At 35.1% G+C, this 72,089-nt stretch overlaps 2 protein-coding genes and 1 long non-coding RNA gene across 4 annotated transcripts; 2 read left to right on the top strand and 1 right to left on the bottom strand.

Annotated features, from left to right (window-relative positions):
• Positions 1–1,415: 1,415 nt before the first annotated feature.
• LOC128982779 (uncharacterized) lies at positions 1,416–5,345 on the bottom strand. Of its 2 annotated transcripts, none has more exons than XR_008489729.1 (4): positions 5,190–5,345; positions 3,785–4,005; positions 2,109–2,247; positions 1,416–1,551 (listed from the first exon to the last, which is right to left on the bottom strand). It is a non-coding gene; the product is annotated as an uncharacterized LOC128982779 (long non-coding RNA). The 2 variants fall into 2 exon arrangements; XR_008489728.1 differs by having other exon boundaries at positions 5,148–5,345.
• Positions 5,346–5,837: 492 nt separating this feature from the next.
• Positions 5,838–36,111, top strand: LOC128983634 (39S ribosomal protein L37, mitochondrial). Its single transcript, XM_054402999.1, has 6 exons — positions 5,838–6,434; positions 7,451–7,684; positions 14,658–14,777; positions 19,210–19,496; positions 27,454–27,623; positions 35,830–36,111. Exons 1-6 carry the CDS (start codon positions 6,259–6,261, stop codon positions 36,073–36,075), a joined length of 1,233 nt encoding a protein of 410 aa, XP_054258974.1. The 5' UTR covers positions 5,838–6,258; the 3' UTR covers positions 36,076–36,111.
• Positions 36,112–42,363: 6,252 nt separating this feature from the next.
• LOC128983640 (BCL2/adenovirus E1B 19 kDa protein-interacting protein 3) lies at positions 42,364–71,464 on the top strand. The gene is made up of 6 exons (XM_054403013.1): positions 42,364–42,565; positions 54,166–54,355; positions 60,507–60,591; positions 65,670–65,749; positions 67,654–67,797; positions 69,773–71,464. The coding sequence occupies exons 1-6, from the start codon at positions 42,532–42,534 to the stop codon at positions 69,822–69,824; spliced, it is 585 nt and encodes a 194-aa protein (XP_054258988.1). The 5' UTR covers positions 42,364–42,531; the 3' UTR covers positions 69,825–71,464.
• The last annotated feature ends 625 nt before the right edge of the window (positions 71,465–72,089 follow it).

The following is a 72,089-nucleotide window of genomic DNA, read 5'->3' on the forward strand; positions in this document are numbered from 1 at the left end:
TATAGCCACAATAGGTTGTCCATGTTGGTCTTTGTCAATGATAATGTAGTTTGCGTGGTATCACCCATTGTCGCCAGTACGTTTACAAACTTCAGTCTTTATTTTAATAGCACTAAATAACCATTAACTACCTGATTTTCTGCATAACCTCTCTGTCACAATTTTATAATTAACATATGTTCTTCTTCTCACTTTAAATTTCTGACAACAGCTGGAGTTTCATAACAATATTTGTTTCCCATGTTAATCTTATGGAGAAATACAAAACTTTAAAGGGCCCCAGGTCCTCACTCTCTAATTTCCCTAAAAAGAAAGTTTCTTGCACAACTTTACGTTATGCTCTTTCCAATGACACCAAAAACATGTCAATCGGTTCAGTAATTTCGGAGAAGTAATTGTCACAAAAACCTGCTTGCGTACCTATTTAATAAGTATAGATACAAAATTAGGTACATCAATCTCCTTAAAACCAAATCACAAATCCTTCAATCACTCAAAAGTCACAATTAATCATTAATAAAAACACAAACATAAGCTGTTATAAACTTTAGAATATTGCTATGTCTTTTTAATAGTGTGTAATCAAAATATATAAAAAAAAAACAACATTTCATTTCATATAATTTTATTCATTTCAGTACATCAATACAGGAATAGCGATCTATACTATATAAAGTTGGAAATGATTAATTTACCAAGTATCGAAATATAAGAAGGTTTCTACTGACTTATACAATCCCCGCCCATAGAACAGGCACCCTGCTAGTTAAATATCAAGATATCTCTTTTTACCCAAGACAAGGTCAGTTAGTGAAAGTAATCATTTTAACAAAGATAATAATAGTTATTTGTGCAACTAGTGAGCAAAGTGATAAATTGACTCACTCGAGAGAAATACTTACTCACGAGCCGTAGGCGAGTGAGGAATGGTTTCTCGAGTGAGGCAATTGCACTTTGCACTCGAGCTGCACATTATATTTTTCCTACAGTTACCATAAAACAAATAAATTGGTAAAGAAACGTAACATATTTTTACACAGAAGTGAACTTTTAATATGACATTTAATGATACAACAGTAAAACAGCTGACCAGCTGATTTACAGCCAGTGCTGCCAACGTATTTCGCGCACATACGACCTTGTCTGCATGTTACGCGCTCACTATTTTGTGCCTTCACGTTGCAAATCTGGAGTGAGACAAAGTAATTAGAGTGAGACAATGTTAACATTGTCTCACTGATGAGCGAATTGGCCACTTTGCTTTCTCAAATCAGTGAGAGAACATGTACATTGTTAGGTAACAGTAGGAAAACAGTATTTTTTTACCAGGCAGAAGTACAAACAAATATTAAAAATGTAAGAGAACATCTTCATAAAAACAATAAAAATATCTTAATTTAATAATCTAAATGAGAAAAAATTTAAATACTGATGTTCAAAATAAATGTTAAACTAATCAACAGAATGGATCTAAACTGATTTGTCTCCACTTCTTCAGCCTCCTCTCCCCCAACCTCCATGCCTCCATCGCGATCCACCCTGTCATCAGGCCTGGATATAACAGAACAAAAATTAATATTAAAAACAGTATTCTGAACAGAACAAGAGTCTTTTTATGCATACTTCTATCATTATTTAATGTACTCAGTGGCGTACTGAGGGGGGGGGGAGGTTTGCACCAGACCCCACACCAACATAGGCCTCCAAATCAGGGCCGTATTCCCCTAACGGTGGACACTGCGATTGCCAAGGGCTTCGGCCTGGGAAGGGGACTCACTTGGGGCCTCAAAAGAATGCTTTTTCTCTTGGAAAATTTTCCCAAAATCTGTTAGAATTAGGGGGTACAATAATCCAAGTTTGTCTTGTATTCTCATGATAGCCGAAAGCATCTGCAAAGATTGCGTGATCGAAATTTACGACTACCAGCGGGTAGTCGTAAAATATAGCCTACATTTCCTAAAAAACAAAAGCAAATTTTTGGGCACATCTCCAGTTAAAATGCTGGTTAAATACTAGTAATTCAGGAGGGTTATGCGAAATAGGCTTGGGGGCAATGGACACGGCCCTGGATTTATAAGTTTTAAATTTAAGTAAATGGCAAAACTTACCATTAGTTAGTTCTCTTCAATCTTAGTCTTTACTTCGCCCCATCCTCCATCTCCTCTTCCTCTGACACCTCTCCCCTGTATTCTCCAATGTCGGAGGATATTAATTACAACGCCCCCATTTTACTGGTAGGCTTCAGTTCTGTACAGAAATATTGCAAAAAATAGTGTTATACAAATACTTTGAGTCCAACAAATAATACAAGTCTGTACACTCCTTTCTATATTTGTAATATTCAAATAGGTACAGATAATAGGAAAATGTTTGAGCAAATCTGGGTCAAGTTAGTACAACTATTATAATTTGTAACAATAATATGGTTTAGGCAAAATAAATTGGTTTAACACGTTCGCTACCACAATTATATAAAATTTACGTTTGCATAGACTAGCGACGCAATTGTGCGTCGACTCATTTCTCACAATAGACCACCGACGCATATTTGCGTCAGCTGATCATATTGAAATAGACTAACGACACACACTTGCGTCGGTGTTCAATGTTATTAATCAGCGTATTTCTTAGCAACGGTCTATTTTAAAGCCCTGATTTTATCGTATCAGTCTAGAGGGATATCTGCCGCAAATGTGCGTCGCTTGGTGTGTGGATATGACGATTGGTTACGTCACACAACAGTTGGCAACATTGTTGTTTACATTGTGCATTCCGCGACATCTCAGAACAGATGTAAACGTTATAACCTTTGCAGTTTTGGCGAGTGTTTGGAGTTTCTTTATTTGTTTGAGTAAATGCTTGAAACAACCAAATTTAAAACGACGCTTAAACGTGCGTCGCCTGGTCTATTGAAACGAAAATGTAGGTAATCTTTTTATCTGAATTTTATTAAATAGACTGACCGACGCATATATGCGGCGTTTTAAAATTTGCTCAAAACGATAAATAAAAACAATATTTATTGCTTACTAATTCACTTAAGGTCAATATGAAGTCAATTAGTCCATTTAAACGATATTTCTCTTTTGGTCTGTTGGCAATGTTATTCCTATATCACTTGGTCTGTAAGCAACGTCATGATCATTCCTTTTGGTCTGTAGGAGTGACCGGACTGACGCATATGAGCGTCGCTCGGTAGAGAACGCGTTCAACATTAATTCTTTGTTATTTCCCAATTTGCAAAAATGCAAGCTCTAGCCTAATTAAGACATTTCCAAACAACATGTTTCGAGATGTAATCCAAATGCATTTTAAGTAGGGGCCTAGTTTTGAATGTTTATAAAAAAACTATAAATTTGCATTAAGATTAATTATCCTTATGTTCCACCAAAAACTATTAATAATAGTTTATTTGTGTAGGTAACTAGTGGGCGAAGTGGCACTTTGCTACACATGAGAGAAATGTTTACGCACGAGCCGTAGGCGAGTGTGGAAAGTTTGTCGAGTGCAGCAATGGCAGTTTGCACTTGTGTTACACATTATATTTTCCCTACAGTTACCATAAAACATATAAATAATTAGTTGTTCAAACTCTGTTCAACACAAAATGCAAATGATTCAGTTTGGATCAGTGTCTATGGTTGTCGATAATATGGAACCCACCCAAATATCGACAGTAGGCCCTCCGGATAACACTTACCAAAGTACCGATTTGAACTTTGAATAACTTAGTTAACAAACATAGCCTAGAATCTATCACAAAGGGGAAAGAATGTTGACTCACCTCACTTAAGTTATGGTTAGACCAAGGAACATTATCACGGCAGTATGGTAATTGCCTCCAGGGTCCACAACTCTGGTCTCTCTTTCTCTCTCATCTGCTGTGATGTCGATGGCAATGTCGTCCAGAAAGGTTAGTCCTCTTAACTTATTGGTTCAAGACAATATTTAAAATATAGACCAATTTGGGTTCAGGTCAAATTACAGCCTTTGCTCCAGGATCATCTATAAAATTAACATTGATGTCATCAACAATGAATGATATAATCCAAGTCTAGTCTTACACCAAATACAAACAGCTCTAGAATATTTTGCAGCACTTAAGTTTACGTCCTACACTCATTCCAATGAATATATTTCTTTAATACTTTCTTTCTTATTACTTGGCGACCATACAAAGTAGGTATTTTAAGCCAAGTACGAATGGAAATGAGTGTAGGATCAGGATGAGTGGCGCGATCTTGTAGTCTTGTTAGTGACTAAGGCCGACATTCCTTAGACACAGCTGTTAATTAATAGCCCATACAGCTAATGGCAACTAAGGGACCTACAGTTTATAGTGGAATCCAAACCACATTATTGCCTTGGTCTATAGCCTATACGAATTGGTCTAATTATCAGGATAGTACTGCGGATAGTCGTAGTACTCACTCAAGCGGACGTTAATCCACACCAGGGAGTATCACATCCACAGTGCATGCCTATAAATATCCACAATTCGTGACCTCCTACGGTAGTAGCTGGATTACAGGACGACACCACCCGTCCCAGTCATATTGATTATTTCATTCGATAAACTTAGGCCTATATCAATTTTGGGTAATGTTAGGGTGAAACCTAACCTAACTAACGGAATGAAATATTCAAAATATTAAATAGTCTAACTTATGTATTCATATCGGGTACAGTTTCTTAACTGGTCTATGCTAATATTGATTGAAACTATCGAATTGAAAATATTGATTAGTAATCGATATTTTTAAATACATCTATTGCAAAATAAAACTATCATAACCTAACCTAACCAACCAAACTTGCTGATGGTGAAAAAATCGCATGAAGGTTTACAAATCGAAACGATAGTTGCAATCGATATTAGCATAGCCCAGTTAAGAAACTGTACCCTTAATATCTTTCATTTGAATGAATAAAGGACATAAACTAAAGTGCAGCCGCATATTTTTAAATAACAAATTCTTAAAGTTGACACTGGGTCAATGGGAATAAGAGACAATCCTAATAGCCTAGGGATATGCCTATTCAAACATTTGCTACAATATTGCTTGATGATTCAGAATTAGCCTACGAATAAGCTGTATCTTAAGTTCTTGTTGGTGTCTTACTTTACCTTCTTGTTGGTGACTTACCTAAAGTGTCTGTTATCATGTTGATTAGCCTACATAACCTACCTATACAAATTATTTCACATTGTTTCCCTTAAAAACTATTGTTTGTAACACACGAGTCACCAATTTTCCTGTAAGCAAGGAAAGAAATAAAAAAGATAAATATTTACAATATAAAAGTAATAACTTAATGCTTAGTCAAAATGGCCAGCTTATCATTATTCATTATCATTGTCCGTCGGAATTCGGATTCGGAATTAAATATTGCGATGCGATGCGACTCGTAAGTTGAGGAACTGAACGATGAATTAGAACAACTCCTTTTCAAGAGTAGCTCCGAAGAACGGGAGCTTGTCGATATACTGGGACTATTTCAGTGTCGACATAGTGAAACTATTTCATTGTCGACAATATGGGATGTCGACAATTTGTGGTGTCGATCATTTGCGACGTCGGTTATTTGGGATGTCGGTTAAGTGGGAATATTCCAGTGTCGACAAACTGGGAATAATTCAGTTTCGATCAATTTCTACGGTTGTCGATATTATGGAACCCACCCCTTTCTTCTTCTGTCACTGCTTGAAAGGAAAGGAAAAGCAAGGGAAGAGGGAAGCAGGGAAGGATTGAAGGCTGAAGGATATGCAGACGACGGACTCACGCACGGAGACGACAGAGACTGAGACCGGATTTGGGATTGATCTGTCTGTGACTTAGTACTTTGTAGTGAGCGTAGTGTGTTAGTGTGTAGTGTTTATGGTTGTGGTTAAAATTTGGAATCACATTTATTCAGTGAATAGGTCGTGTTAAATTAACTACCGTTTAGTAAAATTGTGATCTCTGCAGTTACCGTAATAGGCTACTATCAAATGGCAGGAGCCCCGAAATAATTGAAAAACAAAGCTACTCAAACATAATCAACAATTAATAAGGCTTTCTTCAGATGCTAAAATAGGCTAGGCCTATTTTTAGTTGGGATATCCTAATGGTTTTTATTTGTGTATGCTACAAAATGAATTAGCCCTACGAAAACGCAGTGTATAATCATAAGATATTATCTCTGATATTAAGGCCTAGTTAAAAACTTTTGTTAGGTTAGATTAGAATTAATTACTATAGGCCCTAATCCTCCGCCATGAGATTGACACTACCCCTTACGAAACATAATTTATACCGACTCATGAGAAACCAGTGGAAAACAGCAAGGAAAAGGCGTGTCGTTGAGACTCAATCCATATCAGTTTTAAAAGAAAGGAATATTGAGTTCATTGATGCAAATGAATATGTCAAAACTCCTCTACCAAATTTTGAGTGAGTACCCTATCTTAGTCTAGCCTGTAAACTTAGCTAACCATTGATATCATTTTTTAAACTCATTCTAGATCATAGATAGGTAACTTATGTGTGTGCTAAGTAGTCTCCACACAGGTAGGCTAGGCCAAGCAAGTGTTGTGCCACATCAACTACTTTGACAAGTAAACTGCTTGACTTAATCCTTTAAGGTCACAACAAAGTTTTTCTCCAGGCAAATTTATTTTTATTGAAAATATGTGTTAGGGGAGCACCAAACAGCGTTTTGCTTATCCTCCTTCAATGTACTATCCCTATTTACTTATCAGTTGAAGCCTAAAGAGTCACTTTTCACGGAGCTCGTGGGTAGGCCTACAGTTCCGCAGAGTAACTTACCTACGATGTATTATCGGATGAAAATCTATATATAGAAACTTGTTGGATTCGATATATCGATTTATATAGCCTACATAATTTATTTTCTATTGTAAAAATAAATTTCAAAATTGGTTTCTTTAAGAATTTATTAACACTACAGTTCGTCCAGTGGTAAAAAACTCTATAAAAAATATGTAATTTATAGACTTCTCTATTATTACCCTACGCTGTAAATAAAACATGCAATTGGAATTTCTTCTATTTGTTTTTATTTTCTGTTTTTAGGCCTAGTGTGTTGTTATTTCGTCACCAGCATGGCAACTTGTAAGGTCCATGTTAATCTTTCATAAATTTTGTAGGCCTACCGGATATTCATTTTTGTGCTTATTTTTGAGCCTATTTTAATTTATGAAGGGATTCTGCACATCTACAGGAAAATATCTTTCCAACAGTAGGCCTAAGTTATAGTAGGCTAATGCGTAGATTTTCAGTAGGTCTCATGGTAAGGTTTGGACCCGGAACCAATTTACTTTTTTGTGTTGAGGTCCCAAAAGAGTCCAAAAAAATCAATGACAGATGTTTATAAAGATTCATAACTTTAGGCCTAGGCTATTCATTTTTTTACTCTATTAAAATTTAATGTTGTTTTCATGTTTCAGTTTCTCTACCGTTGTTGGACTTGCTCCTAAGCCATTGTTGAAAGATGAAAATCACCCCATGTACAAGGAGCAGCCTTGTTACATCCACCACGATGGGTCTGTTCTTATGGAAGGAATGCAGCAGGCTTTGGTTCTCACCAATACTGTTCAACTTGAGACTGACAAACTACCCGAACAGATAGAAGCATTGATTGACAAGGTCAAACTAAAAGATCAAGATTCTCTTGTGAAAAGGTAATGGATTTCAAAAGTTTCATGTTACAAAATCTGACAAGGGAATTGTGCTCATAACAAAACACTTGATAAACTGCATTCTGCCCTACTCAACCAACACTATCTTATTTTATTTTGTATGTCCCTATCTTACGTTTAAATGGGATACTGTGCAATCCTAATTATTATCCTACATTAACCATTGGTGGCTAGGTCAAATAACAAGGAACAATGATAAAATGTTTGAAAACATGTCAAAAATCATTAATTTACAGGCCCCTATCTGTTATTGACTTGGGTCTAATTTAGATATTATTTTTTTATCCAAGTCTTAAAGTTTGTGTCTTCCACTTAAAAAGTAACCTCTAAGTCGACTATTTTGTGGTTTGAAGCCATCCTTCCATCGATCTACTAACTATTTAACATTTTTTAAGCCATTATTATAGGAAAACATAATACGAGGCATTTTTTTATGCTAGTACCGTTTTTAAATTTCTCCGTTCCAGCGCTGCGATTGGCATTGTGGACATTTGCGCTGTGCATCTATTTGTGTCTATTTGTGTATGTGCATCTATTGGCAAGCCTGCGCCGGAAATTCTGCAACAATCAGCCGTGTTTACATCCGACTTCGAGCATTTAAAATGGTGCCGCCAATTGAGACTGCCGCTAACTGTGAAGTGCACGCTGTAATTATTTTTTAAGTGCTAAAGGTGTGAAAGCCATTGAAATTCATTGACAGATTAGTGAAGTGTATGGTGAGAACATTAAATGAGTGACAAAATGGTAAGGGCATTTAAAGACGGCTGCACCAAATTTAATACTTTATAATACTTTTTATTGAAATGGCGAACATACAAAGTAGGTGTTTTAAGCCAAGTATGAATGTATGAAGTATAAATTTAAGAAAATTCCTGATGAGCAACACACCAGGCGTCCATCTGCCATTACTGGTGAATTGGTGCGTAAAGTCGTTGAAAAAGTTATAGAGAACTGAGGTTTACGATCTCATCATTATGTGTTGAAGTTCTTTTAATTTCGAGAAGTGTCCTTTATGATATTGTGACTGAAAAATTAAAGTACCGAAAATTGTGCTCACGCTGGGTGCCGAAAATTTTGACTGAGGTGCACAAAACCAAGCGTCTAGACAGTGCATTGACTTTTCTTGAGCGCTACAAGGAGGAGATGATTGTTACAGGTGATGAAACATGGGTCTCTTAGGTTACGCCAGAGTCAAAAAAACAATCCATGGAATGGCGGCATACACATTTGCCAAAGAAAAGTTTAAGCAAACGATTTTAGCCCGAAAATTGATGTGTAGGTACTGTCTTTTGGGACAGAAAGGGGGTGTTACTGGTAGATTTTTTGCCTCATGGTTACACAATTATCTCAATACCTGTGAGACCTTGGAAAAATTGCGCCGGGCAATCCAAAACAAGCAGCGTGGAATGTTGTCCAATTGGATCATTTTGCTGCACGGTAATGCCTGTTCACATGTGGCTAATCGAATGCAAGAATCGAATCATTTTGCTGGAAACAATTTGACCACCCTCCATATAGCCAACATCTTGGTGGTCAGTGCCTAGACAAAGATGATGAGGTCAAAACGGCAGTGACACAGTGGTTATTCAGTCAGGCTGCAGAATTCTTTGAGAAAGAGATAGCAAAAGCTTGTGGAACGATATGATAAATGCCTTAATATTGATGGGAAATTATTTTAAAAAGTACCGTAGATTAAGATACTGGCTCTCAAATAAAAATATAATTATTGCAATAAGTGTACTGGTTTTTATTTGATTTTAAAACGGTACCGTACTTACTTTAAAGACATTCCTCGTAATTAACGCTTCCTGGGCTATGGACAGATAGCCCATCAATCTACGCTTACGTTCCAGGCGGGAAACGAATATATCCGTCCCAAGAAATTTCTTTTCTGGGCTAAAGATGGATATATCTTATCTTACTAATATTATAAATGTGAAAGGTTGTGTGTTTGTTTGTTTGCTTGTTTGTTTGTAGTTCAAACACGCGTTAACTACTGGACAGATTGGGCTGAAATTTGGCAATACGATAGCTCACATTCCCGATTAACATATAGACATATTCTTATCTCAAAAATCCTTTCGGGCTCCGCCCCAGTGACTCTGCAGTTCGCCATGTTAACTTTATGAGTATTCATATTTATAGGGAATTAAAGAATTTAGTCAGCTGTTTCAACTAAAAAAGTAGGTTCTATGATACGCAAAAGCATTAAAAAGTTATAAGATTTACCAACAGAGTGCAGCACTATATTTTTTTGCATTTATGAAAACAGCTAATTTGAACTAAGCAGCAACAACAAACTGTGATACACAATGAGAACTAACTGTCAAAAAAAGGATTGTTTACAGTTATGTTTATATTTTTAATTTCATGAATAATCTGTGATATTTTGCAAATTTTTTGTAATTAATTTTTCTCTATTGTTTAGGTGAAGTGGTAAAACATCATGGCTATGGTAGATGTGTAACTATAGAATACTGTAAATTTAAAGAAGCAAATTTTATCAAACTGAGTCCTCCCTCATTGCAAACGCAAAGCTTGAGTATAACTGCAATAAGCATTTTTTATACTTATATGCCAACCCCGTACGAAGGACGGGTACTCTGCTAGTATATTTATATATCCGACCAAAAAACGAATTGATAGGACTATACATTGTTTGAAAACAAAAATTATATTGCATTATTAACTGCCCCTGCGTGGAACGTATCCAGCAAAGCAAGGGGTTAGCCGGTAAAGTACAAAGGTGAATTGTACTGATAAAATATGTTTGCGGCAGTGACCAGGATCCGAACCCACAACATCGCTGCCTTGGGCCCGAAGACCATGACGCTACCCTCTGAGCCACCAACTGACCACTTGTCAAAGTCTTTTTTTCATTTTGGCAAAAATAATTGAGCTCCAGTCCTTTATTTAATTAGCCCTGGAAGGGTTAATTGTCTAAGTAAAGACACCATATAGTTGCTGTATGATAGAGTGATACAAGTTCACTCAGCCATTTTACTCTGTTTCCACTAAGATTTTTTTCTAAGGGAGAGGAGAGAAAATGCATTTACGCACACAGGTGGCCAACCTGTTGTGTGAGACTCCTGGAAGGATCAGACTACTCACTAAAAAAAAAACCCTCTACTCTGTTGAACACAGATTGTTTTTTACATTTCATCAAGTCGGGCCAACATTTGCCCACTGTTTCCGGCTTTCTGTTATTTTATACCCTAGACCGCATCTCGATCAAGGTCAATCTTCTTGGTGCGGAGAATACCCTGGACAGAAATGTGACACACAGGTCCAATTGTCCTCATCCTCCGCCATCTTTTGGATGACCGTTTCCATTGACAGCAGTCCTATGTTGTATTGAACCTACGGGCACGACCTTTCCCAAAGTGGGCAGCAGAAAAAAGTGTGTTCAGCGTCGTCGGGAATGCCTGGGCAGTAGATACAATCGGGTACACAGCTTTGCCCATCCTGAACAGGTATGATGGGAAAAATCTGTGACTTATCAGAAATTGGGTTGAGGTAAAAATCCACCTCGCCGTGCCGCCGGTTTTACCCAAGGTTGGACTTCCAGAGTCAGTTGCCTGGTCCACCGTCCCCGCGTCTCCTGTTCCCAGCTCTCCTGCCAGAGCCGGTAGGTGCAGGAGCGCTCCTCGCTTCTTGCCTGGTCCTCTCCACCCTGCTGATATATTGCCTTCCTCTCTGCCGCCGAAAGTTTGACGGGTATGACTCCAGCAAACACCAGGACGGCGAATTCGGACACTGTTCCGTAAGCGGATGCTACCCTGAGTGCTGCCTGACGCTGCACTCGGGCGAGCCGCATCCTGTATACCTCCTTATTGAGTGATCAATCCACACTTCCGCACCGTACAGGAGTATGGACTGGACCGCAGACATCAACAGCCTTATGTGGCTGGATCGCGGACCTCCGACATTGGCCATTAACCGACTGAGGGAAGAAACCACCTTAGCGGCCTTGTCTGCCGTAGGAATGATCTGGTCTCCCCAGCAGACCTTGCTGTCCACCATGACCCCAAGGTATTTGGCGGAACGAACGGTTTGGACTTCAACATTCCCCACCCTAAACGGCACAATGGTGTCAATCCTCTTTTTAGTCAAAATCACAATCTAAGTTTTTCTAAGAGCGAGTGAGAAACCGTGATCTGTCATCCATGCGTTAATGGTGCGCATGACTCGATTTAGTTTCAGCTGGGCAAGCTCAACGCTACGTGCAGCTATTAAAGCCGCAACGTCATCTGCATACCCAACTAAAACAGTTTCCTTGGGCATCTCAGACCTCAGGAGTCTGTTGTAGGCTAGGAGGATTAAACATTAAGGAGAGGGCACGCGAATAGGAATACACATGTTGCAGTGAAGCCAGTTTTAGCAGAACACTAGAGGGGCACGCGGAGCCGTAGAGTGGCAAAAAGCCTCGGCTATAACATGGGAGAGATAGGGAAAAACGCGACGCGCGCTGTTTCGAATTAAAATTGTCGCTAAACTAAAGCACCTGTGTTATTCACCGATGGCATTCTGAAAGTAAATTAAATTTCCTATCGAACTGTGTCAATAATTCCTATAAAAACTAGCATTTATTATTTATTATTGAAGATCAAAGTTGAAAGAATTGGCCTGGACTCTGAACATATGATTGCTTTAATTACGTTTTTGAAAAAAATGTGATGTATCTGCACAAACTAACAATTTATTCGTGTTCCTTAATAGTTTCTCGAAATAAAAAATATATATTTACCTATATTTAAAAGGGGTATTTAGAAAAATAATTACAATAAAGTTTATTTTTATTTTTTCAGTTTATAAAACAATCATACTAATTATAGGTTAAAATGAAAAATTCAATTCGGTTGGTGAAATACATTTTAAATTTGCATTTTTCATAGTTTTCTCGATTTGTTAATATAATTTTTTACTAGTTTTAAGGCATTTATGTGCTAGGCAGGTGATTTTAAATAGCCAAAGTTAAGAAAAAATGCAAAGCCGCTCTAACTTTTTTTACACCAACAGCTGTTACAATTAAATTACAAACATAAAAAGTAAAACAATTTCTTGGCAATCAAGTTCTTGATTTTTTAATATCATATTGAACTATATTTGATCTGTTTGCCCTTAGAAACTTCAAGTAAAAAGTGTAAATGTTCAACAATCATCGCGTCTTCTGACCGCCAAAGTGCGTTTATCATTCTTTTAAAGGATTAAAACTTATTTTATTTCTCTTTAAGAAAATGTTCAAATACACATACAGTACTACTCATGATTTGAGTTTTAATTTATGAACAGTAAAAGCCATTGGTTGTATGGCGGGATTTGAACCCGGGACCCCAGGAACCGGAGTCCCGCGCTCTGGTTAGAGTATTATAAATAATAAACAATATAAGTATGACAAAAAATAAAAACAAGGACAACGAATTCTAAAAAACAAGTCATCCTTGTGTAAATTACTCACCTTTGAATGTACTATTGGTTCATAAATATGACTTTCCTCTTAATAGGTTCCTAATATTACGGTTTGAATTTAAATTTTTAATTTTCGTAGCATGATGAAGTCAAATTTTTAAATAGATAATAATTGATATTTCTGTTGCCAAATCTTCCAGTAACGCATACAACGCAGTATGAGAGGGGGGCGGGAGAGTAGCGCTGCCTCCCCCCACCCCACCAGTACGCTGGCTTCAACGAAACTACAGCGTGTCCTCTCCTTAATGTTTAATCCTCCTAGGTTGTAGGCGACGTTTCAGAGGTCTGGGCCGAGTATGGATCCTTGAGCAGCACCAGAAGAGGCGGTACCGGAGATAGTCCTCTATGATGCACATGAGGTATGCTGGGACGTGGAAGGTGTTCTCCAGAGCATGCAGCATATCGCACCACCTCGCGGAGTTAAATGCGTTTCGCACATCAAGTGTCACCAGCAGCACAACCCGACGAGAATAGTTGTTATAATCCTCAGCCCTCATTACGGCTCGCTTTACCTCCTCAATAGCATCAACCGTTGACCGTCCCTTCCTGAAGCAGTACTGATCAGGGGACAGGTCTCCTGTAGCAACCGCAGTTGAATTCAGTCTGGAACGGATCAACGTTTCAAAGACTTTCCCAGCCGTGTCCAACATACAGAGAGGTCTGTAAGAGGATGGTCATAGTCATAGTCAAATTTCTTTATTTATCTTGTACATACATACATAAATAGCTTATACATAATTTGCCTCTAGGATTGATTTATTGACATAAAATTAGGTTACTAACCTGTCGTCAATCAGTCCTATATTGTCGTGGATGACTATAGTTTTGGGGTTAAAACCCCATTTTCAAATCTTCTCTTCAGTCATCATATGTCAAACATATTCTCTTGCACAAGCCGTCGTCAAAATTACTTCACGCATCCCTACACATAAACACCATTATTATAAATGTATTATAAAACATTTATAATACAAAAGCATGTACATGCGTGTGAGGCCGGCCAAGGACAAAACCAGACTGCGAGGTTTGATAAGACTGTAGGTTAGCCGATGCCTACTTGATGGTGTTGACCTTGGGGGAGAGGAATCAGCTGTTTATCTTGTCTATTGTTCTGTAGGTTTGTCACTCTGTCAAATAAACCCATCACACCCATCACAAATTGATAAAGTAATACCTATAGGTGTAATTACTATAGGTATACAGTAATAAAGCAATACCCATAATACCTATAATAGCTAAGTTGAGTTGTAGTGTATTTCTAAAATCAATGTTGCTCTCCTATAAAAAGGCATAGGAATAGCCAATTGTTTTTTATTTATTTCAGAGAGGAAGTCAATATATAGGTTTTACGTTATGTATATATTTTAAAAACTTTCTTAAATGTTCCGTTATCACCTTCACCTTCAACCAGAATTTGATAACTCATTAACAATATAAAAGGTAAACATTACCACTCCTGTTCTAACCTAAGATTTATTTCCTTTAGGTGTATTAAAACATCTTGTTTGTATGATGCTGAACAGAAGAAACTGGCAATACGTAAAGACCCAGAGAGGCCAGCATGGATTTTCCCAAGAGATTATGGCATTACAGAAACTAGGAAAAAGTGAGTATAGTTGTACCTTACAATGTAAAGGAATTTTGGTGCTTAGTTGAGGTAGGTAAGGTTCAGGGTTAGGTATACCTAATTTGTATGGTCGCCATTTCATTGAAAAGTATTAAAAAAGTAAAGTATACAAAAAGATTTTTGGTTCAATGCTAACGAGCATTGAGAAAATTTGATAAGTGAACAACATTGCACAAGTTTTGTGCTTGACCGAACTCCGTAACTCGGGGAACAATATGAAGTAATAGGTGTAAACTATGTGTTGGTTGTGTTTTAGGATCCTGGAGTTTGCAAAACTCTCCTTGTCAGCCAGCTTTTGTTTCACAATTTTTTTTATACTAACTTATTATTATTCTTTTGTTCCTATTATGTTTAATAACTGTTGTGTCAACATTCAAATGTAGTTGGTCGGGTCGACATGAATAATTATATTAGTGATGGGCGGATCCAAGAAAATGTCGGAACCGGAACCGGATCCAGATACACACTGTCATAAGGGCGGGTAAAAAAAACGTAATTGACAGAATGCCAATTTAAATCATACTGTTTAAAATTAAATTGGTAATGTTTAAAGATTAATACATCTTATATATAGAGTAATCTCCAGTTGAGCCCATAATCCCTCATTTTTAGGGGACACTAAAACTTTGTCCTAAGTTTACTATAGTTCGATCTTGAGTATGCTATATTGTGGTTTTTACATGCAGCATCCAATTTATTTATGCCTGAATCAGCCAGTTCCAGGTAGGGGTGTGCGAATAGTGATTTTCAACCTCGAGCCGAGCCGAGCCGAGCTTTTTAAAATATTTTCGAGCTCGAGCTTTTTCGAGCCGAGCTTTTCCTAGCGTCACCTTATAATAATAATAATAATAATAATAAATCTTTATTGTCGTTTGGTAATATAAACATTACAATAGACAAGGTCAACATGTTTTGTTACATATGTTAAATAAAATATTAAATATTCTACAGAAAATGTTAAAATAAAGTTAAAAGAATCTTAAAAGGATAAAGTATCAGTAATAATAAAAACTTTAAAATTAACAGGGAAAAGACCATAACAAGAACAAAGAATCATCAAGACTGCTTGGCCTCACATTTAAGCGTTAAAAAATCTTCATTCTGCAAAAACTCATCAACTGAATAAAAAGCACGACTTGTAAGCCAATCTGATAATTTTGACCTATACAAATTAATACTTTCCTGATTTCTAAAATGTATTGGAAGTTTATTAAATAGTTTTATTTGCAAATATTTATAACTTTTGATTAATTTTGATAGCCTGGCCTGAGGAATATATAAATCTTTTGATTGTCTGGTGATATACCCATGGATTGAGTTGCAAGGAACAAATTTATTCAGATTCTCTTTAACGAAAACTAAATTGTAAAAAATGAAAATATTAGAGAGTGTCATGATTTTATTTTCAGCAAAAAATGTTTTGCAACTAACCCTATCTGGAATTTCAAACATAATTCTGAATTCTGAACATTATCAAAATACCCCCGCCGCAGCAAACCTGCCGACTAAGCGAATTTCCATTTGTCTGAATTGATTTTCAGTTAAATATATTTTAATAACATTAGGTTTAACGAGTACCTAGGTTTGCTGTTACAAGGAAACTAATAAAGTGTGTTTTTGAGTAAAATATTGATAGCTTAGTACAAAATAAATAAATTTGCCAAGTTTGATCAAAATATATCCATAAATAAGCAAACTACAACATTTGACAATATTCTCCATAAGAATAACATGGGAATTTTAAATTTACAATTTTTTTTAATTTTCTTCGTTACTAATAACCGAACAAGATACTTTTATATACTAAATTATTTGTTTTTTTAAGCTCTTTAAAAAGGTCTAAAGAGAAATTGGGAAATTTTGTGTTTTGAGGGTCAAAAGTGAGAAAAACCTATTTTTACCCCATAAAACCCCCCGTAAAGCCCCGTTCCCATGGTCCGATCATGCTGGTTTGCGAACTCATTCTAGTTTATCCCGCTTTACACCTTTAAACCAAATTTCATCAAAATCGGACAAAAATTACTCAAGTTATCGCGTTCACGGACGTATATATATATATATATATATATATAAATCTATATATATATATATATAAATATATAAATCTATATATATATATATAAATATAAATATAAATTATATAAATTTGAACGAATGGTGTTTTTGGCCTCTGGGGATATCAAAATGAAAAAGTAAATTGGTCCCGGGTCTAGGTCTTACCGTGCCACCTACGGTAATAGCTACTTCCCTATAGGGAAATTCGCTAAAAATAAATTATTAAACATTTTTCTTCAAAAAGTGCATAATAATAATAATGTTCAGTCAATTTTTAAATAAACACAATATTATTTTAATATGTCTAAAAACATTGAGAATTGTCAAGACATCAATTAGTAGATAATCACGATAAGAACTGAACTGAACTAAATTAAGATGCAAGAAATAAAAGGATATGATTGAAGGCCTGACGAGATATGCAGTGCAGACTGAGCCAATCAGATTGTCTTTCATAACAGAACAGCGCTATCTTGAATGACAACAAAACAACTAGCAAGTCGATTAAATATGTATATTGTAACTACTATGAATATTTTATTCCATTTTGTATAAATAAATAAATATAAAAACACGTGATTATTCTTGTTGTTTTCCATGCACAAAATATTTTTGTTTTATGAATCGTATTAATCAAAAAAGAACATGATTGGTTTGGATCCAAAAAGGTGAAGAGACAAAGTAAAAAGTAAAATTATATATTAAAAATATATAATTGACATATAGAGGAAATATACCAAAACACTAAAATTAATAGAATAACACACAAAGTAAACAAGAAATGAAATAATGAACACGATGATTTAACACTGTCACTAAATTCTGTTATCTAGAAGGGTCGGTGAACTAATCAATAAATAGCCAAAACCAGTTTCCTCCCCCATTTCTCTCTCAGTCTCACCACCACCCCTCCCCCCTGAGCCGGGAGGCCCAGCACTTTGTCCTTGAAACACCCTAGCCTCTGAAACAATAAACCCTTACACCCGCGTTGCTGTTTTGACAACAGGGTTATGAATGCATTCACTATTTTTCATTTTCCAGGATTAACTATCAATTATTATTATTTGCAAGTTACAAATAGGAAACTACATCACATTATGGTATTCAATGACCCATGTATTATCAAAAATTAATAATCCATTACTTATTTTGATAATAAAAAGCATTCATTACAGCTCCACCACTTATTGATATTTAAATAATCATCAAAGTAACTGTTACTTTATACAAAATAAAATAGGTACAAAATTGTGTGGCCAGTCAAACTTTGTAAACAAACATTTTATTCTATAAAATACAGATGGTAAATAGGGGTTGGTTTAAAGGAAATAAAATACAAAACAGATAATTAATTATTTTGATAAACATTAGAAAGGTTATGGGATTGATTGAACTAAAATAACCGCAGGGAAACTTATAAGTAGAAAAGTCGTCAACCACAATCTGTTTAATCAGTACATTGTTAGAGAGAGCGGAGAGAGAAAGAGAGATAGCAGATAGGGGCGTTTGATAAGGAATCTGAAAAAGTAAACAAACAAGGAACAACGACACGACACGACGATTGATACTTGTTTACAGCCTTATTGTGTCGCCCACTATATTTGCACACGTGACCACTTTTTGTTTCTTCCTTATCTTTCATCCGTCCCAAAATAGAATTCCTGAAATTGTTTGTTGGTTTGGTATAATCTCCCCTCCCACACAAGGCGCAGTGCTCAGTGCGCACTGTAGGTTGTCACGGCAACCGTGTGTCGTCATAGCAACGAGCCAATCACGCACTCGCACTGCGTTGTATATTACGATACGAATAGCTGTGTTAGAAAGACAACGCGATAGGTGGTAGTTTGTCTCTTTACTATCTCCTCAAAATTACGATCGATAATCATTGCGTCTTGACTGAGCTGAGGGTCGTGCTTATCAAACCTCGAATGCTTGAACAACGTAGAATTGTGATAACATTGTTTCCAATTACGACCCAAATTAAGTTTTTTTTTTTTTTTAGTTTTGACTTAGTATTAAAAGCTCGGCTCGAACTTCGAGCTTTTTCAAAATGCCTCGAGCCGAGCCGAATAATGAAAAGCTCGACCAAAAAGCTCCAAGGTTCGAGTACTCGCACACCCCTAGTTCCAGGTCCACAGTACTGATAGACGGGTATGTGAAGTTCTACAGGTAAAATACTGTGTCTGTGTACAAAAAGACTGTACTGTGTTCTAACTTAGAAAAATATGTATTAAATGGGGGAGTCTTGACTTTTTTATTCACCCTGTATGGACACAAATATTGAACAAGCAATGATGATGCTCAAAAATATTCCCCTTTAAAATATAGCTAAAGACTTGATGTGAATATTTTGTAGCCGCATGATCTGCAACCGCTTGGTCCACCTGTGTTCTCTCGCCTGCCCAGACATCAGCAGACAACGGATGGTGTTCAATGATGTACCCATGTCTGTTCCACTTTATTGGGAGGAAGATCCCCTCGAGTTTCGCATGCGAAGTGATGTCTTCATCTCCTCAGAGAAGCCCTTACCTGCAATAGTTAGCCCATCAGTTGCAGAAAGCTGTATCCTTCCAGACCTCATGGTTAGCCACCCCGTCATCTCATTGGACGAGAGTAACTTTTATGAGTTTAAGGACATTTTCCGTAAGTAACTATGAGTGTCTGTAGAGGTGTTAGATAGGGGTGTGCGATATTGATTCGATTTGATGCATCGAATCGCGATTCGATTCAGCATGCATCGAAATCACGATGCATCGATTTGGCCTCGATGCATAGAAAAAGACCGATGCATCGATTAAGTCCCGATGCAACGATTGCGTCCCGATGCATATTTAAAACTAATTTAGGACTCGAAAATGAGTTTTAGATAGGGAAGTGTCAATTATCGCTACCACCGATACTCGGACATTGCGGATCCTAGGAATATCAGTATCAAGAATCGATTGCCAAACGTCGATTTCACCCGATTCCGCCGATACCGACACCCGACAGGGATGGATAGATATATTTTATTTTAACATTTATTTATTTGATATCTATTAGTTTTGTAATTACGCTAACAACTTTAGTAACCAACTTAGCACACTATTTATTTCAAACCAGCTAAAGTGTAGCTTCAGCTGTTCTCCCTGCAGGCAGATGATATTGCACAACACAATACAATCTACATTTCAAGATGTCAGACAGTCAGAATTCAGTCTCAGACAACCGGCTTCGTGTCCTCAACACGAAATTATAGTAAAAAATGTCTGTATCAATAAGTCAGACCTTTAAATGTATTATTTTTATTTTTATAACAAAAAAAAATAACCTAAACTTGTCTAAATGTTCAGTTTCATCCCTGCATTACGCATCATTAGAAAAATTTGATTCAATTACAACATCGTCAAAGTCAGAGGGTTAGGCTTGCTCTTGCCTATTGCACCAAAAAGTAGATCAATATTATATCTGTACTATCAACCTAGTTTAAGAGTTTAAGTGAAGTTTTAAGTGCTACTATAACATAAGTTTTGATTGAAAAACACCATACGCATAGTCCATGTCGATTTTGTAATATTATAATGAATGGTAAATGGTGACTATCTAAGATAAATCAAAGTATGTAACAAGAGTTCTCATTGGTCGAGAGGCCACGCTGCACTGTCATGTCAGCCAATCGACGTTCGTGTTTCAATGGAGCAAGTGACGATTGCTTTGATGTCGTTATTTGTGTGCGAGTCTATTATTGTGGGAAGGGTTTAGATAAGATACATTGATAAATATCAAGAACCGTTATGTAGGACGTGTTTATTTATAAAGAGTATAAAATTAGGTTAAAGTTTAAAACTGTGTGATTTTCTTTTGTCTTACAAAGACCTAGATTTGAGGTTCAATTATGTCAGTTAACTTGACATATGGCTTTATATATTTTAATAAAATTTTCCGATTATATATCAATATGAATATTTTGGCTCAAAACATCAATTGTTCCAATTGATCTTGTAGCATAGACTAACCAACACAAGGGAGTAGGCTATGTTTTATCTATGGTTGTAGTTACAAGTCGTACCCGGCTGGTTCACAGTGAATCCACTCTGCCCAGCCTTGTTCTTGGTATCATCAGGAACATAAACACATTTGTTACTAATTAAAACTATGGAATGTTTGTTAAAAGCACCCGAAGAAACATATTTTGCTGCACAGTGCACACGATTCTTTTACACTGTAGGCTGTTATTTTTTTAGAAAATATTGTCGCATAGTTGCACATTAACTTATTGAAAACTAGCAGAGTACCCGTCCTTCGTACGGGGTTGGCATTTAAGTATAAAATGCTTATTGCAGTTATACTCGAGCTTTGCGTTTGCAATGGGGGAAGACACAGTTTGATAAAATTTGCTTCTTTAAATTTACGGTTATTTACCATAGCTATAATGTTCTACCACTTCACATAAACAATAGACAAATATAAATTATTAAAAATCCGCAAAATATCACAAGTGTTCATGAAATTAATAACATAAACATAACTGTAAACAATCCTACTTTGACATTTCTCATTGCGTATCACAGTTTTTTGTTGCTGCTTAGTTCAAATTAGCTGTTTTCATAAATGCAAAAAATTATAGTGCTGCACCCTGTTGGTAAATCTTGTAACTTTTTAATGCTGTTTTATATCTTAGAACCAACTTTTTAGTTGAAACAGCTGACTAAATTCTTTAATTCCCTTTAAATATGAATACTCATAAGGTTAATATGGGGAACTGCAGAGCCACTGGGGTGGAGGCCGAAAGGATTTTTGAGATAAGAATATGTCTATATGTTAATCTGGAATGTGAGGTATCATCATGCCAAATTTCATCCCAATCCGTCCAGTAGTTAATGCGTGATTGAACTTCAAACAAACAAACAAACACACAAACTTTCACATTTATAATATTAGTAAGATAATTGTATGAAACGTGCAGTCTTTTCTCTTTTATGAAGGAAGTCCCAAACAAAACATAATCTTTCTTTTCTTGAAGGCTAAATTAAAAGATATCTTTACATATAAAAGTAAAGAAATAAGAAAAAACTGACAAATGGCTGATAAAATTCTGATAAGCCCAGAGTAAAGTTTATCAGATCTATGCTTTAGTCATTGAATTCAAACATTTATTTTAAAATTAACACTCAGAAACTTTTGTTTAGTAGAATTATGCAAGCGACTGGGGGTGAGGGAGGGCATGTGAACCAGACTTTACAAAGGGCAAGTCTGCCATTCTGACAAACTTTCTCTTTTCATACCCCTTGTCCCGTTAGACAGGGGAGGGGGTGCTTCACTTCACACTAAACACCAGCAGTTTGCCATCGCAGTAGAGTTGAGTTGTTGTGGTAGTGACGTAATTCTGTCGTGTGCTCTTCATAGTTCACTCATCAGCGGCTTACGTGAAATTATAATTGATACTTCATTTTGGTTGATAGTCATTAAAAAAGTGTTGGCCTCCTCAACCTGTTCAAGGGAAAAAGTTAAGAATTAAAATGTTTGTAAAATGTGGTTTGTTTTATTATTCTGTATTGAAAAGATATCGTAATTTATTAATGTGTTTTCAGCTAGACCTAGTGGCTTATTTTCATAGTTTAACAAATGTTGAAGATATAAATAGTGAGAAAATGATATTATATATTATTTTATTTAAGTTCTAATTAATAACTATTATCTTTTTGGTAGGCCTCACTGATCTCTTTGAACTTTTTAGTTTACACACACTTTTATTAATTTCAATCTTTATTTTTAATTTCGGATCTATTTATTCATAACATGCAATAATGTATCAAATAGACAGTAAACACTGATCATCAACTTTTTTGGTTCGTGCTGATTTAAGAATGAACCAGAAGTATTGAAAGCCAATAAATATAAATGTGAAAATTAAGTAACAATACTACATCATAAAATAAACTCTATTTTTAACCGACTTCCCCACTACCAACAAAAGGAGGAGGTTCTCAATTTGTATGTGGCGATGTTTTTTTTTTTTCTATGTATGTTCACCAATTTCTCTGTGATTCTTTTACCGATCAGTGTGGTTCCACCATCAAAATAACCAGGAGAGTTTCGATTTGGTACCTTATATATTATGTTTAAGTATAATATTTGTTTCGGTGTAAAATTCTGAAAACCTTAAATATTCAACATTTATTTTGTTTACATTTGTGCAGATTGTTTACATTTGTGCAGAGAATGCAATAAATAATAATAACATTCCTACAGCTGTTAGTTGAAACCATTTAAATGAAGCTACAGACAATTCTTCTTGAAACATATTGATCAATAAACTATTTCTTGCCATGGAGCCTAAATGAATTACATTGAGAAAAATGCATTTTGTTTTGGTTACTATAAAAAATGTATTTTAACGTTTGACCTGATTTGTGTATACAGTAATTCTGTTGTTAGTATTGAATATTCTGACTTACAAAAACATATATGTTTCAGTGAATAGCTGTATGATATTGACAAATAAAGGTGTATTGTAAAAACCAAAGCATTCGTAAAACAGGTCTAAATATAAATCAAATGCAATTATTCCTTACACGACCTAAGAAGTGTGACAGTGCATAATCGTCAATTGTCTTAAAAGTGTTAAATATTTTAATTACTAAACATGCATTTGCAGATGTGGAATGTTTATTGATATTCTCTACCCAGTTACTATATCATATCAATACTATTATACCTGCTTCGGAAAGTCCTAGAGGAAGATGATTTGCAATTTCGACTAGGCTATATCTTGATCAAACAAAACCACCTACATGGCTTGCACCACTTTTAGCTGAACCAATCTTTCATATACATATTTCATTTGCAGATGTGGAATGTTTATTAATATTCTCTACCCAGTTACTAGAACATATCAATACTATTATGCCTGTTTCGGAAAGTCCTAGAGGAAGATGATTTGCAGTTTCGACTAGGCTATATCTTGAGCAAGCAAAACCCCCTACATGACTTACACCACTTTTAGCTGAACCAATCTTTCATATAATATTTTCCAAAGGTACCTACTATACGAAAGGTACTATGGTGTTAACGACCAATTTTCCACTTTTGAGAGATTTTTTAGTGCTGGTAACTGAGGAATAACTTTCATATTGTTCCAAAAGGCTTGAGACGTTACTGTATTTCTTTTTATAATGTAGAAGTACACCCACCGATTGCAGGAAACGATGATGTCTGACATTTCAATGTATCTAGAAAAGACAATTAGTTTTTCATTAGGCCTAATGTAATGGACAACTCTTTCTTTCTTAAGGAATATCTAAAGATGTTTATCTTCATACCCATTGATTATGTAACCTGAACAGGTGACTCAAGCAGTTTTAAAATAATGATTGTTCTGGGGAACTTTTGATTATTGTTTCAAACAGTTTTGCTTATCAAAAATCCTCAAGTAATTAATATATAAAAAATTATACAGTCACTAAAAATCATGAAATAATTTATTTTTGTAAAAAAATACAACCGACTTCAAACGCTCTAAAAAGAATGAAATAATTTCAATAAAGTACACTTTTGTATTAGGCAAGCTCACGTATTTCAAGTCGGCGCGGCTCAAACTGCAAATATGATTGAAATTAAAAATATTGTTTGTGTATTTTGAAAATCAATAAATTGTAGCTGGATAACATAAATATATAAAAAACATACTGAACTGTTTTGTTTATTTATAAAAGGAAATATTTTCTTTTATTTTATGTTTACTTCAGAATAAATGCATTATGAAAATATCACACACAAATGTTCTATATGAATAGGAAAATAATTTAGTTTGATATTATGATAGGGAAAAGAAGCTAGTTTAGTATTAAAACGTTACTTTTCCAAGTTAGAAACATTTAATGCGTTATAATCTTTTTAAAGATACTCGTTAATACCACTATAATGCCGATCTCTGATTACGGTAATAAAATAACACTTAACGCATAACTATGAAAAAGACATGCAGATTAACACCTTTGGTTATAGATAGTCACCTGCAATATGGACACCCTCTTTCAATTTTGTATCAAAAATCTTCATAGAGCCGCGCCGACTTAAAATACGTGAGCTTGCCTAATACAAAAGTGTACTTTATTGAAATTATTTCATTCTTTTTAGAGCGTTTGAAGTCGGTTGTATTTTTTTACAAAAATAAATTATATGTAATACAGGTCAATAATAATAAACTTTACAATTGCTTTATTCATATATAGGCTTATTCAAATTGTTAGTGAAGGGTGAATTTCCTTAGGCCAACCATAAAATTAGCAGTTTCCATTAATGAGGTTAGGTCAGCAACTATCCTCTTGTTCATAATTTTATTTAGTACATTTTTTACTTTAACTTTTTTAAGGTAAAGGATCCATTACAGAAACACATATTGTATTTAATTTTTAAAGAAAATCATGCCGTGCTGCATCGAATCGAATCGCATCGATTCGAATCGAAATTCTTTGAATCGCATCGATGCATTGAATTGAAAAAAATATGCTGCATCGCACACCCCTAGTGTTAGAAAAGTTAGATACTAACATTGACTTGGTCTATGATACTATTTAGTCCTTTTAAGTGAATCAAACAGATCCCCTGGATGTGGAACATTCTCCTAGTTTATTTGGGTTGTGTTAGCCTTCATTATTAAATTAAATAGTTCGTCTCACTCCACTCACAACTTTATCTAAAATTCCTACAAAATGTTTGTACTTATTTGAATAAGTAACTTATAGAGTGTAGACAAAAAATGCAATAATGATATAATATACATCAATATGATATGTACTTAAATTATAGAGACAAGAGACTGCTCTTTTATCTGTTTGTCTAATCACATATTTACCTGTACGACATCATGATTTTACTTTGACCAAACCAATGAATATAAACCCTTTAAGAAGTGAAATGCTTATGGGGAAAAGTCAGACTGGAATTTTGCCACCAAAATGAGCTTCGCGTGGCAGCCGCGCAACTCAATCCATCTCTCTTTCTAAACAGATTCTTTGTCTCACTCTCTCACACTCAGTCAGCTGACTTGGCCGCTAGACCAATAACATTACTCGCCGCGGGAACTATAAAAAGTTCAAATATATCCAGACTGAATTTTATACAAACGCATTGCGCTTCTTAAAGGGTTTGTATTCATGGACCAAACTGACACTGTTATGTTTAATATATGTCAGTGTCTTATTTTTGTTAAGCCTATATTTGTGTGTTTTTTTTTTTCTTTGTTCTTGGGCAATCTTGTGTGACCTCGTCTATTTAGATTATTTATAACTTAGTATAAAAACATAAATAGGCTATTATGTTTGCCTTCAATAAAACAAAGAAAGTTATGACAAAAGTTAGATGGCTCAACCCTTTTTCGAAGGTATATTTCTATTTTTTATAAAATACAATAAATCTAATATCAATCAAACAATGATCAAATAAATGTCATATACAGCACCATATTTGATAAAAAAAAAACAATAAGTACTTTTCCCTTATAAAAGAGTACAAAATATAAGTTGTGTGTGGAATCACAAGTAAGTAAAAAGTTTAAGGCCTAATACTGTACTTTTAATTCAGTCAAAGAGACAACCTTCATTTTAATATCATGAGAATAAAATGTCATAAAAAATGGGTTTTTCGCTTATCCGTAAGCTCATATAATAATGCCAAGCATTAAAAAAACTATTGTTCAAACAGTTATTTGAAGAAGTTTCTTTAGCTTTACCGCTTCACTCAACTTTTATTTTAAAGTTGTCATTTTGGGTGATGTTTCTAATTTAGTTATGAGCAGTAGTAATTATTGTAATTAATTGTAGTAATTGGGTCAAAACTAAAGCTAAATTTTCTTAACCACTGAAAATTTGTAAAAGTGGTTAGTTTTGTGATTTAGTTGGTGATTTTCAAGATCTAAACTCGGAAATGTTAAAAATTACTGTTACCTGATTAGTAAATGTGGTTTTAAATTATTTATATTTTGAAATTTGAATTTGTTGTTACTTTTTTGTTTCTGATTTGAAATTTTGATTTTGATTTGGTTAATAAATTGGTGTTCAAGTAGAGTTTTAAATTTATCTATGGTTTTTATTTTGAATGTATCAGGATTGCTTTTTGGTTTTCAACATTTACTGGAACTCAGGCCATATGCATCCTTTTCTAACATGTATTGTAATTTTTCATGCTCCTGGTTTGTTATGTTGCTAAAATTTTAATTGATACAAGCAAGTTAGTGCTTAAAGTCGAATGCAGTGGCTGATCCAGAGTGGGGGCGACCCCCCCCCCCTCGGGTATACATATATTAATTTTTTTACTGCATCTAATACAGTAGTGCATACACATTGCATAAAATAATTTGTCACACTAACTTTGGACAAAGAAATTGTATAAAACTACCATTTTGAAAACTTAGTTTACACTAATTTTTTCAGGGGGTTCCCCCAAACCCCCTAGTTAGCCCCCCCCCCCCCCTTGTGTCTGTTCTAGATCCGCCACTGGCCTAATGGCAAATATGGCATAGAAATGATACATTGTTACAAACTAGATCGCAGATATAATAGGCTAGATTTTCAATATCATAATCTCATGTTTCTGTGAAAAATTTATTTTGATGTTCCAGCTATAAAAGAAAATGCCAAGTATGCCAATGTACACACAATCATGGTTCATTACAATCATCAAGAAGTGAAGAACATTTACGAGAGAAACGTAGAAGAGACCCAGATCCATGGCAGGGCTCTACTGAAAGCATTCACAGCAGCTGTAGCTCAAGCACGTTACAACTATGGGGTGAGTAATGGGTCTCCCTTCACATTAGACAAGGTAAAAGAGACCCAGATCCATGGGAGGGCTGAAGGTCTTCACAGCAGCTGTAGCTGTAGCTCAAGCACATTACAGCTATGGGGTGAGTAATGGGTCTCCCTTCACATGAGTCAAGGTAGAAGAGACCCAGATCCATGGGAGGGCTCTACTGAAGGCCTTCACAGCAGCTGTAGCTCAAGCACATTACAGCTATGGGGTGAGTAATAGGTCTCCCTTCACATTAGACAAGGTAGAAGAGACCAAGATCCATGGGAGGGCTCTACTGAAGGCCTTCACAGCAGCTGTAGCTCAAGCACACTACAGCTATGGGGTGAGTAATAGGTCTCCCTTCACATTAGACAAGGTAGAAGAGACCCAGATCCATGGGAGGGCTCTACTGAAGGCCTTCACAGCAGCTGTAGCTCAAGGACATTACAGCTATGGGGTGAGTAATGGGTCTCCCTTCACATTAGACAAGGTAGAAGAGACCCAGATCCATGGAAGGGCTCTACTGAAGGCCTTCACAGCAGCTGTAGCTCAAGGACATTACTGCTATGGGGTGAGTAATGGGTCTCCCTTCACATTAGACAAGGTAGAAGAGACCCAGATCCATGGAAGGGCTCTACTGAAGGCCTTCACAGCAGCTGTAGCTCAAGCACATTACAGCTATGGGGTGAGTAATGGGTCTCCCTTCACATTAGACAAGGTAGAAGAGACCCAGATCCATGGCAGGGCTCAACTGAAGGCCTTCACAGCAGCTGTAGCTCAAGCACATTACAGCTATGGGGTAAGTAATGGGTCTCACTTCACATGAGACAAGGTAGAATAGACCCAGATCCATGGCAGGGCTCTACTGAAGGCCTTCACAGCAGCTGTAGCTCAAGCACATTACAGCTATTGGGTGAGTAATGGGTCTCCCTTCACATTAGAAAAGGTAGGAGAGACCCAGATACATGGGAGGGCTCTACTGAAGGCCTTCACAGCAGCTGTAGCTCAAGCACATTACAGCAATGGGGTGAGTAATGGGTCTCCCTTCACATTAGACAAGGTAGAAGAGACCCAGATCCATGGCAGGGCTCTACTGAAGGCCTTCACAGCAGCTGTAGCTGAAGCACATTGCAGCTATGGGGTAAGTAATGGGTCTCACTTCACATGAGACAAGGTAGAATAGACCCAGATCCATGGCAGGGCTCTACTGAAGGCCTTCACAGCAGCTGTAGCTCAAACACATTACAGCTATGGGGTGAGTAATGGGTCTCCCTTCACATTAGACAAGGTAGAAGAGACCCAGATACATGGGAGGGCTCTACTGAAAGCCTTCACAGCAGTTGTAGCTAAAGCACATTACAGCTATGGGGTGAGTAACGGGTCTCCCTTCACATTAGACAAGGTAGAAGAGACCCAGATCCATGGCAGGGCTCTACTGAAGGCCTTCACAGAAGCTGTAGCTCAAGCACATTACAGCTATGGGGTGAGTAATGGGTCTCCCTTCACATAAGACAAGGTAGCAGAGACCAAGATCCATGGGAGGGCTCTACTGAAGGCCTTCACAGCAGCTGTAGCTCAAGCACATTACAGCTATGGGGTGAGTAATAGATCTCCCTTCCCATTAGACAAGGTAGAAGAGACCCAGATCCATGGGAGGGCTCTACCGAAGGCCTTCACAGCAGCTGTAGCTCAAGCACGTTACAGCTATGGGGTGAGTAATGGGTATCGTTTCAAACGAGATAAGGTGGAAGAGACCCAGATCCATGACAGGGCTCTACTGAAGACCTTCCCAGCAGTTGTATCTCAAGCGCGTTAAAGCTATGGGGTGAGTAATGGGTATCGTTTCAAATGAGATTAGGTGGAAGAGATCCAGATCCATGACAGGGCTCTACTGAAGACCTTCACAGCAGCTGTAGCTCAAGCACGTTAAAGCTATAGGGTGAGTAATGGGTATCGTTTCAAATGAGTCAAGGTAGAAGAGACCCAGATCCATGACAGGGCTCTACTGAAGACCTTCACAGCAGCTGTAGCTCAAGCACGTTAAAGCTATGGGGTGAGTAATGGGTATCGTTTCAAATGAGATAAGGTGGAAGAGACCCAGATACATGACAGGGCTCTACTGAAGACCTTCACAGCAGCTGTAGCTCAAGCACGTTAAAGCTATGGGGTGAGTAATGGGTATCGTTTCAAATGAGTCAAGGTAGAAGAGACCCAGATCCATGACAGGGCTCTACTGAAGACCTTCACAGCAGCTGTAGCTCAAGCACGTTAAAGCTATGGGGTGAGTAATGGGTATCGTTTCAAATGAGTCAAGGTAGAAGAGACCCAGATCCATGACAGGGCTCTACTGAAGACCTTCACAGCAGCTGTAGCTCAAGCACGTTAAAGCTATGGGGTGAGTAATGGGTATCGTTTCAAATGAGATAAGGTGGAAGAGACCCAGATACATGACAGGGCTCTACTGAAGACCTTCACAGCAGCTGTAGCTCAAGCACGTTAAAGCTATGGGGTGAGTAATGGGTATCGTTTCAAATGAGTCAAGGTAGAAGAGACCCAGATACATGACAGGGCTCTACTGAAGACCTTCACAGCAGCTGTAGCTCAAGCACGTTAAAGCTATGGGGTGAGTAATGGGTATCGTTTCACATGAGACAAGGTAGAAGAGACCCAGATACATGACAGGGCTCTACTGAAGACCTTCACAGCAGCTGTAGCTCAAGCACGTTAAAGCTATGGGGTGAGTAATGGGTATCGTTTCACATGAGACAAGGTAGAAGAGACCCAGATACATGACAGGGCTCTACTGAAGACCTTCACAGCAGCTGTAGCTCAAGCACGTTACAGCTATGGGGTGAGTAATGGGTATCGTTTCAAATGAGATAAGGTGGAAGAGACCCAGATACATGACAGGGCTCTACTGAAGACCTTTACAGCAGCTGTAGCTCAAGCACGTTAAAGCTATGGGGTGAGTAATGGGTATCGTTTCAAATGAGATAAGGTGGAAGAGACCCAGATCCATGACAGGGCTCTACTATATAGGAAGGATAGGAATAGTTTCGGAATAGATAGGAATAGTTTCGGTATTTATCTATAGCAGGCATATGATTTATCTAGGTACATTAATTAATAACGCAAATCAAAAACGTTAACAATGTATTACAATATTTGCGTCTTTACTTTAGTCAAGAAAAGGAATTTAAATGTTCTTACATTATGTTGTTAGGAAACATATAATCTATTAAAAAAAATTGAAGCAGTATTGGAATAGTCTATCCTATTCGAGGCAACCAACAAATTGACATTTAAAAAAATCTACAGTAATTGCCATAGACTTTATGCCTAGAATTTTGAGGATTACCTTCCCAATCAAATTTACTTGTTAAACGTCATTACAGAAATACATTGTAGTGCTAATATATTTTTAAATAGAGCTATTGAATTTAAATAAATATTGATCAATACATTATAAAGTGGTAATTTATTCATGGATTGCATTAAAAATTAGTCTATTCATAAATACAATTTGTAAGTTGATGTTGTCGTAGGCTATTAGTGTAGAACCCGGGTTATCCTCTTAATTAATATTAATTTTACGTCTAAAGTCTGGACTTTTTATGGTTCTAAATGAACCCAGGCGTTCTTGTTTGTTACCATTTTTATGAATGGTGGCCATAGCTAAAATTACCTGATCATAATCCAACAACAAAGCTATTGTCTAGTGAGTGACTCAGTACCGGGGAACGGGGAACCGAGCATGGCTTTGGTAGTTTATTTCGATTGTAAAAGCAAAATGAAACCCAACACTAAAATCAGGAAAATCCGTCAAGTCATTGATTAAGAATCGTGAATTAAAATAACCCTGTCACGTTTCAATATAAGAATATTATATCTTCTCCTATTATTTACTAGTGGGGCTTAGGTGTACAATCTAAAAACTGTTTTAAAACGTGTAACATTATTACTAAAAAGTTCAACACACTTTAGAATTAGGCGACTTTTTACTAATAGGCCTACAATGCACTACACTTTGGTTTAAACTATTAGGCCTAGATTTAGACCTACAGCTATTCTATAAATTTATATGAAACGTAGTCTATGTCATATTATTACATGTAAGTTGGACGATTCAACGACGAACCTTCAATTTTAAATCTATGAATTAGTTATGAAAGTTACGATGGTTGTTGACTGTATTAATTAATGGTTTTCGTTTATTACATTACGATAAATTTGATTTCCGTGTTTGAGAACTTGCGTGTAATTTTGGTTCATTTCGTAGAGGTTAAACGGTTAAACTGTTTAGTACCAATTAAACTGAACGTTCAATTTTTTTCATATTATTTTCTTATAATACTTATGGCATTTATATTTAAGATCGAAATCATAAACATTTTATTGGCCGTTGTACAGTAAAAAAAACCTTTTTCATGATTTTTTTAATTGCATTTTAATTACTTTTGGCTAGTTAGCTGTTAAAAGTAGAACGCATAGCAAAAAACAATAATATTTACTGTATCTTCATTGATACTGACATTTTGAAATACGGCAGTGTAAGATTATTTCGTCGTACAAGGTTGGCAACGCTCCGTGCAGTGGGCGCTGCCGGGTTAGCGACTTCCAGAGTTAGCGAATTCCGCCGCGAGACAAAATTGAGTTAGCGGGTTCCGGAGTTAGCCAATTCCTGACTGAGAAGGTTAGCCGGTTTCTGAGTTAGCCAGGTCCGACACACGACCGAGTTAGCGAGTTCCTGAGTTAGCCAATTCCTACGTCTCCATTACAGCTATGGGGTGAGTAATGGGTATCGTTTCAAAGAGATAAGGTAGAAGAGACCCGGATCCATGGGAGGGTTCTACTGAAGGCCTTCACAGCAGCTGTAGCTCAAGCACATTACAGCTATGGGGTGAGTAATGGGTCTCAGTTCACATGAGACAAGGTAGAAGAGACCCAGATCCATGACAGGGCTCTACTGAAAGCCTTCACAGCAGTTGTAGCTCAAGCACATTACAGCTATGGGGTGAGTAATGGGTATCGTTTCAAATGAGATAAGGTGGAAGAGACCCAGATACATGGTAGGTCTCTACTGAAGGCAAAAATCACATTATTATTTAAGGTACATACCTTTACATCCACAGTTGAATATGAGGTATTATTGTCCCGAAAACGGGATTTTTAGACCATGGCCAAGATTGAAATATGATGCAGGATAAACTGGGATTTTTGGCTCTGAGGTCTGTTTTAATTATTTATACTTTGTTTAAAGCAAAACAAACCTCAATTTTTAAATTACTGTAGAAAAACCTAATAGCAATGTTTAAACAACTATTTAAACATGATAGTCAAAATATTACCTTTAATTGAACCAAAAGAGCAAGATTTTCCATTATTCAAAAGTGGAATGAAACGGGATTTTTCTTTACCCGGTAAGCTGGATTATTTTTTTGTTCACACTGACTACATGTTTCACCTACATATAGGGTGAAAACATAGTGGAGCGGCTAGGCTAGACTGTAGCGGAGAAGCGTAGCTGAGAGTTTATTTCCCCTCCGATGATAGCGGAGCTGCACGTATGCACATAGTGGAGCGGCTAGGCTAGACTGTAGCGGAGAGCGTAGCTGAGAGTTTATTTCCCCTCCGATGATAGCGGAGCTGGACGTATGCACTTAGTGGAGTGGCGAGGATAGATTGTAGCTGAGAGTTTATTTCCCCCCCCCCCCCCCCCCCGACGGTAGCGGAGCTGCACGTATGCACATAGTGGAGCGGCGACGTTAGCGAGTCAAGAGGCTGGATTACAGTATACCTTGGATTGAGTATTGGTTGAATTTACTTTCAACCTGATTTATCTATCATGAGGGTAAAAAGTACTGATTTTGAAAAATAAATGAATGAATGGTGAAAATAGTAAAACACAGCAAAGTGACCATTCATTGAAAACTGCCTACATAGTTAAAATAATAAAAATTGCAATGAAATATTTATAGAAATTTCTAATCATTGTATAAAAAAAGTTTTAAAAAAACTGTTTACAGGATAAATTGTATATTGAATATTTCACTTAATTATGGAAAAACTGTACCTTTTTTACAAGAATTATTACACTATACCATTTTATAAAATAAAACTACATTTTAATGTCAGTTTGACCACTGAGGCTGGACCTTACACCAGACCCTCGAGGTAAAGAAATCGGGGTAGAATTTTGGAGCGGAGAGGGTAGCGTGTTGGCACGGGTACCCGCTACGCTCCCCGCTCCACTATGTTTGGTGCACCTACGTATATATATGATCTAAAACCCGCTTAGCTACGCTCTCCGCTACACTCTAGCCTCGCCGCTCCACTATGTTTTTACAAATAGGCATTGTCAAGTGATCCTTAGCAGTGTTGGGGAAGCTACTTTTAAAATGTAGCTAGCTACAACTACTGCTACATTTCCAAAAAAGTAGCTTAGCTACAGCTACAGCTACAGTTCCGAAAAAGTAGCTAGCTACAACTACAGCTACAATGAAATGTAGCTACAGCTACAATTTTAGCTACTTTTCCAAAGACGTTACTTTTTATTCCACGCACATTAGGTAAATGTAAAATCAATTGCAACTACATTTTTATTGAACAAACATTTAAACAAAAAATGTCAGTATTGTATCTAACATTACTTGGAAAACAAATTATTCCTAGATTGTATTTAATTTGTTGGCATTATAAGCCTAAAAGTACAACAACAGAACCAAATAATTGGGTGTCCCATCATATTTAGTACTTATTATTAAATATTGCATTATTTTTAAGCATCTTATAAGTAAATTTCATTAAGTTCAAAGGGCATACAACATAACTAAATTTAAAAGCTCATTTTATGTCTTTAATATAGATTCATTTATAGATGTCTTATATCAACAATTAAGACCAATAAAACTGTAAAACGATTATTTAAAAATACTTTTTTGTGTTACAGAGCCTAGCCTACTGAAATTGGAGTTTATTGCCTTTCTTTACTTTTAATGTTAAAAACGACATTGCTATAAATTTTAACCATAGTGATAAGTTACTTGTTCTATGAATAACACTTTTTAATGTCAAGAAATCGTCCTTTATTGTCATTATGCATAGGGCAATTGTGCTTCAACCTAGTTGGTACAGAAAACAAACTTATCCTGAAATCGGCTTTTGATTTAAACATGTTGAAATTTGTAAAGTAAAAATAACATGTAGGCCTACTTGGCTTTGTAACAAGTTGGCTATAGTAGGCTTGTTCTTGCAAGGACTAAACAGATATATTCCTAATAATATTGAACTTGGAACTTGGTATTCGTTTTAAATCATAGCATAGCCTAGGAATAGTCATATACAAGAGCTGTTAGCAGGAGTAAACTATGCAATTTTTTCAATCTAAGTTTCATGTTATATGGAGATTTTTTCGTTACAATTATCATGTAGTCTAGGCATATCTTAAATCTCATCAGGTAATTTCCTCTTTGTTAATTTAGTAAACCTTTGAAAAATCTTCGAAATCTAACCAAGGAAGGGCTTGTGATTATGAACCACAATCAACAGCTGAAGCTAGACCAGCTTTCTCATTATTTTAAGGTTTAGTGTTGGTTTCCATTAAAACCCTAGTTGAAACACTATCAATATAATAAAGAAACCAAATTGATTACTAATTTCCCTGTCAATCACTTGCAAGCATTCAATAGCTTCGCTTGTCACCAGTAACGTTTAAACGTCGTTTGCAACTAGCGATTTTATTTTATCTGACAGTAATCATAGAGTAGTAAATTAAGGAAATGAGAGCCAAAAATGTGGAGACGCCATATTTTAATGGCTAAAGACAATTTCGCCAATCCAGTGAATACATTAAAATGATTTGGAACTTGATAGGTACTCTCGTTTTTCAGGAGTAGGCCGCGTAAAATGGCTCTTGGGTCGTAACAGACATGAAGACAGACAGAAATTTAGATGAGACTTGTTTCGGTTTCTCTAATGTATAAAACGTAAAAATAACCTAAAAGTTTATGATTCTGAGCAATGTACAGACAAAACTCTAATTTTATTTATATAGAAAACCATATGGTAAAAGAAAATTGGTCAGGGAAATTAAAAAGAAACCAAAAAGGAACTTTGCAAGCTCTTGAAACAGCCAGTCATTTTAACCAATAGGAAATTTTTCTTTTGTCATCGTTTGATCAGGATGTAATTATTTTCTTAATTTCAGGCTGATGTAAAAGATTTACCGAAACCTGTTGTGGTGCAGTGCCTACAAACAGATGGAAGACGTTTCGACTTCAGTGTTTTTCAACTTAACACTGCTGATTTGTTCAGCTCTATACACAATATTTACTGGAGTCTCCCTGCAATGAATTTGTATGAAAACTGTTCATATGTACAGGGTATCCCTGTTTTAGAAGGATACAATCCTCAAGTCTTTAAACATGTGTTAGCATTTTATAACTTCAATTAATATATGTCAATATATTGTATTGCCTTAGTTTAGTAACATGTGTTTCTTTTACACCAATCTTCTTAACCCAATAAACCTTTTTGGGTAGCTAAGTGGTTATAGTGCTCCCTAGTAATTGAAAGGTCCCTGGTTCTGTCCTCAGAAAGTTAGTAGCATTTTGATGGTTTAAAACTGCACCCAGCAGTCCTTGACCATTGCTTTGAAGGAAAGTACTGAATATAACACGACAGATTTTTATTTTGGTGTATAAATGGTCTCAGCTAATGAAAAATCTTATCCTAGTCAATATCAATAACAATGAATAAAAAACCTATAAGAAGTTAAATGTCCATGTCCATGTTAAAAATGGATGCATTGCACAACGTCCAAAGATATAAGTCAGTGTCACGACGTCCAAAATATAATTTTTAGCAAAAAACATATTCTTTCTACAAGCTCTGGAAGTAATGAGATTGGTCGTCATGAAAGAATGCACTTTACACTCTTAAAAAAGTAGTAGTTAAACAACGGCCAAAGCAGCTGACAGTTGCACGTCTATTAGAGCTTTCCGACTCTAATAAGACATTACAATGAAAAAGGTTCTGTTCATTGCAACAAAACATGTTATTTTAGTTTTATAAACGACAGATGTACCCGCCCCGTTTAACTTCATAAGTATTCGCATGGCTCAATCACGTCCAGGATGAAGTTTGTTCGCTACGCTCACTCACCTTTAGGTTGGAGCTCGTTCGCTGCGCTCACTTGCCTTCAGGTAAGCTCATTCGCTACGCTAACTCGCCTCCAGGTTGAAGTTCGTTCGCAACGCTCACTCACATTTTGCTGTACTTATAAGCTCTAAAGGAGTGATGGCAAGCAACCGTTTCAGTGAAGGCAAAGGCAAAAGTTATTTTTTAAAGCAACCTCTGAAGAGAAAACCTCTCTTGCTTTAGGGATTTGCTGATCGCATCCATGTTTTTGTTGTCTATTTTGTGACCAGATGTGGAAAAGGTGACCTTAAAATATTTCTTAATTTGACCGTGGGAACATCCACTACAATATGGGCATGCCACTATCCATGCCATGAGCTAGAGTTCCATCGCTGCTATGATTCTTCTCCCACATGAACGGGATTGGCCTCCACAAGAATATATTGCTCTTATGAGTTCAATGGTCATATCTGGGTATCATAATCACGGCCACCTTAAACTACAGGCCACGGCCTGGTAGAATTGGCAACGTCGCAAGTGGTGTTGTTTAGTGACAGACTGACAGACGTCCCATAAGATAACATGGCAGACAGGTGACATTAGCTCATTAATTCTCACTTTATTGATTTAAATTTATGAACATAAATTTATTTAAATATTGAAAAATAAAACATACAGAATTGAAAACCAAAACAATATGTATTAAAAATCTATATCTGTACATTTTTAGCGGAGTCAATATTGTCATAGTCCAGTAACCAAGCTTTCGTAAATACACAAACTAGCTGTTACCCACGGGCTTCAACCCGTTTGACTTCATAAGTATTAATAAAACTATTTATTGGTTAAGTTAAGCTGAAATAAACAAAACAGAATGCAGCATTACAAACAAATAATCACAGCAGATTTTAATAAGGTAATAAATTCAAAGAATAACATGCAAATAATAACAGAGGTATTTTTAACATTAAGTATATGGAAAGTTCCCTTTGGAAAGCAATTATGACCTTAAAGGACAATTTATTAAAAAAATGGATAGTTTTGCGCAAGGTTTCTCGTCATGACGAACATTTTAAGTACCTATATGGTTTATGGGGGTGTGACTTGTAGTTTTCTCAAAAGTTCATGGGTACTTTAGGATTTATACATATATATATATAGATACCAATAGCTGCTTACACGAATACTAGATTATACATGTAGTACTAGAATACACGATGTAGTAATCGTGGCTGCTTCCAAACAAAACAGCTGTTACAACACCACTTGCGACGTTGCCACTTCAAAGGCCGCGGCCTGGAGTGAAAGGCGGCCGTGGCATAATCCACAAAAATGTTTTTCGCTGTTTTATTGTGAATGTAGCATTATCAAATAGCGCCTATAATTATTGAGCTGTAAAAAAACTATTTTCATTTCCACCATTGATGAACCTCTTAATTTTGGTATAAAGAACCTGTGTTAACTCTGAAAATACAAATTATCTATTCTATATATAATTCAGTTTTAAAAATCTTTGTACAACTAAATCTAGAGTTCTACTGGACCGATTTTATTAATTAATGGGTCGTTGGAAAGCTTAATTTGTGTAGATTTGCAAATAATTATGAAAGTTTGTTTTTGTTATGATTTATGGTGAAAAATTATTTAAAAAAAACATGTTTTCCATAAGAAATACACTGAAAACGGTGTTTTTCACACTTTTTATTTGGGTTAGACTTTTGGCTGCCTTTTTTGAGCGTTTCCAAGAAGTGTAGAGTAACACATTGTAGGAAATTTTATTCTCTTTCAGAATATCACCTTCCACTTTAGTCAATTTCCTCACCATTTAAAAGTTATTTGCAAAAAAGCTAAGCAACCTCCGAATTTATAGTAATGAGAAAATACTGAGTTAGGGATATTTTTGTTAAACTTTGTACAACTAAATCTAGACTTCTACAGGACCGATTTTGTTAATTAATGGGTCATTGGAAAGCCCAACTCATGTAGATTTGCAAATAATTATGAAACTGTGATTTTATTAAATCTTTGTGGTAAAAAAGTAAAAATAACAAAAATGCATTAAAAACTGTTTTTTCAAGTTTTTGTTTTTTAAGTTTCTATTTGGAGCCAGCTTTTGGCTGCCATTATTAAGCATTTTAAAGAAATGAATAGTAGTTATTTGTAGTAAATTTTATTCTCTTTCAGAATATCACATCCACTTTGGTGGATTTCCCCTCCATTTAAAAGTTATTCGCAATAAGCTAAGTGATCTCCAAATCTATAATGGTGAGGAAATACTAAATTAGATATATTTTTGTTAAACTTTGTACAACTAAATCTAGACTTCTACCGGACCGATTTTGTTACTTAATGGGTCGTAATGGGTCGTGGAAAGCCTAATTCGTGTAAATTTGCAAATAATTATGAAAGTTTGATTTTATTACATATTTGACGTAAAACAATAATAAAAAACAATAATACATTTAAAACGCCTTTTTTCCAAGTTTATATTCCAAGTTTATATTTGTAGCCAACTTTGGGCTGCCTTTATTGAGTATTTTCCAGAAATAAATAATAGTAATTTGTAGGAAAGTTTATTCTCTATCAGAATATAACCTTCCACTTTCTTCGATTTCCTCACCATTTCAAATCTATTTGCAAAAACGTTAAGCAACCTCTAAATGTATAATGGTGAGAAAACATGAATTAAAGATGTTGTTAAATTTTGTACAATTAAATCTACAGTTCTACTGCATCGATTTAATTAATTAATAATTAATGAATTAGTCATTGGAAAGCCTAATTCGTGTAGATTTACAAATAATTATGAAAGTTAGTTTTTTTCAAGATTTACTTGGTGAAACCTGTCAAAGTCTGACAGTTGCTGTTGAGGTTGCAAGCAAGACCGTTTGACTATTAAAAATCGATGACAAATATAACTCATTTTTTTAAATTTGCGTTGTTTGTGATTTAGTAGTGTGCTTTAGGTACGTCTGATCTTAATAATCAATAATTCAAATGGAAGCTGGTATTTCACTGAAGGTTTCTCAGGTCAAAACATAGAATAAAAGTAATTAGAATTGAGTAAATATATCTACAACTAAATTCCATATCCAAGATATAATTAAATTTATGTTTTCTGATTGAGCTATACAGTATATCTTTAACTTAACTTATTAAAACTATCAATATCTCAAGTGAAAGCCTTTGAAGTATTTTTAAGACCAAGACATATAAAATACCTTCAATAAAATTTTAGTTACGTGCCATTGATTGCAGATAAGTACTAAAACGATTATAATTATTGTTGATTCGTGATTCAGCAGTGTTCCATAGGAAGGATATTAAGATCGGAATCTTGATAATCAATAGCTAAAATGTAAGCTGGTATTTTACTAAAGGTTTTTAGGCCAAAACATATATTTTTAGGGGTAATGTAATTAGAACTGCTGGAATACACTTTAATTGATATAAAAAATCAAATAAATCTAATTTATATTTTTTCGTTGGGTAATACTTTGGATAAATTAATAATGATGCTTGATGACAAATATGTTCTTGCATAGCTCGAAATATACGTCAAAATGAATGCCGATGCCTGATGGCAAATCTGTGGTGCGTCCATACCTTTAGTTTAAGGCCAAAATTATGAAAATCGTCCGGGTAGAAGACCGACTCGGAAAATAAAAACCAATAATTTTTATAGATCACAATAATTGGTTTACCATTATGCATAATCTAATCATACGAAACATGTGTTAATAATTTAACAGCATACCCAAGTAACAAAAATCGTTGGAAAATCGTTGGCCCAACGTTTCTGTCGATCGTTGGCCAACCAAACCAATTTTTGCGGAAGGGCCATCCATCCCATTATTGGGCCTAAAAATAAAAAGAAACACAAAATAATAAAGATTTAGTATGAAAAGCATTTATCAGTTGAGTAAATTGATTAAATAGTTCATAAAAACTAATTTGGAAAAAAACGAGATAAAATGATTTGGCCGGAACGGGTCTTGAACCCGGTACCTTCGCCTTGTGCGCCTCACGCCTTACCTCTGAGCTTACTGTGCTTTTGTTGATAATGAGTGTTTTCAAGTGGTCAAAGAGTAACCAACAGGTGCAATGGTCACAATACTTCAAATATTTTTGATGCTACAGTATAGGCCTAATATGATTCTGTTAATCTGTTTAGGCTTCATAAAGTAGTTGAATTGTTTTTCTGGTAGTTTGGAGAGAATGCTAGTATTTGAATATAGATTATTTATAATTACCATTAGATTAGTAGGCTACTGTTATAATTGATTGTTATATAATTAATTAATCTTTCCCCTATAACTATTAAAAATTAGCTCAAATAAGTTAAAGAATATTGTTTAAAAAATGGAATTATTATAATTATTTTTTATATGTTAAGCAGGTATTCCCCACTGTATCTAGTACCTATCACAACATCATTTGACTACATTTATTATAGATCCAAATTTTACAATATTTGTCTTATATTCTGCTGCCATAACATTTATGTACTTTTAAATAAATCAATTCGTTAAAATGCGTTTTAGAATGTTTTATACTTAAACCCAACGAAGGCCCAACGATTCATTCCTTTGTATGGCCAACGAATACCAGCTTCCGTTGGGCCAACACGTTGGCAAATCGTTAAAATTTCTGCCAACCATTTCCCAACGTTGGGCCAACGATGTGTGCTACTTGGGTATTGGTATATTGTTATTTAATTGATTTTTCTTTGATTAAATGTTGTTGTTAACAATCATTTGCATTTGTGTTTAAAGTGAGTTTCTTATGTTAAGTATGCGATTCTAAAGTTATGTTCTTAATCTGTACCATTAGTGAGTAAAGCGGTGTATGGATTTCACGACCATTATTTTACTAGAGACCGTTGTACCACAACGGGCTCTGTTGCTAGTATTATATAAGTACATTTTTCTTCTTTTAGTTACATAGGTTAGAAGAGGTTTCAAACTATGTATAGATAATTCTCGTCAGCACATCAGAAATTTTACATTTTGCGCCAGATCTAGGGTTAACAATCAAGTGGCTACTATAAGGATTTGGCATAGGTAGTTAAGCTATATTATATATTATATATATTATATATAGTTAAGCTCAAGCCGATCTTCATAATTGTCCCCACAAAAAAACTGCAGAATAAATTTAAATTGTCTGGTTGGATTTTTCTAAAATATTTCTATAAACAAGTCATTTCTATTCTCGATTTAAATATCATTAGATTTAATGCGTACTTTTGCAAAATCATAACAAGGTTTAATTTTATCTTGGATCTATATGCCACTTTGTAACTGGGATTTCTGAAATAAGTATGTAAAACTAGATACTCTAAAAATATAGTTTTGATTACGTTTTATATAACCAATGACAACAATATATACATGCTTAGTTACATAGTGATGGTTGAATATGAGTTCAAAGCGTCGATCCCCAGCATGCTTTCTTTAAACGATGCAGCTTCCTACAGTATCGTTGTTGAATGCTATTGGCTAAATTGATGAGCCGACATACCTTCGACCAATAGGAAGAAACCAAAACAATAACAAAGCGTTGTGTCATTGAATAGATTCATAATAATAATAATACAAGTGACAGTTCAGTTCAGTAGTCGAGTAGTCAGTAGTTCAGAAGTTCAGGCAGACTGATTCTACGCGCTATGTGTTAAAGGGACAAAGGGTATCGACATTGTGTTGTTTGTGATTTAAAGTCAGTTCTAGTTTCTATTATTTGTGAAATACTTAAGATTTTATGAACTATAATGACGTCCAAACGGAATGAAGATGCCCTCGGTGGTGAGTATTTCCCAACTAATTGACTACAGTAGGGCCTACCATTGTAAACACTGCAAACAGCTGCTTTGCTTGCAGCCTACACTACGTCATGAGGCTTATTTCATGTGTCACGTAGGCATGCGATAATAACTATAAACTATTGCATTATGATGATTGATTGTTCATTTCTGTCATAGACCTTTGTTCCTTTAAAATTTCTCACTTTTCCACTTCTAATCTAGTACCAACCAATGTGCTCAAGCTGTAATTTTTAAGTAGGCTAGGGTACGTAACTTAAGAGGGCCTAACCGCCTAACTTAGTAGGCCTACTTGTTCCTTTAATTCACATTACTCACTTTTCCACTGTTAAGTTACCAACCAATGTGCATAAGTTAATCTGTAGTTTTAAGTAGAGGGCTTATAGTACTCAACCAAACCAATCTAACTTAGGCTTGTAGTAAACGTATATTTAGGCGGATAGGCTTAAGTAAGCCTATAGTGTAAACCAACAATCACGTGTAAACTGACTGTAAAGTGTCTTAGGTTGTCGGAGACTGGCTGTTCTCCAACACAGGAATCAGTAGGTTAATAACTTAGGCTTTCTATCTCACTCAGATGTTCTAAGCATAGCCTAGACCCCTTGAGTTGGTTACCTGATTACCCCCTCTTCGTCTTTGACCAGCCAGGGTTGGATAGACAGCGTCAAACATTTAAAAATAAAAATAAAAAACATTTTTAACTTCGGCATTTTCACCAGGTGGATGGAGTTTCGGGAAGGAGGGTAGCATTGTCTAACATTTTGAGGTTCACCTACCCTCTCATAATGTACCTACCTACCTATTTCAGTTGTGTTTTATTGTTCAAGGTCGCATTGCCGGCTTTGAGTATATTTGTTATTTTATTAATAATGTAACATTATAGATACTTTATCCTGCCCGTGTCCAGCGGGGCAAAACTTAAGAAAAAAGGTGTAAACGGGGCAAGAATTCTTAAGAAAAACATGTTAGTCTCTATTATCAACTGTAAAAAAACAACAGTTACATACTCTTATCACGCAAATTGTAGCCTACAGAGACATTTTGGTCGTAGCTTACTTAATGCTTATTTTAATGAAAATCTCTTTTGTATTTGTATTAAACTGTGTGGCAGGATCAAAACTAATAATTTTATCGTAATTTAAACATATCCCAACCGTATAATAAGGATCAAATGTATAACGAAAAGTAGGCCTAAACAAACCAATAGGTAAGTTAGGCCTACCTTTATACTAAGTTAGAGGTCATCCAACTGTCGAAAACCCTACCAAAAATATGTATTTTACAGATATCTATATTTCCACCCCGCACTGTAAATAAAACATGTGATTGGAATTTCTTCCATTTGTTTTGATATTCTGTTTGTATTTCATTGTTATTTTGTCACTAGCATGGCAACCCATAAGGCCCATGTTTTTAAAATTTAAAATCCATTTTTTGTGCTTATTTTCAAGCCTTTTTTAATTTATAAAGGGATTCTGCACATCTACAGGAAAATATCTTTCCATCAGTACGCGTAGATTTTCCCTGCCATGCACACGAGCTGAGAAAAAAGGTTTTAAAGAAACATGCTTGCCTATTAATATATTCTTTCCATCAGTACGCGTAGATTTTCCCTGCCATGCACACGAGCTGAGAAAAAAGGTTTTAAAGAAACATGCTTGCTTATTAATATATTCTTTCCATCAGAATGCGTAGATTTTCCCTACCATGATTTTCACTTAAATCTATTTAAATAACATCAGGTTTAATGAGTATACTACTTAGATTTGCTGTGACAGGGAGGGTAATAAAATGTGTTTTTTAGCAAAATAGGCCTATTATAGGAGAGGGCTTTACTGGTAAACTTGATATTTTTCGGAGAAGTTTCATATAAAGACCTTTTTAGTTAAAGTATGCGGTTGATTGGTGTGCGGCTTACAGTTTTTTAAGAGGTTTGTGATCCTTATTAGCTTTATAAATTATAGATTTAATAGTTATAGTGATATGTTGGAACAGGTACCGTACCTACCAGTGCCAGTTTCTCACAAAAATCTATTCTCGGCTCTACTTGGTACCACACAGTACTTTCGGCACCTCACTAAGTAGGCCTGTACACTAGTACTCACTCTTTAAAAGGGAGCTTCAATCAGTGTCATTTTTCATTTGACATATATTTAGGTAGCCTATGTTGTTTTAAATATTTTGACTACAAGCATTTTTTTAAACCTTTCATAAAAAATGTTATATCTTTGTGACTTACTTATGGGTGTATTTGTGAAGAAATGCAATTTTAAAATAGGGAGCAGTTAATTATGAGTGGAAATTTTCTGTGCCTACCTACTAAACTGTAGTTTTGATGTCAGTACATTTTTTGACAATCCCTGTTGTAGATAAGCAAATCAAAAACCAAGTCAAATGGAGAACTTGGTGATTTAATTAAAATATTAGGGCCTATATATAGTTTTAATTATTACAGTTTTATTAATTAATAATTACTAGCTGTCTACTCGTTCTATGGACGGGACCATGTAGTCAGTAAAAAAAACCTTCTTCGAACAGCAGTTGGTTTGCGTATTAATGTGCATTTTTCCAGATATGCAGGCAAAACTCCGTATACAGCACTGTTTAAGGGTCTGTTTCCCGGTTATCAAAACTCAAGTACAATTTGACAACACACACAGAATCTCCGGTTAACGACCTGAATGATGCCTAGAAATTTAATTTACAGTTACACATTATAGATTCACTTGTGATTAATAAAATCCGTTATGTAAGGCACAACGTTTTTAATCTCACTTGGTTTTGGATTTTCTTACATGGTTGCAGGGCCAAATTAAATTAGGGTAATATAATTTTGCAGTATTTGAATTTGAGTATTTGTAAACAAGGTTTAATGTAAACATATCCAGTGACATATAGAAAAAATAATCTTTATCCAAACATCTGTTCGTTACTTCATGGATGTCGTATTCTCCAAACAGATGAGTATTTCATAAGACAATAAGACATTTTATTGACCGTTAAGTAAATACAAAATACAATAGGTCTTGTCAATTTTAAAATAGGCCTAATAAGTTAGCTACATAAAATAAGAAATTATATGGCGAGTCAGGTACAGTGTGGTATTGGCTTAAGGACTATTAAAAAAACATGAATCATAAATAATTTAAAGACAAAACAATTAATAAACATTTCAGAACAAAATAACAAAACAAGCCTAAACTATCACAATTTCTTGCTCAAAGTATTCCTCTACCGAGTATGGGATTTTCCTGTAGCCATTTATAAAATTTAGTTAGAAACATTTTATCAGACTTTAAATTGACTAGGCAAGTTGGTAATTTATTGTATACTATCACAGCCAAATAATCATGGTATTTTTGTGCCTTAACTTACCTAACTTACATCTAGTAATATCTATTTTGTCCCTAAATCTAGTATTATAATCATGAACATCACATCTAAATCTAAAATTATCAATATTTTTTCTTAAATTTCTAATGACTTCAAACAGATTTATCACAGTTAAAATACCAGTTTGTAAAAACAAAGGTCTGCAGTGTTCTGACTTTGATTCATTTGCCAATAATCTAATAATTTTCTGCTTGATTAAAACTCTATTAATGCCTATACCATTTCCCCAAATGATAAGACCATATCTTAAAATAAGCAAAGTATGCCATCCTAAAATAACGTAGGCCTATGTGGTAAACAGAGAAAACTTGAAAAATTATTTTATTTAGTCCGTTATTTTATTTAAAAACAGGTGAGGTCATATTTTAATGGCTAAAGACACTCGCCAATCCAGTGAATACAAAAGATTATTTGAATTCCGATCGATGCTCGTTTTTCAGGAGAAGGCCGCGTAAAATGCCTTCTGGGCCGTGACAGACAGACAGAAATAATTGATACAAGACTTGTTTCGGCTTCTTTAATGTATAAAACCATAGATAAAACATACTTAAAACGTAAAAGTAACAAAAAAATATATAATTCTGAGCAATGTACAGACAAAACTCTAATTTTATTTAGATATTATATAGTAAAATTCTTATAATTGCCAGGGACAGTGTGTAAATTTTGATAACAGGACAAAAGCCTGTGAATTGTTGTACGAATATTTTTATTAGACTGTTTTCTTTAGGCCTTTAGTAATCACTACCAAAATAGGCCATATTTATTTGTGAGTTCATCCATTGCCGTTGGTTCTCTTTTCACGTCATATGGCGCCTGGAACACCCGCGGTCGTGGGAAATTTGGTGTAACGATTGCCGCGTCCGACGTCCGATGCCGCGGCCGCGGCGGTCATCGGCGGCCCGTGGTTCGTGTTAGCACAGAATATTTCGTGGTGTTAGTGAAGTATACTGATACCGGCGGTACTAACATTTAACCGTCTGTTCTTAAGGCACTTTTCTTAAGAACCGATGGGACCAATATTTGTCTTCAGGCACCTCGGTTATTACCATCGTCGGGTATCACTAATAATAAGATATTTTGTTATTAGGCTTTGAAATGTTTCTTAAGCTCTCGGAGCCGTTTTTTATTTCGTTGCAAAACCGGCTTTTACAGAAAACCCGGGGCGTATTAGAGATGATAGAAACAGTGTTGTGACTACTGTATATGTAAAAAATCATTAACCTTTGAAATAGTGTAAAACCAGCAACCTCCTACATTGTATACTTTACCTACGACCGTTTTTTTAAAGTAGCCGTTTCAGTACAGTTCTTAGAATTGAAAAGTATCTCATAACAGCATTGTTTACTTTCATAACAGCATAGTTTTACTCATGACAACACGGGTAACTGACCAATGAGGTTCAAGGTTTGAGAGAGGAGAAGTAAAATTGTAATGATTCAAAATCAAAATTCAACTAATCAGCTGTTCAGGCCAATTTAATTGTTGATTGGTGCAATTAGTGTGTTTCGTTGCATCACTGCCAGTGGCAATGAGAGGTTATAAACGAAAACATAATCTCTTTTAGAAATTATGAATAGTGATTTTTAGTAATTAAAACAATGTCGGAGGTAAAGTAGTGTACGCAACTCGCGTAAACTCGTAGAAGTTTATATGGCACTCGCCAAGGCTCGTACCTTAAATTTTCTACTCGTGTCGTTAACACAATCTTTACGCAATCGTTGCGTAAACTACTTTACGCTTTTGTTTTTACGTATCTTAATTCGATATTCCACGAACAGTTACGGTATTAGTTATGGAACGTGTCGTCGTACACGGTGTCTAGAGAGCGGTCAAGGCCGAGTGGGGCCTAGACAGCCAACATGGGAGTCTGGCCGAGAGTTGATGAGTTACAATTAGACCATATCAACAAAGACTGATTCGCCCACCACGCCACATAAGATAACGGGCTAACGATGACGCGTTCGGCACACGTAGTGCTTATTTTAAAACATCTAATTGATATGAGAAAACTGCTACGCCATTTATTAACACTGCTTTGTTAACAACTTCGGCTAACAAGTAACAATCATCCAAAAGAATCTGTTTTCTGTATTATTTATGATTTGTTTACATTTTAATAATTGAGGTGGCATTAAAGCTATCAATATCATAAGCCATGCAATCCCACCAAGTGTATAAAAATCAAATAATCTTAAAATAAAATCACTATTGACCAAAAGATTTTAAAAAGTTCAAACTTTATATTTGCTAGTATGGAACAAATTGTATCTTGTGTGGTTTTATCTTTTAAGTGGTTTTTAAACTATACGGAATTTTGGCTTTCAATCCTGGTATTTTTTTTTAACAAGCATAAATACAGCGTAGGTCTACTCTTTTCTCAAAATTTATTTTAGGTTCAAAATTTTGACTTCCAAATTAGTTCAATACAACGTTTTATTTACAGTTTTGTTTTGTCACTCAGCACGAGGACATGAGTTCTATTAGCTTTCAAGACCTTCGGCGAACAGCGATAAAAAGTTCTAAAAGCGTAACCGAGTCGTCAACCCAACTGCGCCTCAATGTTTACGTTTGTTTGTCCTACTCCTCGCATTGTGCGGATATCCCCGGTACAACAAGCGGCCGTGGCTTTATTTGCGTAAACATGTTTGCGCGGTTTCCGTGTCATGCCGCGATGTTTGGCACTGTGCGAGGCGAGGCGGATCACTGGCCTATAGCCTGTAGCCTGTGTGCTATGTATAGCCGGGCCGTGACGTGTACGTGACGTTTTCCACGTGTAGCCTTGGCGTTGGCGCTCGCTTCTCGCCGCATGTCTGGCCTTGGAATCACTGCCGGGAACCACCAAACAAACCCATCTTCATTTATTTATTCTTCCTACGGTACATACCAATTTACATAAATTAGAACAAGTTGCTGACAGATAGAGAAAACAGTAATTAATAATTAATTATTAAGCAAAACAAAACAATAAATTGTATAATATTTTCAGCTGAAGTAACAATAAAATTGACTCTATGTAATGAACAAGCTCAGGTAGACATCTTAAAAACATCAAAACATTGTTGGAGACTAGATAAGCCGGCCAATATTAAAAAAAAATCTAAAAAAAACAAGAAAGGATCGTCGTCGAAAAGGTTGTCATAAATAATTGGGTAAGCGTACGTACCCAAGAGATGGGCTATGGGACTATTGGCTATATGGTCCAGCGATTGCATCACAGGGTGAGTAGGAACTATTGACTATATAGTCAATGGTAAGAACAGAAAGTGACACATTGGAAAATAGAGTTTAGCATCATCCGTAAACCTCTGTTACAATCACCCACTGCAGATGTGATTTTTTACTTTACACTTTACACAACCGCCATTGAAGCGCCGTCAATGAGTGGGGCCTTGTTTCTAAGCTATTGGCGACGATCATTAATAAATTGAAGTTTCCCAGCCGTATACCTACAACACTGATTCAATTGTCTTCTATCTGGTTATCAAAACTCCAGAACAATTTTAAACACAAAGAATCTCTGGTTCCTGACCTGGATGATGCCTAGTTATTTAATTTAATTTACCGTTACACTATATTATACCACTTGCGATTAATTAAATCCTTTATGTAAGAAGAACGTTTTTATTCTCACAGTCACTTGGATGGGATTTGGCTTCAAAACGTGATCGGAAATGGTTGCGGTATTTGTAAACAACATTTGTAAACATATCAGTGACAGCTAGAAAAAATAATCTTGATCCGAACAGCTGTTCGTTATTTCATAGATGATTATGTGATAAAAATTTGGAGGAAAACTTGACAAAAATCGCACAAAACTGCATTTTTAAACGTCCGTAATTTCATTTACAAATTATTGAGGCCATATTTTAATGGCTAAAGACACTCTCGCCAATCCAGTGAATACATTAAAATGGCTTGGATCTTGATATGAACTCTTGTTTTCCTGGAGAAGATTGCGTAAAATGCCATCTCGAGTGTTACAGACAGACATTTAATATATATTATACAATAAATAATTTAATATATAACAAATATTTATATAACTTAAATATTTAAATATTTAGATGAGACTTGGGTACTTTCCTGTTAAAGGGAAGATTCATTATTATCGATGATTTTTTTCGATATATCGATATTTTTGTTTTCCGATCCATTACAAATTGACAACTGATCGTGTTTAGGCTAAAATAGTCTATTATACGGATTAAGAAATGAAACTGTTCTAAGCTAACCTAACATAACCAACAAAACTAGCCGTACTTAAAAAAAAATTCCTTTTGATAACAGAAATGCAAATTAAACACCGAATTTTTAAATGTTACACAAGTTTGGTTAGTTATGTTAGGTTTTTTTTTTAAACAGTTTCATTTCATTATTGTTTGTTGATACTGAACAATGTTTATCATAGTTGTCAGCTGATATTTTCAATTTGTTAATATCGATATATCAAGAAAAAAATCATCGATAATAATGAATGTTCCCTTTAACAGGAAAGTACCGAGACTTGTTTTGGCTTCTTTAATGTATAAAACATAAAAATAACCTAAAAATTTATGATTCTGAGCAATGTACAGACAAAACTCTAATTTTATTTATATAGATTGGCATAAAAGCCGTTTTTAATAAAACACTATATATATTTAAACTTAAAGTATATCGGTCCCGGCTCCAGGTCTTACCGTGCCACCTACGGTAATAGCTACTTCCTTCCCTATAGGGAAATTCGCTAATACTTTCAACAACAGATGTTTGCCTTTAATCTATTTTCCTAGAGTTTAATAATGTTATTATTTCCCAGAATAGGACAAATTTAACTAACGGTACCTACATATTTGTATCTACAGGGTTGTGAAAAAGTATGGACAACCCCTATTAACTTTTTTATGGCTTACACCAGGATAACCAAACTTTGTACACATAAAAGTGCACTTTTTGTTGGTATCCCAATTTCCTTCGAAACCCCAAAATGGGTTATTTTGGGGGTAACTCAAAATCTTTAAATGCAAAGCCCCATCAAGTGGCACTTCATTTTAAATACCATTAGCTTAAAAGAATATTAGCGAAAACTTGAGGTCTCTATCTCAACCCATTACAGAATGGCGACCTTTTTATTTTTCACTAGCCTCAGAGACCCCATGTAAAAATATTATTTAATTTATTATTAATTTGTTGGCCTACACCAATATCGCCTATTTACGTTTTTATGGGTTGTACCAAGGAAACTATACTTATTATTACTGTAACAAGAAACTAATAAAAATTACTTTTTGGTTGCTAAGACAATTATGCCCGGGCCCCAAAATGGGGTATTTTGGGGACAGCTCAAAATTTATAAACATAAAACCCTATCAAGTGACACCTCATTTTGAAGGCCAATTGTTTAAAAGAATATTGGTGAAAACTAGAGGTCTCTATTTCAACCTAATTCAAAATGGCGGCAGTTTTTAGTTTTCAGGCCTGTGATGCATTTAACATTTTTGAGCTGTCCCAATGTCGTTTTGGGGTTCCCAGTAGAAATTGTGGAAATTGGTTGGAATTTGGGAAAGCCCCGTGGAAACTGTGTAAGTAAAACTGCCCTAGGATTTGAAAAAATAAAAAACTAATTTTCCTCAAACCTCAAATATCCAAAAGACAAATGTTAACTTCTTTTAAAATTGTTGTCCACTGGTGACCAAAATAATTAAGGCATCGTGGATCCAAATTTATTTGTTGTTGATTCTTAAATTAATGATGTTAGTAATGAAGGTTGATGTTTGATAAGACAAGGGTTTAAAAAAGTGGATAAACCATTCATATATAAGCGTCCTCTAAACACTATTTGGCTTTAGATTCAATAGGTTGAGGACAACATAATACAAATACCTAGTCATAATAAATGAATAAATAAACTTGTGTTCAATCCATTGAACTGTTTTCATGCAGTCCTCTTTTCAATCAGCTCACAACCCAAATTTCAATTTTTTGACAGATTTGATGATTGAATAAGAAGTCTTCTTGCAGTGTCCAAAGTAAATTATAACTAACTTACACAAGCACAATATTACAGATCTAGATTGAGTGGGTGGAGGTATCATATAAGCTCTGTGATGCAAGAGAAACAAGTTGTAATGGATACAGTGCTGATGAAAACTGATGACTTCATATCTATTTTGCATGTATGCCTAACTCTTTTAGTTGTAATAGGAAAATGGAAATTAAGTCAATGTGTGCTGGAAAAGGAAGTAGGCCTAAGTAGTTTAAGCCTTCGTATATAGATTGTATTGTGTGCCCTCGTAAGCATTTGCTCAAACAACTTTATTAATGAGCTTCTTAATACACCCATGCCGGCTTCAGGCCAAACAAAGCTATGTGTATCTGATGCCTGTTTATTTTTGCATCCATTGTGCTACACTAGATCACTTTGAAGTAGAACTGCAGGTTAGACAAAACAAAAAGTATTGACTGTAACAGAATACACAGGCTTGGCACATTACACGGTCCCATTCCTGACCACCTCTTTTGTTCCAAGCTGCTTCATTATTATTTGTCGTGACTTACATGCAGGAGTTATTCTTGACTTAATTTGTGGTGATGAATTAACAGAATGGTAAAAACAAAAGATTTGCGAGATATTTCCTTCAATATATCCATAAAACCATATGCAGTTTTACCAAGTTTCCTTTTACTAATTAACTCACTATAACCCCCAAGCTTAGGATATCTCACGATATATGACTGTCTTATGTTCACCTTCCAGCCATAAAGGACTACAGTACATTGCCTTGGTAGCCAAATGTTTACAGTGCTCCCCTCAAATCTTAAATTTTCTAGTTTGATTCCAAGTGAGACAGATTCTGGGCCTGAGGTGCCAATTATCATGGGGCTAATGATGCTGTCGAACTAAAGGTCAACACTAGATAGTAACAAGCCTAGGTTTTGGACAATTCCCTTACAAAACTTATAAAATGGCTATGGTAACTAAAACACAAATAAAATATTTAGACATAGTCATTCGAGTGTTAGTAGAAAATATCATGCCATCAATTTATTTTCATGTTTCCTTTTACAGAATATGAGGAGTTCTACTGTAAATTAAATTCTTAACTATGTTATTTCTAAGTTAACTGTAAAAAAGGACCAAGTGGTCAACTTGATTGTCTCAAAATATAAAAAATTGATATGTTTATGTAAATCCTTCTTACATACTAATGATGGTTTTGATTTGTACCTTAGTTTTCCCCAAAAAATATATTTTAAATTTGTTTTTGGAATTTCTGTACTGGATACAAATGGCAGTAAGTAAACTATTGCTACATCCTCTATCCAGTTTCCTTTTAAGAATCTTCATCACCCCTCTTATAAAAAGGCAAAACCTGTCTTTGAATTAAGCTGTTAATGACACTAACTGTAGTGACAGGATAAAAAAAAGTGTTTTCTTGTGGTGAAAGCATCTTTACAAGCCCCACTATAATAAGAGACCATAAAAAGAGTGTCGAAACTGATCGATATTCAGACAACCAAGGATTACGTTGGCAACAAAAGGTATTTAACCTCTAGAATAGTAATTGTTAAGTAATCCTGAAGGCAACGCCCAAAAAATGTATGTAATCACTAAAACTTGTAGATCTACATTTTATAAAAAATATTTTTTGTATTTGTCAGGTTTCCATGATACTAAAACCATACTATACTCCGTTAACAAAATTTAGAGGGTTTAAGGGGAAGTTTCCCCACTACTTTTTTTACTTATTATATATGTAGCAGCTGGTAGTTTGACCAATAAAATGTAATATAATAAAGGCTACAGATCTAAAAACGTTTAGCCATAAAGGTATTATGTGAGGCTGAATTGTTCTGGTTGACTCTCAAAGACAAGAAATAAATAGAAAAGGAGGAGTAGTTATGAGATCGATATATCTGTGGCTTGGTATCCAGGGGTAGAAAAGTTTGTTGCTGCACTTGCGTAGGCGCAGAGTCACGTCTACTCAGTTATGTGTTTGGTGATGTTTCCAGAATGGTTTGCGCAATGACCCTGCAGTACCCACTCTACACACAACCGTACCCCCAATGTGATAACGCAACTATTTAAAGGGCTGCAATTTCTGAGTAGAGTGCTGAACCACAAAAACGTCTTAACAGTTAATAATCTTAATTAATATGTAGTTTCTACTGTTTCCCCCTCAGTTACCGTGTCTGGGTGTGTTGCAGAGTCGTGGGTGGAGTTCTCCGGACAGACCACACCAGTAGAAAGAGTGCTGAGTCCAATCAACACAGGTCACTCCAGCCCTGAACGTATGATACCTCTGCCTTTCGCCTCAGGGGAAGAGTACCTTCGGTTGCTGCATGAGGCTCAGAGAGAAAGCTACAGTGGTTCATATGTCAGCTCCAAAAATGGAAGGTACATACAGGGTGGCAATTAACTCTATAGACGATAGCTTAACTGTAGTGACATAATGTAAGTTTGGAACCACTGCAAAGTAACTTACATTAAAAACAGTTGGAATAATCTCTGCAATCGCCCCTTCTAAGGGTAAAAGGGTAAACATGCACCCACAGTACACTATTCACTCTGAGTTATATTATTACATACATTTACATGTACATGAAAGTTATTAGAAAAATATAGTTTTCTTCTAAAAATTTAGTAAAGCATGAGGAAGCCTATAATCCTAGGCAGGAATAGGAAGGGATTAAAAGTGATGATTTCTCAATGTATTAGAAATATTTAGGCTAAACCTTTTATAATGCTTTTAAACTTTCCCTCCTTTTTTCTCTACTATTTGACATTTATGTGAATAGTGCTTGTTAACATTATAAGCACTGATTTTCAGGGCTGTATCTTGAAACTCTATATTGCTCCCAGCCAAGGGCGGTAAAGTGGGTTGTCACCCCCAAAATGTTTTTAACAGAAATACCATTATATACTAAAGGGGAACTTTAAAATTTAAACTTTGATTGCAAATTGTTCGGTCAAATTCATTGTAGACTATATTCTTGCTGGTGTCTCCGCCCTCAGGCCCTCCATTTTTATTGGGGGTCAGTAGGAAAGTTACACTGAGGAAAATTTGTTACTGGGAATTGATTTTGCACTTAAAATACCAACGCAAATCAACAGTAATAAATAATAAAGTGGTTAAGAAACCGTTATAGGGGTTTCTATACCTATTTGGGGGGGGGGGGGTTGAAATAGTTTTTTTAGTTTCAAACCTTAGACTAAAAACCTTAAAAATGTTAAGTCCCATGCAATATAGACATGGATTTAATACTATTATGGGGGTTACAATATTTTTAAGGGGGGGGGGGGTTAAAATGGTAAAATTACACATTCCTAGAATATTTTGGGTTTTAGGTCCATAGACCAACAATGCTGCTAAATGTCAAAGATATAGGACATCTAAAAGTTACTTCTAGTATATTGCGTGTGTAGTGGCTATTAAAAGGGGGAATTGTTTGGGGGGGGGGGGGGTTGTAAGTATGGTGCTTTTAAGAATAATTTCTTAGTTTCAACCTAAGACATATAAACTAACTTGCAAAATTTAAAGTTCCATGCAATATGCTTGCTGCCTCTATGATGTGTCCCTAGGTAAGGCTCAACATTTAACCTCAAGGTACCAGTAAATCAAACTTCCACACTTATTTATCTTTTAAGTCTGCTCTGAAGTACTGTCCACTATATTCGTATCGTCTCTCGTATCCTCCGGCCACTAAATAGCACTATTAGGCTGTGGTTTCCTAGACGCATAATAGATGCGCTGCGTGTGCGCATCTAAGACTCCACTTGTCTTATGGAGTTTCGTGTAAGCGGTTTCCAAGGCTGCGTATCTAATGCTGCGTATTTGACCAACTGCTTTCAGAGCAGTCGAATCTGAGTTACGCTGCGTGTTAGACATATCTTGTGCAATGGATTCAAAAGTAAATGTTGTCCAGAAGGCAAAATTCTCCAACAACGACAAAAAATTGATTGAATTTGTCTCTTCTAATGACATACAAACTATTATGGAAGTACATACGTACTTCCATAACGTACTGTTATGGAAGTACGTTGTTAATACAATTAAAATTTTTATAGTATTACATTTCATATCAATCGTTATGTAGTGTTAATTTCCCATAATGTGTAATTTTCATATTTAATTCCCCTATTACATGTTCCCTACAATTAATTTGTCCTCACATATTTTCTTATTGCTGTAATTTGTAAATAATCCTAATGTTGACAAATATTCTTTTCCAGTCAGCACAACACCAACTCCCAGAGCCCCCATAATTATTTTAAGAACCCCTGAACATCTTAGTAATAAGCTTATATCAATTACTAGCAGAGTACCTTCCTACTTACGGGGTTGGCGTATAAGTATAAAATGCTTATTGGTGTTATACTCGTAAAAGGTATTTTTGTTGATTCGGTAAATCCCGAATAGTATTATATATAATAAAATTATATATAATAACAGTAAAAGCAAAGTTGGAGAGGCTAAATTAAGATTTATTGTTTACATTTTAAATTGACATGTTTGCTTTAATACTACGGTTAAAACATCCGTGATGGCCACGTACAGTACCTAATCATGTACTTTTCACTGCTCACGCTTCTTCGAAGCTTTTAATACCAAAGTATCCATTTCATTATCTAAATCATCGTTTAACATCATAGTAGCCACTAGTAATCTCTCCCGTGAACTTATGTTACGCACAAACCGTGTGTATTGTACGCAGTCTAGGAAACCACTCACGGCGTCTGCGTTTTTGGGACCTGGATAAAAGCTGCAGCGCATCTAAACCGCTGCGCATCTATTACGCATCTAGGAAACCACAGCCTTATCCATTTATGAAATGAAAACAAAAGTCAGAAGGCAGTAGATTATGAGTTCTTTATTAGGAGATGAGACAAGAAAGTTAAATCAAAAGAAAACTGATCAAAGTTAATTAATATTATATAAACCTGTTTTTCTTACATGAAAAATTCTTTACAATAATCTTGTTTACAACTGTTAATAGTAAGAATTGGTTGAGTCATCTTATTACATGATAGGGTTTTTAACTTTCTTTAATATCTTATTACTTGAACTTTGGTCATTTTTACATTGGATTAGGCACGTGTCCAAGATTATTAGTCTTGATTGTATTGGTCAAGGCAAAATATTTGTTTGATAAGATTCAACAACTGCCCTAGAGTAAGATTTTTTTGCCTTTGTTCCTTTCAATCATATAGTCACTCTTTCAACTAATGTTTAAAAGTTTCATTAAGTGCATGATTATATGGGCTGTTACGGTTATAATGCTGTGGTATTTAATATTCTCTCAAGAAAAATAAATTTATCTCACGTTATTACGTGCATTTTGCTGTGATAATATCATAATCAATAAAGTTTTATTATGGTTATTTGAAGTGTGGTTTTCACTCTTCAGTTTAAATTTGACTTTAAAACACCAAGAAACCTAAGGCCCAAATTACAAATACAATAGTTGAAAATTACACACCATGTTATTGAATGTTTTCTATACACTCTAGGCCAATATAGTTGCTAAGCACACACTCTAGGTATATAGGTATACACTATAGGCACATTAATTGCCAATATAGTAGGTATGTTAGTGAAATATGTTAAGAGAATTTTCAATTTTACATGATTTTACCAAAAAATGAATTTTTTTAAAATTAGATATAAAAATGATGATAAATAGTTTTGACAAAGAATGTAGGACCTTCGGGGGCTTGAACGTGGCAATTTTAAACTCATCCTAACGCATATGCTGGTACAAACATGAAAAGATATAGGTGTAAACTGGTGGAGTTCACAGTAACAACTAACCTCGTCAATGGCTTACAGTGACCCAATGTATTTTTGATTGTTTGTACGCTGCCTGTCGTTTGTAAAGTCGGCGTTCGAAGTGATCGTGTTAAACGTGTCTTCCCCACAGTGAAAACAAAAATTAGCCTACTTTGAAATATTTGTTAGAATAATTTAGCGGCTCATTCCTTTTCCAATATGTTTAGGTCATTGGTTATTTGATAATGTATATGACGTGTTCTGTATACAATGTTACATAATATGTTGTGCAATGTAATGTGTTCTGCATAAAACATCTATAATAAACGAGCAGAGTACCCATCCTTCGTACGGGGTTGACGTATAAGTATAAAATGCTTGTTGCAGTAATACACGAGCTTTTTGTGTTTGCAATGGCGGAGGACACGGTTTGAGAAAATTTGGTTCTTTTAATTTACGGTATGCTATAATATAATACATCTTCCATAATAATGTTCTACCTACCTCTGCACCTAAACAACAGAAAAAAGTAGATAACCAAAATTCTCTCAATATCACAAATTATTTATAAATCAAAAAAATGAGCATAACTGTAAACAATCCTATTTTGTCAGTTCAGTTCCCATTGTGTATCACAGCTTTTTTTTTGCTACTTGGTTCAAATTAGCTGTTGTCATAAATGAAAAAAAAAATAGTGCTGAACCCTATTGGTAAACCCTAAAACTTTTTAATGCTATTGAATATCATAGAACCAAAGCTGTGTAGTTGAAACAGCTAGCAAAATTCTTTAGTTCATTTTAAATGTGAATACTGATAAGGTTAACATGGAAATCTCCAGAGCAACTGGGGCGGAGCCTGAATGGGTCTTTGAGATAAGAGTATGTCTATATGTTAATCTGGAACGTAAGCTATCATCATACCAAATTTTGGCTCAATCTGATCAGTATTTACTGCGTGATTGAACTTTAAAAAAAAAAAAAACTCGTAAACTTTCACATTTATAATATTAGTAAGATAAGATTAGATGTATAGACCTGCAACAATTTGCTATTTTTAAAGGTGTAAGATTTAAATTTACTTATGCAGATAATTCATTATCATTTCAGCTCATTTTTTTATATAGCATTAGACATATTCCCTACTGCATAGAGCTTATGATTTAGAGTGCAAGACATTAGGTGAAATCCATAATTTTATAACATGGATTCTCTCACTGCAGTACAAAGAAATAAATATACCATTGTGTGGCTTGAGAAGTAATTAATTGAAGGCAAAAAGTACTTGCCTGTTGATTGGCAAGAGGGGACTGCTGTTATCAAGGTCACACTGTTTATTATTGATACTCATTATCTCACCATGATAAGCAGCCCATATCTAGTAAATAGCTATCATTGTGGGCATCAAGTAAATAAAGCCACCACCTGATGAAATAATGTTCTATAATTATGTTTTATTTCTTAATATAAATAGCTTCTTGATCAGCACTGTACGTGTTATTAAATTACCTGAAAGTACAAAATATTGGAGTGTCCAATCAAAATTGACCACCACTTACCACCTTTTACTGTATAATTATTTACCGTCTTGCAGGGCCGTATTTAGAATTGATGAGGCCCCCGGCGACTCTCACCAGAGAGGCCCCTCTATCTTCTGATTCTTCGAAGGTTTGAACTTAAGGGTTTAAAAATACACGTGGTATTGCTTCAACACGATGAATTGACCTTTTGTTTCCAACTATCTGATCGACAAAAAAATAGGAGACTAGCTAATAAATAAGTCTATTTTTTTTAATGATAATATTAAGGGTCTTAGGTCGGGGCCAATCATTTTCATTTCTTTTGGGTTGAGTAAAAATTTGTAATCGCGGCCAAATTGTATGCATCTTCTACACCACTACAAGCTGTCTTCTTCACAGTAAAATTGTGGACATCTGCTACGGTCGCGGATGGATCCTGAACATTATGCGCGATCACTGAGATGTTATCTTCGTTTTCTGTTATGGGGCAAAATTATGAATGTCTCCTATGGCCGCAGAGAAATATTTAACAACTTGCGCGAGTGTGGGGACGTCATCTTCGTCTCCTCCGATCGCGGCAGAATATCATGAACGTCACATGTGGCCGCGGAGAAATAATGAACATCTTGCATAATAGCGGAGATGTCATCTTCGTTTCCTCCGATCGCAGCGGAAAATCATGAATGTCTCATGTGGCCGCAGATAAATAGTTAGTAATATCTTGCGGGAGCGTGGAGACATCACCTTCCTCACCTGCAATCATTACGAAAACTTGAAGATCTTGCCAGTTTGCGCGGACATGATATTCGACTTCAACTCCTGTGGTAGCGATAAAATGCTGGACATCTTTACGCGATCATGGCAAAACAAATTATCGGTGAAATACAGGGATTTATTGTTCCCTTGTTAAATATACACAAAAAATTGAGGCCCCATTTGAAGCCCCGGCAACCGCCGTGTCCACCTTTAGGGAAATATGGCCCTGCCGTCTTGTGAGTCAACAGTACAAGTGTAAATATTTTATTACAAAAGTAATTAGACGTATTTTGTACTTTCAGATTATTTATATCCTTAATTGTGTTGATTTATCCAAATTATAGATGTTATCCTTTACTTAATATCACAAAAAAAATACAGTTATCAGAATACTTTTGTTCAAAATCATGGTTTCAATCTTAGTTTCAAAATTGGATCCTCAATTGTTATGATTGATGGCATGAGGTCAAGGTTAAACAGCACTAATTCTATCTTACTATTTTCAGTCCAAAATCACCACCAAACAGTCCAAACACTGAACTAGCGAATGGAGAAGAATTCAAAGGTGTTTACATCAATTACACATACAAGGTAATTAATTGTGTTATACATTTTGTTGGGATAATCTAATTTCAGTCTATTTCCATCTCAGTGTCATTTCAGTAATTGTTTTTGGAGTGTTTGTTGCACCTTATTATTAGAAGTACATTTATCACAGCCTCAGGCCATGCTTAAGATAATCTAAAACAATATTGTACTTGTTTATATTTCTTGCATGAAGATGTCCTCATTTCATCAAGATAATTTCAAATATCTGTATCATTATGTTTAACTTAACAATTGACTAAATTTAACTGATTTTAGTGAAAAATATTTATTTCTATCAGCAATAAGGAGTTGTTTTTTTCATTGAATAGTATATTTTCTTTCATTTTTCAAAAGTTTACTGAATTGTATTCTAATAAATCTATTTAAACCTTACAAAACAGTGATTTTTGTCAACATGAATAGGTAGCAATAAGTTGAAGAACTTCAAAGAAATACACCAAGAAGCTCTGGTCTTAAACACTTTATAGAATCTACTTTTACAAAAAATTAGACTGCAATTTTAGGGAAACTGTCAATGCAACCATGATGGTTAATGATAGGAATGTTTGTGTATTGTAGACATGGCTATGAATAAAAGTAACAACTCATGACCCAGTGCCAAAATGAATGATTTATCCCTATATAATGGAGATCCTTGGCTCTAATCCAGGTTAAATGTCTCATTCTCACTCCACTTCCTGACAGCTACAGGGACAAGAATTTGACCTCTCTTCAAGGAACCTCTAAATGAAAAGCTATAACTCTTACCATAAAGACTAGTTATACAGGGTGTCTCAGACCACCCGGCCGGCTTGTATAGCTCCAATATGAAAGCAAATGGAAACCTAATTGCAACTGGAACCCCCTATTTTGACCCCAAGGAATTCAGCTAAATTATTTTCAACCCCAAAAAAGCACCCCAAAGGGCAGATTTTGGGGGGTGGGGGTGGTTTTTGGGAAATTTTCAAATGTAAAGGGGGGTCGTGTTATACCTCTTTTTAAAGGTCCTTTAGTCCTGAGTATTTTAGTGGAAAAAGATTTAAATTATCTTCATCCCTATTTACAGGGTGTTCAAAAACGTACAAAAAATAGACCTTTGAACTACTTTTCACTGTAAAGAGGTGGAATTTCGTGGGGGGTTCAAATTTTGATAACACTTTAATTAATAAATGAGCTTTCAAAAAACTCTGGTTTTAACCCTTTTGCTATCTTTTTACTTATGTTACGCATTTTCAAACTTTTTGAAGTTTCAAAAGCTGTTATCTCAAAAATTTCAAATGGCAACATGGGTTTCATTACAAACTACATTGTAGCCCTTAAAATTTGCTATAATTTTTGTATTTAATGTTTTTTGGTATCTTCATTGGTTAAAGAGATATAGCGAAATTAGTGTATTTTAATGTTTTATTAAATGGTATCCAAAGTATTTGCTGTTGTAATTGTACACGTCTAGGTCTCAATTAAAACTAATTATGTTAAAAAATTAAAATACTACCCAGATTGTTAAACTTGGAGGATTAATAAAGGAAAAAACACAACTGCAAATATTCTTAGTTATTTAATAATTTACAAAAGTCTAATAGTGCTTTGAATGAATACTGTCTATAAATGCTACTGGTAAATAAAAAAAAATCATCATGCAATCAATGAGCGTGTGCGTGAAACTGGTCACGTTTGATCAGATAAAACAAATTACAAATTACAAATTACAATTTACAAATTAGATAACTTACTGGATCTGTACGAGAGGTGAATGCACCTGCGGTAGTAAAATAGCAATACAGTACCATAATAGTGGAGAAGAAGTACTACGTGCATAAACAGAGTTGGGGTTTGCATGGAACAAAATGGAAGGCAATTTAAGCATTTGTAGAAGTCCATCGGTATGTAGGCTATTAATGCTGATTCAAACTAATTATTCATTCAAAGCACTATTAGATCAATGGAATTGTAAAATAACTAAGAATATTTGTAGTTGTGTTCTTACCTTTATCAATCTTCCAAGATCAACAATCTGAGTACTATTTTATTTTTTTAGACAAGATTTGTTTTAATTGAGACCTAGAGGTGTACATTTACAACAGCAAACACTTTGAATACCATTTAATAAAACATTAAAATACACTAATTTCGTTATATCTCTTTAACCAATGAAGATACCAAAAAACATTAAATACAAAAATTATAGCAAATTTTAAGGGCTACAATGTAGTTTGTAATGAAACCCATGTTGCCATTTGAAATTTTTGAGATAACAGCTTTTGAAACTTCAAAAAGTTTGAAAATGCGTAACATAAGTAAAAAGATAGCAAAAGGGTTAAAACCAGAGTTTTTTGAAAGCTCATTTATTAATTAAAGTGTTATCAAAATTTGAACCCCCCACGAAATTCCACCTCTTTACAGTGAAAAGTAGTTCAAAGGTCTATTTTTTGTACGTTTTTGAACACCCTGTAAATAGGGATGAAGATAATTTAAATCTTTTTCCACTAAAATACTCAGGACTAAAGGACCTTTAAAAAGAGGTATAACACGACCCCCCTTTACTTTTGAAAATTTCCCAAAAACCACCCCCACCCCCCAAAATCTGCCCTTTGGGGTGCTTTTTTGGGGTTGAAAATAATTTAGCTGAATTCCTTGGGGTCAAAATAGGGGGTTCCAGTTGCAATTAGGTTTCCATTTGCTTTCATATTGGAGCTATACAAGCCGGCCGGGTGGTCTGAGACACCCTGTATTAATAGTTTTCTTCCCAATTCAGAAATGAGATAAAAGTAAAATGTATAGAAAGATATGTCAAAATAAAATAGCTAACCAATACAATTAAAACAATCAATTATAGGTTGGTTGGTAGTGCAAACAAAGTACTCTGATGAATCTTACGAAAAAGTATAGTTAATCTTGTTATCCTGATTTTTAGAAGACAAATAATATTTCCTGATTTTTTAAATCAGTAACATAATGTTCTGTCATTGAAATATATAAGCCTCACTTTCTAACTAAGCTGGTAAGGTAACACACCCTTATTAAACAGTTTAATTCATTGTTTGCTGTGATATGAACAGGATGAAGTGTTTTACAAATTTGGTTATTTCATTTTAAGGGTTTACTGTACTTTTTTCATCCTGTGAAAAACAGTGTGGCTTTTTCGTATCATAACAGTTTTATATCTAGCCGCATTGTGAGTCAACTCAGAGAAATTGTGTGGCAATTGACCTGGATTACATTCTCAGGGTGATTTGTTATCGAGGGGTTTCTTATCAAGGTTCTACTGTACACCTGTAATTTAAAGTGTTAAATCAACATTTATAAAGTATATGTACGTGTACAACTTATGTAGACTACCTAGTAATATACTAGCACCCTTGTGTTGTATGATGAATATTCACTACTAGTTGCCTTTACCCTGTTGGTTGGAAAGTGACACATACAGAATAGTAGTCTTATCATGTTCAAACTTTACATTTCCGTGTACTGTTAACTTCCTCTTCTCTCACATGAACCTTGAGTCTTATTTCCCCACAAACAAGGGCTTAAACTATATTGTGCAACTGTCAACCGTATTGGTTTGGTTATTTAAGAGTTAATTTCAAATTATTAAATCCCAATTTTTTAAAGCATTTTGAGTAAACTTATCCCTCTGGGAATTAATCAAACCCCCTTAAATAATAGCCTTGACAACAGTTACTCAATGAGACTGTAGCATGCCATTACAGTTTCCGTGTTTTAAGAATTAATTTAATTTTAGTCAAGATTAGGCTGATTTAGATCTGCTGATATGATGATCTGTACTTGTCCACTGACTAATAATTTTCATTGTTTAGAATTTAGAATAACTGTTCCTACTGTTCTGGTCAAGATCTCATTACGATAAATTTCCCAGTCTTGAGAAAACTAACATGATTACAGAACCTATTCAAAAACTTGAACTTCATGTTCTTTTATGAAATTTTTAATTTAAATTTATAAATCAGAAAATGTTGAATTGTCTAAATAATTTAGGCTACAGTAGGTTCGTTTCTTGTGCCCTAGATTTGAATTTCAGAGTAGTTAGCCTATCTCAGTAAAAATGAAAAATATGTTTTTTACTTTTTACAACCAATGTACTTTACATACTTTGGATCAGCTAATCACTTCTAAACAAAGGATGTGATACTATCATCCTGTTTTGGGGTCAATACCATTATCCTCAAGATAATAAAATTAGCACTCAGTCTGCTTGGCCCAGTTGTGTTTTATCACAATAACTGTTTAACAACCAAGTTTGTCCTTTTGTCAATTGACGATTTATTTGATAAATTTAAAGAATAGTTTTTATTCCAAAATTAAGGATCTTAAGGAACAAGTGAGTCTGGTTTTTTATGGGTTCAAACCACACTCAGCTTTCCTTTATCCTTGGGCTTTTTTATAAATGGATGATCCTCGATAATGAACCAGCTGAACTTGGTCAGTAAGAAAGCTGTCATCTCATTGTTCATTCATGATGGTGGAAAGAAATCTATGTTAAGCATGTTTTAATTACGCAAACCATTGTTGGTTGAAAGAATATTGAGAAGTTCCTCTTCTATCAAAATTGTGTTGAAAAAGTATGGATTTATGTAACATTAAACTACTTATAACCTCTTCAAAGAACAGTGTTCTTCATTTGTACTAGTATCAACCTCATAAAAGCAATTGTTGAGTCAGTAAGACTCTGGAGGAGTTGTACAAATTACTCTACTGGTTAGTGTAGGACTTGTGTTAAAAAACCATGCTCAAATCCCATTTAATCAACCACCAGCTCACAGTTTCAGCTGGAATTTATCATGCATTGCCTGGAGTCCCCCTCAAACTTTATTATACGTCTCTAGGCAAGGATAACTACATTGGAGGTATTAAAACTCTCTATTAAAACCACACAAAACTGATTTTTAATCAGGGATATTCTCTGTTCTCTGAAGTTTGATCAAAACTTCAAAATCTTGTTATACATTTAAAAAATGGCTTCACAGATGGACCAAATAGGCAGGAACCCTCTAGGGTATGCCTACTTGCCTTGTAGTCTGTAGATTATATTATACTTAGTAATATAGTATTTAAATTACCAGGATGGAGATTTTGTGGCAGTTGATCGCAACACAGACTGGATTTGGGATTGGAGCAGCCGACCTGACCAGACACCCCCCAAGTAAGATTTAAAACATAATTGTTTTATCTTATGTATTATACTCATTTCAACAAATTTAGGTGGTTGTAGGGAAAGAAATCCATCCCCTCCACTTGATCCTACCAAAACAATAAATAGCTCAGTAGCTGAGGTTTGCCAAAATATCAATCAGCTGTAACATATACCATAGAACCCCTCACATCCGACCTCAGCATAACCGACTCCTTGGGATATCTGACCTAGTGTGGCTGATCACTCACGGGTGTTGCCATAATCACGGCAGACGACCACTGCTGTTGCTGAGAGAGCAATATATGATTACGGATGTTGCCGCGATCTCGGAATAAGATTAGGCTTACCGATGTTGCCGTGACCACATGATATCCTCATAAGTGTTGCCATGGTCTCAGAAGGCGATGACCGATGTTGCTGTGACCACAAGATCCTCACGGGTGTTGCTGAGATCGTGGGAGACGATTTGGCCTGCTGATGTCGCTGTGACTCCAAGGTATCCTCACAAGTGTTGCCGCGGTCTTGGAAGACAATGACCGATGTTGCCGTGACCTTGTGGACTGATAACCTTACCAGTGTGGCTGCGATTGCGGTAGACGATTTTCCATGTTGCAGCGATCACGGGAGGCGATTACTAATGTAGCTGTGACCTCAACATCTTCACGGGTGATGTCGCGATCGCAAAGACGATTACCGGTGTTGCCGTGATGGTAGGTATGCTCACGGGTGTTGCCGAGTGCGGAAGATCTGCTCCTCCCGATATCTGACCTTTTGGCCCGTTACCGTCATGGTCGGATATTGTTGGTATTGCTATAACCAGCTGATCACTAGTTGTTGATTTTCATGTTATGTTATGAATTTGAATAAAAAACACTATCTTGTTTAGAAATGATTATTTAATTAAAATAGTTTTATTAATACAGACATGAAAGCAGAACCGTGGACGCCTGGCGTAATAGTATCTGTGGATGGGTTGAGAACTTACATTGTATCAATTGAAGGAAGATTATTTAGACGCAATAGAAGATTTATTCGTCCATTTAAAAGTTAAAGAGGGAGATGTTGGTATTGCTATAACCAGCTGATCTCTAGTTGTTGATTTTCATGTTATGTTATGAATTTGAATAAAAAACACTATCTTGTTTAGAAATGATTATTTAATTAAAATAGTTTTATTAATACATAAAAGAACAGATATAAAGAGTTCTACTGTATTAAGCAAATAAAAATGGCTTAGGGAATTTTCACCTAATCGGCCTAAGTTTTGTGAACAGAGTATAGTGATTTAATTGGCCTAATTCCTCTAAACATAAAAAAACTTGTTATAATTCATGATGTAGCCCCTGAACTGTTTAAATAGACAAATTTAAGGTACATACCTTTACGTTGACAGTTTAAATTTATTTATTTCATCCATGATAGAGTCGTCAAAAAAACATTAAAACAAATGTTTGTGTATTTGTTTGAATGTTATTTTTTAATTAGCTCACGCCTGCGATTTAGTCGGTGGAGTTGTTGCTCATATGAACTTAACTAGTATGTTACTGATCCGCTACAATTCTAGTAACAGTGTATTCGCTAGATTTATTGCTCTTGTGAACCAGGCCTTAGCCTTCTTTTTTTCTGCGACCAGGGTATTATTTATTGGCTCAGCTTATTTTATTTATTTTACTTTAACATTGGAGCAAGCCATAGCTCAAGAGGCTATTACATACTCCTAAAACCTAAAAACTGCTGTGATAACTTTTTGTTGACATTTTGTGTATTCAAATTACCATATTTTTTTATCTTAAAATATAAAAAGCTATTTTGTATGTTATGTAATAAAAATTTTGTAAAACTGCACAGCTAACTGTACCTAACTCACTTGAGTGATAACATTTGTAATTAATTACAATTATCTCTTGTTATAGAGACTGGAAATTCAAACATCCCAAACGAAGAACATACAGCATTCGTACAGCCAAAGTTGGAAACAACAGCTTATTTTCAAAAGAAGTTCTTTACACACTCTTCCTGACCAATGTGTTGTCCCTGCTGCTTGGTACAGGTTTTGGGTAAGTTAAACTCACAACACTCATCTATTTACTTTCATCGTTTTGAATATATCTACTTTGTTGCTAAATTTTGATAGATAAATGTTCCAGATGAAATTGTTTATATTTAAGGTTGAGGTCTGAAAATGTGGGCAATTAAAATAGGCCTATCAATTATGAGAGAAATAAAGTGTATTAACCCTAGATCTGGCGCTGGTCGATTATCAACCACTAAAACGCAAGTCCTCAGTGGCACTGGTCGATTATCGACCAAGACGACATGGGTCGGGTTTTCTATTATTAAATTATGAAAACCAGTTTAAATCGCAATGAATCTTATACCATTAGAAAGATGAGATTCTGAGGATTCATTTTCATGTATAAAACATTATTGAGCGAGTATTATATAGCGAGAAACATAGTTTGAAAAACTAGGGAGTTCAAAATAGATTTTGGCGGTGGAAAGTTTTGGTCACCTGACTTCAAAAACAGCTGTTTTTATCTAATTTGAACCAACTCGCAACAAAAAGCTGCGAAAAATTGTAGAATTGCAATAATAAATTGACTGTTGACAAATATGTTTGTGGTTTGGTTCATTGAAATAAAGATCAAAATGTTTCTATTTCATGTCCTCTTCCCGTTGCAAAGCACGAGTACAACAGCAAGTGATATTATATGTGAGAAATTTTGGATGGATGTTTGTGACAAGTAAACGCGAAACATACTAAACCGACAGGGTTGAAATTTGGTATGATGATAGCTCACATTCCCGATTAACATATAGACTTGTTCTTATCTCAAAAATCCTTTTGGGCTCCGCCCCAGTGGCTCTAGGGTTTCCTATGTTAACCTTATGAGTATTCATATTTAAAAGGAATTAAAGAATTTAATCAGCTGTTTCAACTGCACAAGTTGGTTCTATGATAATAAATAGCATTAAAAAATTATACGGTTTTCAAGCTTCAAACGGTGTCTCGGGTATTCAAATTATTTTTAAATCAAAGTGCTAGGTCAAAGTTTTTGCTAATGTAGTCATCAAACTTTAGACTGCACCGCTAACAATGTTTTTTAACCCCCTAGTACACGCGCGGCTAATAATAATACTGTAACACCAGTACACACGCGCAGACTGACAGTCCGCGTATACTTCTTACTGGAAACACTATTTTGTTTACCTAATAAAGTTGATATAGCATCAAATTTTCAAATAATCCAATATAGGTAGATATAGATAAATTTCATAAAAATTACAAATATCTCAAATAGAATACTGGTACCGGTATATTGTGTTGAAAACCATCCAAACCAAATCAGTCAATCGCTGGCCTGTTCTTTATCCTCTTAAACATGATGCGCCTATCTTTACAGTCTTGTAGCTCAGGGCCAACTGACGCTAAGACGGTCAAAACATCGCCATTGTCCTTGGAAAGGTAGTAGGGGAAGGTAGATGGGGCGTCATGTCATTCGCTTGCGGATTTACTTATTTCGGATATGCGGACTCTGAGTCCACGGAGTGTGTACTCGAGGGTTAAATCATCACGTTATTGGAATAGTCATAAAGCCAATAAATATTGTTTTGCATGGAGATTTCTATGGTAAAAATTTCATAATTCTAAATTTAAGGGAAAAGTTCAAGTAACTAGTTCCTCACCCCAAGTTTAAGTAATTTGACAAATACATACTCGTATAAGCCAGATTAGCACCCCAGGATCTCATGTTTTGCATCTTCACAATCTCAATCACTTGATGTACAGTACCGGCCACGTAAAGAGAGAAAATGTCCAGGTAGACCCGGTCAGGCCTAATCCGCTGTTGTCAAAACATAGCTATTGTTGTGAAACCAAAATTAGCATACCAATAATAATTAAAAGGAAATTTGTCTGTAAATGTGACTAACACGCTGACTATCGGGGTGGTGCTAGACCATACCTTAGGTGGAGTGTGCTGGGAGGGCACTGGGCACTTGCTAAACACTCAATTGATTTTTTTTTTACAGAATGTGGCTAAGTCGGCGAGGTCTCACTTTTTCACCCATCAGCCTGGATTGATTTACGAAATCAATATTTTACTTTGTAGAAGGAGCAGTTTTTTAGTTTCTGGTCGTGTTTGAGGCTATTTAATGCATTTTAATTTTAATCAAGTTAACCTGGAGGTACGAATAATTTACACCAGTAATATTATATTGATTAATTAAGATTATTCTATAACCTTTTTTTCTATTTTCAATTTCTGATGTTTTTGTCATAACATTGATTTATGGTTTGTTTTTAATTTACTTTTTATAAAAGGACAAACACATAAAATTTATTTCATTAGTAGAAATTGGTTTATGAAGGTTATAGAGTAAGTAACTTCTTTTGGCCTGTGTAGGTCTAATGTAGTATGCAGTATACCTTGGTTTATCTGGACCTGAGTGGCTGGGTCATATTTATGTCACTGTTGTTGATTGTAATTGTGCACTTTCTGACTACTCAAGGGGGCTCTCTGGGGTAGATCCAATCCAAGTAGTACAGCAATACAACATGTTTTGTACGTACATTACACCAACTGCTTTGTAGTTGTGTCTGTTGTCATCCCACAAGGGAACCCACATTCATCTCAGAAATCATAGTTCTTTATTTGTACATTGATTAGCAATATACATTGATTAACTCATTGGTTGGACAAATTATTGAAAATCTTGATAAACCAAGGTTTACTGTAAATAAAGAAATTTAAGATATTTCTTTGAGATTTTTTGTTTTGTTTTGAATTATTATACCTATTTATATACATAATATGCATGCTACTGATAAGTTTTGTTTTTCTTATTTGTTTTTCATAATTTTTACATTTCAATTTTTGATTGTTCTTTCATAATATTATATACTTATTTAAACTGTTCAAATATTAATACTTATAGTTTTTATAAGCATAATAATAGTAGTAATTATCATTCAATGTTCTAACCAAGATGCATTTTAACTTTGTAAATATCATTATCTTCTTCCTTGCTGTATTTTAAATATGATTCAATCATAATGTGTATGGAATTGTGAAATGAAATGTCAGTTTCAGATAAATCTTTTTTTAGAAATAAATTTTGCATTTTTCTTGATTTCGTGTCTTTGTCTCTTGGTTTTAAGAATTAAGCTCAGCACATTAAACTCTAGCATGAAAAATTAATTGAATCTGCTAAATTATCTTTTTAATATAATGTTGGTGTTAAAATTTACACACTAGTGATTTAAGGGAAGAATTTAATACCTTTACATTTGTTCAAAGTATTATTATGATATCAAGGTCTGAAAGTTATAAATGGAAATAAGCAAACTATCTTTATTACAATACATTTGTAACGGGATTGTCATTGCTGTTATGTTAGAATGCTATAGGGAATCAATCATTTAGATGGGATCGCCACCTAAGGTGTGAATTTTAACCCAAATAAGATTGAAGGATGAGTGTAGAATGGAGTGTGATGACCTGTGTAGCTTTGTTACTGACTAATACCAGCTGTTTCATTAGTCAGGATCATTTATTTAAAGCCCAATCCATGATCAGGAACAGCTGGTTCCAGTTTTGAACCATCTGACAATTGACTTTTCTCAGAATTGTTAGGCGAGCACTATAACCAATCAGCTACCTAACCAGTCAATCCATCTACAAAAATACAGTATCCTTGTATCTAAAGTATGCCCTCATAAGTGCGCTAGTAAAAACAAACCAAACAAGGATATCTAAAATAAAAGTATCAATTTACAGTAGCAAGAGAAAATCTAAATCATGAAAAGGGGTCTTATACTCTATTCAACAAAATAACAGAAAATTGTAAAAATGGATTGTAAAAGCAGTACACTGCTAAAATCGTATATTAAATTTCTACAAATTTTGTTAGGACAAAGTCTGTATCAACAAATAATTCTATTATAAATATTGTAAAAAACAAAAAGGCCAACTTGGTTTTATCAATAGTTTTTGTGAGTTGTGACTGCTAAAACATGGTCACGCAAAGACTGGTGTAAATTATCATCCTCAGACCATGGACTGAAGCCAGTGGAATAAAATTATCAAACATATACAGAGAATTCTAGTTACAATCTAATATTAGCATAAAACTGAACTATTTGCATCCACACGTTAGGTTGTGGAACTTTGTTAATTCAATCCAGATTTGAACAGTTTTCAAAGAGTGAAGTGATGAATGTATATCTGTGATTAAAAGATTTTCTGTATTTCATACTATTCGTTTATTATTTTATCGATTAGCAGTTTATTATTTATTCAACAGTTGTTTTAGCTGTTCCTTTGTATATTTTGGAAGTGTGTAATTC

Source organism: Macrosteles quadrilineatus, unplaced genomic scaffold, assembly GCF_028750875.1.
Source record: "Macrosteles quadrilineatus isolate MER2022 unplaced genomic scaffold, UCM_ALF_1.0 Scaffold_1__1_contigs__length_201487025, whole genome shotgun sequence".
In the NCBI taxonomy this organism is placed as follows: domain Eukaryota; kingdom Metazoa; phylum Arthropoda; class Insecta; order Hemiptera; family Cicadellidae; genus Macrosteles; species Macrosteles quadrilineatus.

Coding starts and splice junctions, on each gene's coding strand:
- LOC128983634 (XM_054402999.1), top strand. CDS start 6,259: ATGAGATTGACACTACCCCTTACGAAACATAATTTATACCGACTCATG. Junction 14,778..19,209: donor ATTACAGAAACTAGGAAAAA/GTGAGTATAGTT, acceptor AATATTTTGTAG/CCGCATGATCTGCAACCGCT. Junction 19,497..27,453: donor TGAGTTTAAGGACATTTTCC/GTAAGTAACTAT, acceptor TTGATGTTCCAG/CTATAAAAGAAAATGCCAAG.
- LOC128983640 (XM_054403013.1), top strand. CDS start 42,532: ATGACGTCCAAACGGAATGAAGATGCCCTCGGTG. Junction 42,566..54,165: donor GAATGAAGATGCCCTCGGTG/GTGAGTATTTCC, acceptor GGTGTGTTGCAG/AGTCGTGGGTGGAGTTCTCC. Junction 67,798..69,772: donor CTGCTTGGTACAGGTTTTGG/GTAAGTTAAACT, acceptor TTTTTTTTACAG/AATGTGGCTAAGTCGGCGAG.